Source organism: Hyperolius riggenbachi, chromosome 12 (assembly GCF_040937935.1).
Source record: "Hyperolius riggenbachi isolate aHypRig1 chromosome 12, aHypRig1.pri, whole genome shotgun sequence".
Classification (NCBI taxonomy): domain Eukaryota; kingdom Metazoa; phylum Chordata; class Amphibia; order Anura; family Hyperoliidae; genus Hyperolius; species Hyperolius riggenbachi.
The window spans coordinates 490,839-560,000 of record NC_090657.1 but is presented as its reverse complement, the minus strand read 5'-3'; the positions used below and the strand labels follow the sequence as shown (position 1 = coordinate 560,000).

The 69,162-nt window shown below is 47.4% G+C and overlaps 1 long non-coding RNA gene across 1 annotated transcript; it reads left to right on the top strand.

The window, feature by feature from the left end:
* The first annotated feature begins 30,843 nt into the window (after window positions 1-30,843).
* LOC137542513 (uncharacterized) lies at window positions 30,844-45,976 on the top strand. Its single transcript, XR_011025448.1, has 4 exons — window positions 30,844-30,911; window positions 31,029-31,124; window positions 32,966-33,061; window positions 45,911-45,976. It is a non-coding gene; the product is annotated as an uncharacterized lncRNA (long non-coding RNA).
* The last annotated feature ends 23,186 nt before the right edge of the window (window positions 45,977-69,162 follow it).

Sequence of the window (69,162 nt, the reverse complement as noted above, 5' to 3'; positions counted from 1 at the left end):
ATATATACTGGGCACATATTATACCCCTGACTATATATATTGGGCACATATTATACCCCTGACTATATATACTGGGCACATATTATACCCCTGACTATATATACTGGGCACATATTATACCCCTGACTATATATACTGGGCACATATTATACCCCTGACTATATATATTGGGCACATATTATACCCCTGACTATATATACTGGGCACATATTATACCCCTGACTATGTATACTGGGCACATATTATACCCCTGACTACGTATACTGGGCACATATTATACCCCTGGCTACGTATATTGGCCACATATTATACCCCTGGCTACGTATACTGGCCACATATTATACCCCTGGCTACGTATACTGGCCACATATTATACCCCTGGCTACGTATACTGGCCACATATTATACCCCTGGCTACGTATACTGGCCACATATTATACCCCTGGCTACGTATACTGGCCACATATTATACCCCTGGCTACGTATACTGGCCACATATTATACCCCTGGCTACGTATACTGGCCACATATTATACCCCTGGCTACGTATACTGGCCACATATTATACCCCTGGCTACGTATACTGGCCACATATTATACCCCTGGCTACGTATACTGGCCACATATTATACCCCTGGCTATGTATACTGGGCACATATACCCCTGCCTATATATACTGGGCACATATACCCCTGGCTACCTGTTCTGGGGACATCTATACTGTTGGCCACCTATTTTTGGGGAACCACTGCTGTCAGATTGAGTGTATTTTGGGGAACTGCTGCCAGGTGAGAGGTGTCTACCATATTAAGGGGGCATTCTGCCTATTTATGTGAAATGCTGTCTATTTATGTGCCTCATGACTGCTGAATTTGTCTTGTTGGGGGCCTCATGATTTGTTGGGGGCCTCAAGATTGCAGAATTTGTCTTGTTGGGGGCCTCAGGATGAGTTGGTCATGTTGAGGGCCTCATGTTTGCTCATGATTGTGGAATTTCTCTTGCTGGGGAAGGGGGGGGGGCTCATGATTGCTGAATTTGTCTTGTTAGGGGCCTCATGGTTACTGAATTTGTCTTGTTGGGGGCCTCATGATTTGTTGGGGGCCTCAAGATTGCTTAATTTGTCTAGTTAGGGGCCTCATGATGAGTTGGTCATGTTGAGGGCCTCATGTTTGCTCATGATTGTGGAATTTGTCTTGATGGGGGGGGGGGGGGGGGGGGGGGCGCTCGTGATTGCTGAATTTGTCTTGGAACATGCTGGAAGGTACATACTGAGGGAGGGTGGGTGAGTGTGAGCCTGCTAACCTCCATGTACATTTGGCTCCACCTATAACCACGCCCACATTTGGCCACGCCCCTCCACCTTAGGGGGCGCATTAATAGTCTTTGTCCCCGGGCGCTGAAAACCCTAGCTACGCCTCTGCAGAATATGTTTGTATATTTTGTGTGTATACACAATACATGTTTGTATTTAGTGTGTGTATACTCGATATACGTTAGTGTATATTATGTGTTTATATACTATGTATACACAGAATACATGTTTGTACATATGTGTATATACTATGAATATGCAATGTTTGTATATATTGTGTGTGTATTCTATGCATACACAATGCATGTTTATATATACTATGTCTGTATGGAGTATGTATACACAATACATGTTTGTGTAATTATATAATGTATGAATATAGAGTATATACTATGTATACAGTCCTAGCCAAAAGTTTTAGTTTTGAGACTGTCAAAAATGTGACTTTTCACAAAGTTTGCTGCTAAACTGCTTTTAGCTCTTTGTTTCAGTTGTTTGTGATGTACTAAAATATAATTAGAATCACTTCATACATTTTCAAAGGCTTTTATTGACCATTACATGAGATTTACGCAGAGAGTCAGTGTTTGCAGTGTTGGCCCTTCTGTTTCAGGACCTCTGCAATTTGACTAGGCATGCTCTCGATCCATTTTTGGGTCAAATCTTCACTGATAGCAACCCATTCTTTTATAATCACTTCTTTGAGTTTCTCGGAATTAGTTGTTTTTTGTTTGTCCACCCGCCTCTTGAGGAATGACCACACATTCTCAATGGGATCACGATCTAGGGAGTTTCCAGGCCATAGACCCAAAATTTCAATGTTTTGGTCTCCAAGCCACTTAGTTATCACTTGCCTTATGACTCGGTGCTCCATTGTAGTGGAAAATGCCTTGTTCATCACCAAACTGTTGAATTGTTGGAAGAAGTTGCTGTTGGGGGAGTGTTATGGTACCATTCTTTATTCATGGCTGTGTTTTGGGGCAAAATTGTGAGTGAGCCCACTCGTTTGGATGAGAAGCAACCCCACACATGAATGGTCTCAGGATACTTTACTGTTGGCATGTCACAGGACTGATGGTAGCACTCACCTTTTTCTTCTCCTGACAAGCCTTTTTCCAGATGCCCCAAACAATTGGAAAGGGGCTTCGTTGGAGAATATGACTTTGCACCAGTCATCAGCAGTCCAGTTGCCATACTTTCGGCTGAAGATCAATCTGTCATTGATGTTTTTTTGGGGGAGAGAAGTGGCTCCTTTGCTGCACTTCTTACCAGGCCATCTTCTAAAGTCTTTGCCTCACTGTGCGTGCAGATGCGCTCACACCAGCCTGCTGCCATTCCTGAGTAACCTCTGCACTGGTTGCACTCCTATCCTCTTTTGAAGATGTTCCTGGTGCTTGCTGGACTTTCTTGGATGCCCTGAAGCCTTCTTAACAAGAATTGAACCTCGTTCCTTGAAGTTCTAGATGATCCTATAAATTGCTGATTTAGGTGCAAGCCTAATAGCCACAATATCCATGCCTGTGAAGCCATTTTTATGCTACGTAATGATGGCTGCATGCGTTTCTTTGGTGGTCACTATGGTTAACAATGGAAGATCAATGATTTCAAGCATCACCCTCCTTTTTACATGTCAAGTCTGCCATTCTAACCCAATCAGCCTGACCTAATGATCTCCAGCCTTGTGCTAGTCAACATTCTCACTGGAGTTAACCAGACGATTACTGAAATATCTCAGTCAGCAGGCCTTTTTTTAATGACCGCAATGAAATGCAGTGGAAAGGTTTTTTGGGATTCAGTTAATTTTCATGGCAAAAAAGGACTACGCAATTCATCTGAACACTCTAAATAACATTGTGGAGTATATGCAAATTGCTATTATAAAAATGTAAGCACCAACTCTTCTAATTTGCAATATTTTTGACTCAACTTTTGACCAGGACTGTACACATGTTTGTACATATTTGGGCGTATGTATACTTAATACATGTTAGTGTGTATTTACTATGCACACACACACTTGTATGTATTTACACACCCTTTCTATATTCCTTGTGTACACAGTCCTGGCCAAAAGTTTTGAGACTGTCAAATACATGGATTTTCACAATGATTGCTGCTAAACTGCTTGTAGATCTTTGTTTCGGTTGTTTATGTGATGTACTGAAATACAATTATAAGTGCTTCATAAGTTTTAAAAGGCTTTTATTGACAATTACATGAGATGTATGTAAAGAGTCAGTATTTGCAGTATTTGCCCTTCTTTTTCTGGACCTCTGCAATTTGACTAGGCATGCTCTCAATCAACTTCTGGGCCAAATCCTGACTGATAGCAACCCATTATTTCATATTCACTTCTTTGAGTTTCTCAGAATTAGTTGGCTTTTGTTTGTCTACCCACCTCTTGAGGAATGACCACAAGTTCTCAATGGGATTACGATCTGGGGAGTTTCCAGGCCATGGACCCAAAATTTCAATGTTTTGGTCTCTGAGCCACTTAGTTATCACCTGTCTTATGGCACGGTGCGACATTGTGCTGGAAAATGCATTGTTGTTCATCCAACTGTTGGAAGAAGTTGCTGTTGAGGGTGTTTTGGTATCATTCGTTATTGGTGGCTGTGTTTTTTGGCAAAATTGTGAGTGAGCTCACTCCCTTGGATGAGAAGCAACCCCACACATGAATTGTCTCAGGATGCTTTACTGTTGGCATGACACAGGACTGATGGTAACTCTCACCTTTTTTCTTCTACTGACAAGTCTTTTTCCAGATGCCCTAAACAATTGGAAAGGGGCTTCATTGGAGAATATGACGTTGCGTCAGTCATCAGCAGTCCAGTCGCCATACTTTCTACAGAAGATCAATCTGTCCCTGAGGTTTTTTTGGGAGAGAAGTCGCTTCTTTGCTGCACTTCTGGACACCAAGCTATCTTCCAAAATTCTTCACCTCACTGTTCATGCAGATGGGCTCACACCTGCCTACAGCCATTCCTGAGGAACCTCTGCACTGGTTGCATTCCGATCTTGCAGCTGAAACCTGTTTAGGAGACAATCCTGGCACTTGCTGGACTTTTCTTGGACGCCCAGAAGCCTTCTTACCAAGAACTGAACCGCTTTTCTTGAAGTTCTTGATGATCCTATAAATTGTTGATCTTAGTAGCCACAATATCCTTGCCTGTGAAGCCATGTTTATGCTATGTAATGATGGCTGCATGTGTTCCTTTGCTGGTCACCATGATTAACAAGGGAAGGTCAATGATTTCAAGCATCATCCTCCTTTTAACATGTCAAGCCTAATGACAGCCTAATGATTTCCAGCCTTGTGCTCATCAATATTCTCACCTGAGTTAACAAGACAATTACTGAACTGTACTTAGCAGGTCCTTTAATGATAGTAATGGAATGCAGTGAAGTTATTTTCTTTGGGGGAACAGAACAGAACAGAACAGAACAGAACAGAACAGAACAGAACAGAACAGAACAGAACAGAACAGAACAGAACAGAACAGAACAGAACAGAACAGAACAGAACAGAACAGAACAGAACAGAACAGAACAGAACAGAACAGAACAGAACAGAACAGAACAGAACAGAACAGAACAGAACAGAACAGAACAGAACAGAACAGAACAGAACAGAACAGAACAGAACAGAACAGAACAGAACAGAACAGAACAGAACAGAACAGAACAGAACAGAACAGAACAGAACAGAACAGAACAGAACAGAACAGAACAGAACAGAACAGAACAGAACAGAACAGAACAGAACAGAACAGAACAGAACAGAACAGAACAGAACAGAACAGAACAGAACAGAACAGAACAGAACAGAACAGAACAGAACAGAACAGAACAGAACAGAACAGAACAGAACAGAACAGAACAGAACAGAACAGAACAGAACAGAACAGAACAGAACAGAACAGAACAGAACAGAACAGAACAGAACAGAACAGAACAGAACAGAACAGAACAGAACAGAACAGAACAGAACAGAACAGAACAGAACAGAACAGAACAGAACAGAACAGAACAGAACAGAACAGAACAGAACAGAACAGAACAGAACAGAACAGAACAGAACAGAACCTAGAGTCAAGACAGATAGCAGTAACGGCCTGGAGGTGCCTCGCTGGCCCCGACCCGCGGTCCGCAGCGTCGGCACCCCAGGCCTGCGGCCTGGAGGTGCCTCGCTGGCCCCGACCCGCGGTCCGCAGCGTCGGCACCCCAGGCCTGCGGCCTGGAGGTGCCTCGCTGGCCCCGACCCGCGGTCCGCAGCGTCGGCACCCCAGGCCTGCGGCCTGGAGGTGCCTCGCTGGCCCCGACCCGCGGTCCGCAGCGTCGGCACCCCAGGCCTGCGGCCTGGAGGTGCCTCGCTGGCCCCGACCCGCGGTCCGCAGCGTCGGCACCCCAGGCCTGCGGCCTGGAGGTGCCTCGCTGGCCCCGACCCGCGGTCCGCAGCGTCGGCACCCCAGGCCTGCGGCCTGGAGGTGCCTCGCTGGCCCCGACCCGCGGTCCGCAGCGTCGGCACCCCAGGCCTGCGGCCTGGAGGTGCCTCGCTGGCCCCGACCCGCGGTCCGCAGCGTCGGCACCCCAGGCCTGCGGCCTGGAGGTGCCTCGCTGGCCCCGACCCGCGGTCCGCAGCGTCGGCACCCCAGGCCTGCGGCCTGGAGGTGCCTCGCTGGCCCCGACCCGCGGTCCGCAGCGTCGGCACCCCAGGCCTGCGGCCTGGAGGTGCCTCGCTGGCCCCGACCCGCGGTCCGCAGCGTCGGCACCCCAGGCCTGCGGCCTGGAGGTGCCTCGCTGGCCCCGACCCGCGGTCCGCAGCGTCGGCACCCCAGGCCTGCGGCCTGGAGGTGCCTCGCTGGCCCCGACCCGCGGTCCGCAGCGTCGGCACCCCAGGCCTGCGGCCTGGAGGTGCCTCGCTGGCCCCGACCCGCGGTCCGCAGCGTCGGCACCCCAGGCCTGCGGCCTGGAGGTGCCTCGCTGGCCCCGACCCGCGGTCCGCAGCGTCGGCACCCCAGGCCTGCGGCCTGGAGGTGCCTCGCTGGCCCCGACCCGCGGTCCGCAGCGTCGGCACCCCAGGCCTGCGGCCTGGAGGTGCCTCGCTGGCCCCGACCCGCGGTCCGCAGCGTCGGCACCCCAGGCCTGCGCATTTTGAACTGCTTTTTCAGAATTTTAAAATGTGGAGAACTGCAGTGTGTTTTTTGAACTCTTGGAGTGCTGTTGAGTAGACAGGTAGTGCATAAAAAGGCTAATTTGTGCTGTGTCTGTTCAAATGAAACCTTTGCTTCCCAGTCTCTATTGCAGCTGCAGTAATGTTAATCTGCTGCTCCTCCCTCTTGCCATGGGATATCAGCCTCCACTGCTCGACACAAGTGGTTCTCACCTCGCAATCGCTCAAATGTACAAATCTCCTCCAACCGTGCTCCAGCGGGCCAGAGTCTGTCACATTGTTGTTATAGTTAGTACGGCATGGTCATATTAGTAAACCGTAATTACAGCCTGACTCAGCTGACTCTGCCTGACTTGATTTTGCAGCACAATTTAACGCTTTTACTGTGATGTGAGTCCCGTTCAATAGAAGAATCACAGCTCACCCTATGCTAATGCCTATGAGAGGTAAGAAAAAACTATGGATCGCAGCCTAGGGCCAATTTAGGGGGGGGGGGGGGGCAGGGAGCAATAACTACAAGAAAAAAAAAACTAAAAAAAAAAAAAAAAACTATTGCAGCAGCTATCACAGACCAATAAAAGAAAGGCCTATTTGTGTGAAGAAATGGAGGTAAGATTTGTTTGTTTGCAAAGTTGTATGGCCGTGCAGCGAGGTGTTAAAGCTGCACAGTGCAGAAGTGTGAAAAATTGCCTGGTTGCGAGGGGGGTGTAAGCCTGTAGTCCTCAACTGGCTAAAATGTTTGCTTTTGATCCCCCCCAAACCCCCCTCCAGTGACTCTGTCTGGGTTTTTGTACACTTTTTTTTCTTTTTTTTTTTAAGTAATTGTGGCTGCAGGGAAACCAGGAAGGTTTTAGAAATGTGCCTATCATTAGTCAATGGGGCATCACAATGTTTTGTGATGTTCAGTGACTCCTAATCACAGGCAACTGCTAACAACGCTTAGTCATATACAGTGCTGCTCATAATTATTCATACCCCTGGCAAACTTTGACTTTTTTCATCAACAAAATTACTTATTGGTCGAATGTAGTAATGTAATTTGGTGTCTCCCAAAATATAAGCTGATGTACAAGAGGCATTATTGTGAGAGAAAAAAAACATACATTTAAACAGTGACCAGGCCAACATTATTCATACCCTTCAAACTGTCAGTCTGAGGGGAAATTCAAAGTTCTATACCATTCCAAATAGTCCAAGCTGTTCTAAAGCATCCTAATTACCCTGATTAATTTGGAACAGCTGTTGCAATCTACTCAACAGGTGAAAATCAGCGGCTCTCTGCAGTTGGTTTGTGGATAGTCATGGCTAAGACAACGGACCTCAGGACCTACTACACTATATTGTCTGTCGGCCTCTCCCCACTTTTTTTTAACCAGACAATAAGGGCCCTCTCACAGTATAAAGCGTGTAGGAAGGGGGCAATTGTTTTTCTGTGCACTTGTACTTTGCAATTGTACCAGCAGTAAAAGTTGTATTGAATGGTGTTGTATGGCATTATGGCAGAAATGCCACATTCAGAGAATGGAATCAGCTGTTCTCGGGATCTGGGATCAGCGATGGTGTCCTTGTGGTTGCATGTGGCTCAATAATCAGATGGAAAGGCATGCAGTGTGAAAGGGGCCCCATACTACCTGTTGGCGTTTGGATGTGTTTGGAACTGAATAGCCCCCTCTGTACAGTGCAGCTGCTGGCATTATTCTGACATCCATAGCAGCCAATCAGGAGCCAGATCTGCCTGGCCAGGTTAGACTTCTGCAATGTGTGATGTAGAGGAGGATATATTCCTGCGATGGTGCTGTGCTCATACAGAGGTCATTCAGCTGTAACTAGCAACATAATGGTGGCTCAGGAAAGCCTCTGTTCTGTGTGTTTAGGTGCGAGCCATGAGCGTCTCCAGTGCAGAATCATCACCATGGTGGCAGACCGTGCTGAGCGAGAGGAAGATGGCAGCCCGGAGATTGTATTGAAGTAACAACTTGGGATCTTTTACGGAGAGCAAACAGACGTGAGACCTGATTGTCAACCTGCAGATGTCCTGTATGGAGCTGGTGAGCAGAGGTGTGCGCACAGAGGTTTCAAGGTGAGCGAACCAGACTGCGAATCACTAGATCCATGTGTGTGTGACTGCGGGACATAGTTAGTCCTGCTGATCCAGAATCTGTTTGGGGGTTGAGGTTGAGGGGGGATTGCTGGGGTAATAGATTGAACTCTGCACTTGGGTATTAGGCAGGGGTAGGAGACGAGAAGCCTGTATATCCCTTGTCTGAGTCTTACCATCCTCTCTTCTTTCATTGTAGTTATTATGGACAATTATCAGGAGCAGCCTCACCCTCTGGATCCACATCTAGGTAAGCTATTTTCATAACCATAGACAATAGAGTCAGGGCCAGCAAGGCACCTCCAGGCCGCAGAGCAATGTTGCTAATGTTAATAACAGTGTGGAGCCAGTTGACACTTCACTTTGTAAACAGATCACTTTGTGAACCTGTCAGGGCTGCTATATCACGATCATGGCTTCAAAGTGATAGGTTCAGATCAGGGTTATGGCTACAGAGTCATTGCTTCAGATCAGGTTCATGGTGTCAGGACTCCAGGCAGTGGCTCAAATCAGTCATTCCGTCGAGTCGTGGGTTCAGATCAAGGGGTGTGGCTCCAGAGTCATGGGTTCAGATCAGGATCATGGCTACCGAGTCATGGGTTCAGATCAGGATCATGGCTCCAGAGTCATGGGTTCAGATCAGGATCATGGCTCCAGAGTCATGGGTTCAGATCAGGATCATGGCTACTGAGTCATGGGTTCAGATCAGGATCATGGCTACTGAGTCATGGGTTCAGATCAGGATCATGGCTACTGAGTCATGGGTTCAGATCAGGATCATGGCTACCGAGTCATGGGTTCAGATCAGGATCATGGCTACCGAGTCATGGGTTCAGATCAGGATCATGGCTACCGAGTCATGGGTTCAGATCAGGATCATGGCTACCGAGTCATGGGTTCAGATCAGGATCATGGCTACCGAGTCATGGGTTCAGATCAGGATCATGGCTACCGAGTCATGGGTTCAGATCAGGATCATGGCTTCCGAGTCATGGGTTCAGATCAGGATCATGGCTACCGAGTCATGGGTTCAGATCAGGATCATGGGTTCAGATCAGGGTCATGGCTACAGAGTCATGGGTTCAGACCACAATCATGGGTTCAGATCAGAGTCATGGGTTCAGATCAGGGTAATGGTGTTTAAATTTCGAACCAATTTCTGACTCTGATGCCTATTATAATTTGTATGTAATCAAAAGTAAACCCATTCAGTTATAAAGTTTTTATTATTACTATTTAGTATTTGTATAGCTCTGACACCTTACGCAGAGCTGTACACAGTATATTGTCTTGTCACTTAAAGAGAAATGTTAACCAAGGAATAAACTCCATTCCAGTCAGTAGCCGATACCCCCATTCCCATGAGAAATCTTTACCTTTTCTCTAATAGATCATCAGGGGAGTCTGTATGGCTGATATTGTAGTGAAACCCCTCCCACAGTGTAATGTCATGTCCATGGTCTTGACAGTTTTCTCTCTGAGAACCTCATTGCATTGTGGGAAAGAACTGCTTTTTCCAACTGTAGAGCAAGCAGTATTTCACTCTGTGCATAGAACTCTCAGTAATGAACATTCTGCATAGATCACCTGGCAGAACTAAACACGTCACCACCAGTGATACATTTCAGAATGTTAATCAGAGAAAGGAAAGATTTTACAATGGGCAAACGCTGACTAATTAATCTGTAAATACTATTGTAAACCAATGTTTCTCAAATCTGTCCTCGTGACATGGCATATATTTGCATAATTCTGCATAATCTCAGTTTTATTTGCATCTCATTAACCAATGACCCATCTACAGCCTTCCATTTGTGAGGGTTGTATATTATCTGGAGTATTCACACTGGCAGGGATGACACGCCTTGCATGGTAGGAAATGTATATGTACCATTTATTTCCTGTATGTATATTTAATTGGAGGAGGTTGGACATGCTGTGGATAAAGAAATCTGAGTTGGGAGTTTTGCTTGTCCAAAGCCCTGCATAGCAGTGTGCTGATAGGTGCATTACTCAGGTTTTACCACTAGGAGGCTCCAGAGCTCTCATCTCTCTCCTGGCTCAGTGCAGTGATAGCAGTCCTGCTTTGTCTTGCAGGGTGGATGTTGGAGTCACTGCTGGAAATTATACAGGATAAATACTCCTTGCCTGATTTCGTCCACCTGGCTTTCAAATTCCTCCTCATATTTCTAAGGTAAGTCACACAAACCCTGGCCTGGGTTTGCTCTCTGAAGGCCGGTGACACTGATATAGACTGTAGAGTATCGTACCATGTCAGCCATCAGTAAAAGCAAGAAGATTTGTGTGTGTGTCATTTTTATTTACATTTGAGCAAAAAGTGTCCAGTCCACAATTATTCATACCCTTCTCAATAATCAATAGAAAAACCTCCATTGGCCATTATAGCGATCAAGCGCTTCCTATAATTGCAGACCAGCTTTTGCATGTCTCCACAGGTATTTTTGCCCATTCATCTTTAGCAATAAGCTCCAAATCATTCAAGTTGGAGGGTCTTCTTGCCATCACCCTGATCTTTAGCTCCCTCCACAGATTCTCAATTAGATTCAAGTCAAGGGCCTTTTCAAAACGTTAACCACTTGAGGACCGTGGACTTTACCCTTAAGGACCGGCCACTTTTTTTCCATTCAGACCACTGCAGCTTTCACGGTTTATTGCTCGCTCATACAACCTACCACCTAAATGAATTTTGGCTCCCTTTCTTGTCACTAATAAAACATTCTTTTGGTGCTATTTGATTGCTCCTGCGATTTTTACTTTTTATTATATTCATCAAAAAAGACATGAATTTTGGCAAAAAAATTATTTTTTTAACTTTCTGTGTGTCATTTTTCAAATAAAGTAAAATTTCTGTATACATGCAGCGCAAAAAATGTGGACAAACATGTTTTTGATTAAAAAAAACCATTCAGTGTATATTTATTGGTTTAGGTAAAAGTTATAGCGTTTACAAACTATGGTGCAAAAAGTGAATTTTCCCATTTTCCAGCATCTCTGACTTTTCTGACCACCTGACATGTTTCATGAGGGGCTAGAATTCCAGGATAGTATAAATACCCCCCAAATGACCCCATTTTGGAAAGAAGACATCCCAAAGTATTCACTGAGAGGCATAGTGAGTTCATAGAAGATATTAATTTTTGTCACAAGTAAGCGGAAAAAGACACTTTGTGACAAAAAAAAAAAAGTTTCCATTTCTTCTAACTTGCGACAAAAAAAAAAAATGAAATCTGCCATGGACTCACCATGCCCCTCTCTGAATACCTTGAAGTGTCTACTTTCCAAAATGGGGTCATTTGTGGGGTGTATTTACTGTCCTCGCATTTTGGGGGGGGGGGTGCTAATTTGTAAGCACCCCTGTAAAGCCTAAAGGTGCTCATTGGACTTGGGCCCCTTAGCGATGTTAGGCTGCAAAAAAGTGCCACACATGTGGTACCGCCGTACTCAGGAGAAGTAGTATAACGTGTTTCGGGGTGTATTTTTACACATACCGATGCTGGGTGGGAGAAATATCTCTGTAAATGACAATTTTTTAAAAAAATTTTTACACACAATTGTCCATTTACAGAGATCTTTCTCCCACTCAGCATGGGTATGTGTAAAAATACACCCCAAAACACATTATACTACTTCTCCTGAGTACGGCGATACCACATGTGTGGCACTTTTTTGCACCCTAACTGCGCTAAGGGGCCCAAAGTCCAATGAGTACCTTTAGGATTTCACAGGTCATTTTTTGTTTCAAGACTACTCCTCACGGTTTAGGGCCCCTAAAATGCCAGGGCAGTATAGGAACCCCACTAATGACCCCATTTTAGAAAGAAGACACCCCAAGGTATTCCGTTAGGAGTATGGTGAGTTCATAGAATTTATTTTTGTCACATGTTAGCGGAAATTGATTTTAATTGTTTGTAAAAAAAAAGTGTCATTTTCCGCTAACTTGTGACAAAAAATAAATCTTCTATGAACTCACCATACTCCTAACGGAATATGTTTGGGTGTCTTCTTTCTAGAATGGGGTCATTTGTGGGGTTCTTATACTGCCCTGGCATTTTAGGGGCCCTAAACCGTGAGGAGTAGTCTTGAAACCAAATGTCGTAAAATGACCTGTGAAATCCTAAAGGTACTCATTGGACTTTGGGCCCCTTAGCGTACTGAGGGTGTAAAAAAGTGCCACATATGTGGTACCGCCGTACTCAGGAGAAGTAGTATAATGTGTTTTGGGGTGTATTTTTACACATGCCCATGCTGGGTAGGAGAAATATCTCTGTAAATGACAATTGTTTGATTTTTTTTACACACAATTGTCCATTTACAGAGAGATTTCTCCCACCCAGCATGGGTATGTGTAAAAATACACCCCAAAACACATTATACTACTTCTCCTGAGTACGGCGATACCACATGTGTGACACTTTTTTTTCAAATAACCCTCCAGGACAGGTGCTACATATGAGATTAGGCCCCGCCCCCAACAGGAAACACAAAGAACTAGCTCTCTATAAGTTCCACCTCTAACCTCTACCTGCCAGTTCTTTGTGTTTCCTGTTCCGGGGAACACCTAGCTCTCTGGCTAGGAAGGGTGGTCAGCAGCCAGGCAGTGCTGAGGCCATCGAGAACTAGTGTAAGGGTAGCCCTGTCTGGGTGGAGTTGTGGGTTTACCTTTATCCACCGGGTGGTGGATTCTCTTGGGATGACCGGCAGGTGCAGCGGTGACCAGGGGAGCGGCAACGGAGGCAGCTAAGGCGGAGGCCATACGCCCGACGGAGGAGGCTGGCACCATGCGGAGGTGGAATGGTGGCTTCTGGAGTGTGCGGGGACCGTGGCAGCGTGTCCAGGCGGAGGCAAGGGCAGTAACGCTGGCTATGCGGAACTCCCGCCCTTACTGTGACGTCACGTCCGGTGACGTCATTTCCGGTTCCGGTTCTGGCGCCTGCTTAGAGGCCGCTGCGTCCATCCCCACATGCGGTGGTGTTGTCGGAGGAGATGGACGCGAAACAGAAGACGGCAGATCAGGTAAGTGGAGGCAACGTCGGAGGACATTCGCCCGTCTGATCTGCGAGGTCTGATGTTTGTATAGGCCGCTGTTTGATTGAGGTCTGCTGAAGGGGTGAAAGTTAATGGTTATTTCTTAACTTATACCGCAGTCTGATCTCAGAGGTCTGATTATCTGGGCTAAACATCTAATTATATTGTTATATGGGGATGTTAGCAGATTTTTCTTATATGCTTAGAATGATGTATTGGCATTAAGGGCCTAGTGCATATTGGTTTTATGATAAGCAGCTGAACTTCCAGTTACATTGTTGTATGATCTCAGGATGTTGGCTTAAACACTTAGAATAAGTGATGGGCATTAGGGGATTGCTATTCAGTACAATTATCCTAATGTATATTGGGTAGTGTTGGGCGAACAGTGTTTGCCACTGTTCGGGTTCTGCAGAACATCACCCTGTTCGGGTGATGTTCGAGTTCGGCGAACACCTGATGGTGCTCGGCCAAACCGTTCGGCCGCATGTCCGAACTAAGAGCGCATGGCCGAACGTTCCCCGAACGTTCGGCTAGCGCTGTGATTGGCCGAACGGGTCACGTGGTTCGGGTAAATAAATACCCGAACCACGTCATATCTCCGCCATTTCTCTGTGGGTTTAGCTTTGGGTAGGCAGGCAGGGTAGTTCGCTCTCCAGCCACGCTAGCCAGGGTCCCCCCCAGTCATTGTGTGTCGCTGCTGGTAACAGTAGTACACCGCTCGCTCAGCCACACTATATATAGCATTGTTTACTGCCACTGTGTACCTCGCTCAGCCACACTATATATAGCATTGTGTTTACTGCCACTCTGTGTACACGGCTCAGCCAGACTATATAGCATTGTGTGTACTGCCACTGTGTACCTCGCTCAGCCACGCTATATATAGCATTGTGTTTACTGCCACTCTGTGTACACCGCTCAGCCAGACTATATAGCATTGTGTGTACTGCCACTCTGTGTACACGGCTCAGCCAGACTATATAGCATTGAGTGTACTGCCACTCTGTGTACACCGCTCAGCCAGACTATATAGCATTGTTTACTGCCACTCTGTGTACACGGCTCAGCCAGACTATATAGCATTGTTTACTGCCACTCTGTGTACACCGCTCAGCCAGACTATATAGCATTGTGTGCAGGGCCGCCATCAGAAATTTTGGGGCCCCTCACACAACATCAAGCCTGGGCCCCCCCTACAGACTGCTGTGCATGCCCAGTACAGTGCCCCAGTATAGCCAGTACAGTGCCCCAGTATAGCCAGTATAGTGCCCCAGTATAGCCAGTACAGTGCCCCAGTATAGCGCGCCAGTATAGTGCCCCAGTATAGCTAGTATAGTGCCCCAGTGTAGCCAGTATAGTGCCCCAGTGTAGCCAGTATAGTGCCCCAGTGTAGCCAGTATAGTGCCCCAGTATAGTGCCCCAGTATAGCCAGTATAGTGCCCCAGTATAGCCAGTATAGTGCCCCAGTATAGCGCGCCAGTATAGCGCCCCAGTATAGCTAGTATAGTGCCCCAGTATAGCCAGTATAGTGCCCCAGTATAGCCAGTATAGTGCCCCAGTATAGCTAGTATAGTGCCCCAGTATAGCCAGTACAGTGCCCCAGTATAGCCAGTATAGTGCCCCAGTATAGTCAGTATAGCGCGCTAGTATAGTGCCCCAGTATAGCGCGCCAGTACAGTGCCCCAGTATAGCCAGTATAGTGCCCCAGTATAGCTAGTATAGTGCCCCAGTATAGCCAGTACAGTGCCCAGTAAAGCCAGCACAGTACCCCAGTATAGTGCCCCAGTATAGCCAGTATAGTGCCCCAGTATAGTCAGTATAGTGCCCCAGTATAGCCAGTACAGTGCCCCAGTATAGCCAGTACAGTGCCCCAGTATAGTGCCCCAGTATAGTCAGTATAGTGCCCCAGTATAGCCAGTATAGTGCCCCAGTATAGCCAGTATAGTGCCCCAGTATAGCCAGTACAGTGCCCCAGTATAGCCAGTACAGTGCCCCAGTATAGCGCGCAAGTATAGTGCCCCAGTATAGCCAGTATAGTGCCCCAGTATAGTCAGTATAGTGCCCCAGTATAGTCAGTAGTATAGTGCCCCAGTATGGGTAGGTGGTGCTCGTCCCCGCCGCTGTTGTTACCTTAACAGTGGCGCTCTCCCCTCTCCGGCGCGTACTTTCCAGCAGCATCTCCCGGCTGCTCTGTGTGAGGCGGCAGGAAGCATGGCAGCGGCTTCCTGTAACGGCGATCTGTATCGCCGTTACTATGGGAACCGAGCCATGCTTCCTGCCGCCTCACACAGAGCAGCCGGGAGATGCTGCTGGAAAGTACGCGCCGGAGAGGGGAGAGCGGCCGCTGCTAAGGTATTAACAGCGGCGGCCGCTCGGGGAGGGGACGTGGGAAAAGACCTCTCAGGAGGTTAATGCCTGGGGGGGGGGCCCGAGGCTGCGGGCCCTAGGCCCGCCCCGGGCCCGTGACGGCAGTCACGCTTGTACCCCCCTGATGGCGGGCCTGATTGTGTGTACTGCCACTCTGTGTACACCGCTCAGCCAGACTATATAGCATTGCGTACTCTGCCAGTCAGTGTGTATATTGCTGGGATCAGTAATACTCCACTCACCGCCAACCACTATATGAGCTCACCATGAGTTCCTCAGAGACCTCCTCTGTGAGCAGCACTCCCAACAACAGCAACAGCCAACGCCCCACGCAAGCTATAACATCCACCCCAGCAGCCAGTGGTCAGCAGCAGCCCTCCCCGGAGGAGAACGTTGTCAATCGGTCCGTCGCCAGAGCGATTAATGAGGGCTGCCATTGAGGAGATGATGGGGCCTGATGTGGAGGAGGAGGTCTGGCTCAGGCCAGCATCCCAAGTTAATGTTGAGGACGATGAGGGGTCTGTGTCTGGGGATGTTGGGGTGGCAGAGGTGGTGGGTGGGTCAGACTCAGGAGAAGAGTTGTATGATGAGGATGATGATCGGGACCATCTGTATGTGCCTCAGAGTCCGACCCCGGAAAACATGTTGTATCGTGTGTTTAGGTACTAAAATCTGCGTTCCCACTTCCCAGTACTGCCCGCAGTGCTCGGGTCCACGGATCCATATAATTTTTTGAGCAGCACTATCAAACTGTGGTACTATGAGTGAGTTGCCATGGTCCTTCTGTGCTGCCTGTCACACTCACCGTCTGTCTGCAGATGGATTGTTCAACACAGCTACGCCATCTGACATGTAGTCCTGGACCTTGACCATCTTCTCCAGGCGATTGGTGTTGGAGGACGTGGAACTGCCCGATTGCTGTTCTGTGGGCTGCTGCATGGGTGTCAGAAAATGTTCCCACTCCAAGGACACTGCCAATACCATTCCCTTTTCAGCACTAGCAGCAGCTTGTGTTCTTTGCTGCCCTCCTGGTCCTCCTGGGTTTGCTGAAGTCAGTCTGTCGGCGTACAACTGGCTAGAGAAGGAGGAGGATGTCAATCTCCTCTAAAGTCTCCATCCTCAAGGGCCTGCTGGAATTGTTCCATTTTTGACCTGTCTGACACTTTCTTCAATCAGTTTTTTAACATTGTGTTTGTATAAACTGGGTATAAACCCAGTAATTGGTGTTGTCCAGATTCCAGAATAATGAATAATAATGAATAGTGAATAATGCGCGGGCCGCGTTCAATGCAGTCTAGCATGAAATGAGCTATGTGTGCCAGAGAGTCCTGCCAGACTCCTCTGTCTTCATGTTCTTGTGAGCGTTGTGATTGTTGTGATGCACCATATTTGTCACCAGCATCACTTTCTTCCTCTTCTGCTGTCCATTCCCGCTAAATTGTGGAAGTCCAACGTGCACCACTCTGTCCCTCGGCAGTGGGGGCATCCAATTCCTGCTCCAACTCCAGCTGTTCCTCGTCCTGTTCTTTGTCATAGCTGGGACCAGCGTTTCCTGAGGCAAGTTGCCTGATGTTGGTATCATCACGCTGATCGTTTTCATCTTCAGAATCCCCCACTTGCATCATGCCAGCGGTTTCCATCTTCAACATTGATTTCTTCAGTAAACACAGCAGTGGTATTGTAATGCTGACTGTAGAGTTGTCACTGCTCAGTCACGCAACGTGGATTGCTCAAAATTTTGGAGGACTTGGCAGAGATCCAACATGGTGGCCCAATCAGATCCACAGAAGCTTGGTAGCTAGCTGCTGTAATGCGCCTCGGCACTGCACAAAAGTGTGCTAGCATGTGCAGCGTAGAATTCCAACGCGTAGGGAGGGACATCACCCAGCGAGCGATGGTGCGCTACATTAAAGCGCTCCTGCATCTCTTGGTGAGTCCTCCAGAAGCGGTACTGGACTTTTAACAATGTTTTTTTTTTTTTTTCCTTCAACAGAAGATCTGCCACGTTGGAGTGAGGACGCCGCCGACCCCGACACCAAGCTGAACCCCGGCGAACTCCAAGCAGAGGTCCTTCAGGAACCCTCAAGGCTTTGAGCAAGCTGAGGAGGATCAGCAGTCCCGACGAGACCTCTCCTCATATGCGACTGAGTGCAGTGGAGCTCCCCAGAACAACCTCTCAGTTGTCACTTTGTCACTGGTCACTTTGTCACTGGTCACTTTGTCACTGGTCACTTTGTCACTGGTCACTTTGTCACTTGTCACTTGTCACTTGTCACTTTGTCACTTGTCACTTGTCACTTTGTCACTTTGTCACTTGTCACTTTGTCACTTGTCACTTTGTCACTTTGTCACTTGTCACTTTGTCACTTGTCACTTTGTCACTTTGTCACTTTGTCACTTTGTCACTTTGTCACTTTGTCACTTGTCACTTTGTCACTGGTCACTTTGTCACTTTGTCACTTTGTCACTTGTCACTTTGTCACTTTGTCACTTTTCACTTGGTCACTTGTCACTTGGTCACTTGTCCAGATGATCTCGGTACACCACCTGCGATTCAAATTCCTGCACACATTGCTCTGGGATTTGGGTGTGATGAATGATGCATCTAACTGGCCACCAGAGGCAATTAAGGCCTTCAAAACATTGAAAGCAGCTTTCTGTTCCGCCCCCATTTTGCGTCATGTTGAGTTGTTGACGTCATGTTCATCCTCGGCCTCGCCTTGCATTTCAGTGCGAGGTGCATTTTCCACAGAAAAAGGTTGTGAATCCGGGCACAACATTTGTGGCTGTTCCATTGACCTTTCACAGGTAGAAGATTGTGGGGGTGGGAATAGCTCCTCCGAATAGCCCATTGTGTCCTGAAAACTACTCATTGCATTGCTTTGCACACACATTTTTTTTGTCCTCATGCAAGGCCTGAGTTGCACCTGAAAGCGTGGCCTTCTCCTCCTGCGCCTCCTCCTGTTCCATCACGTCTGCTGCTGCTGGGTTAGCGTTACCGGTCCCTTTTCCTGGAACCTCTTCTCTGTATTACATTTATGACTGCATGGCGACAAAAAGCATGTTACCTGTGCAAAGAAACATGACATTTTCCACATTTAAAAGACAGTTTTTCCTTTGAAACTTTACAATCAATTTTCTCAAAAACTATAAGCTCTTTTTCAAATATTTTTTTTCCTCTTGTACCCACTCCCAAGGTGCACATACCCTGCTAATTTGGGGTATGTAGCATGTAAGGAAGCTTTACAAAGCACGAAAGTTCGGGTCCCCATTGACTTCCATTATGTTCGGAGTTCGGCTCGAACACCCGAACATCGCGGCCATGTTCGGCGAACGTTCGCGAACCCGAACATCTAGGTGTTCGCCCAACACTAATATTGGGGTTTATGATAACCAGCTAAGACATCTAGTTACATTGTTATATGCTCATCGGATGTTATCAGATTACTTATATGCTTAGAATGTTTGCTGGGATTGCTATTCAGTACAATTGTCCTAGTGCATATTGGCATTATTCAGGCTATTATCCCAGCCTGCTTAGGGACCCTAAGGGGGAATGATCCAGGCTCTCTCCTATCACTCAGTTATGTTGTTGATATATAGGAGGGTTAGTATAATAACATATTGATTGTGTTATTTTGTATGTTTTCTTTAGGATGCTATGGAGTCTGATAACTCTGATAGGCCCAGGAGTTGCATTCTCTGTAATAAGCCCTTACAATTGCACTGGCCAAAAGCATCCTGTCAGAAATGTATTTCAAGTATCATTAATGAAGATAATACAGCCTCTTGTAAAGACTTTATGTTTACAATGCGCCAAGAAATGGTAGAGACCTTTAAGGCCTTTAGAGAAAGTCTATCCACCACCTCTGCACAGGGACAGCAGTCGGAGCAGGTAGTTAAACCCAAAAAGGCCACAAGTAAATCCCCTAGAATAATTTATTCGTCAGAAGAAGAGCAAGAGAGTCACCATGAGACGGGTGAACCAGACTCTGGGTCTTCTGAGGAATTATCTGAACATGAGGAGACTGAATATGCAAATAAGGCATCTAAGTTTAAATTTGCTTCAGAAGAGACAGAGGAGCTGCTTAAGGCAATTTACTCAACCCTAGATATACCGCAGAAAAAGACGTCAGAGAAATCTTTGCATGACAAATTGTATATGGGTATGGAACCATCAGAACAACTTTTTTTTCCTTTACATAATTCAATGAAGAATTTAATTACATTACAATGGAAAGATCCTGAAAAGAGATTATTTATTTCGAAGGGATTTAAGAGACGTTTTCCGTTCGCAGAAGAGGATGCTAAGTTATGGGAGTCATGTCCCAAGCTTGACGCAGCTTTTAGCCAAGTCGAGAAAGATAATGAGTTAGCTTTCGTGGATTTTGGTCGGCTTAAAGATCCAGGGGATAAGAGAATTGAATTTTTACTTAAAAAGGCTTGGTCAGCCTGTGCGACCAACTTCAAACCAGCCACTGCAACAACCTGTGTATCTCGCACTATGTCAGTATGGTTGGAGAGAATTAAAAAGTTGGTTGACGAAGATGCACCTAAGAAAGATATTCTTGAAGCCATTGAGGTAGTTGAGGGTGGTAATGACTATGTGATTGATGCAGCCTCAGAATCCTTAAGAGTAACAGCAAAATCCAGGGCACTAATAAACAATGCACGTAGGAATTTGTGGTTAAAAACGTGGGATGGGAGTCAGACATCAAAAGCCAGGGCATGTAGTCTTCCCTTCTCAGGGGATTTATTGTTTGGCCCACAGCTCCAGGAGGTGTTAGAGCGTACAGCCAGCAAAAAGACAACTTTTCCAAAAAAGAGAAAGTTTGAGCCAAAAAAGAAGCCGTTTTTTCGTAAAAGACAGGAACAGGGTAGAGAACAGCAGAAGCGTAAGCCTTGGGCAGGCAATAGAGGTTTTACCAAGAGAAATCCGTTGTTCAGATCAATGGAGAATAAAGACAGACCATGACGCCAACAAGGTGGGAGGAAGGTTAAAAACATTCCTACTAGGTTGGAAAGAGATGACAAAAAACAGATTTATCTTAGATCTAGTAGAAAATGGATACAAGATCCAATTTTCAATACCTCCTCCTAATCGATTTATAGTTACTCAGGCCCCAAGAGTGCCAGAGGAAAGAAGAGCTATGTTACAAATAGTGCAGGATATGCTCGCACGAGACGTTGTCTGCAGAGTTCCACTCGATCAGGAAGAACAGGGATTTTACTCCAGAGTCTTTTTGGTAAAAAAGCCCACGGGGAAATATCGGTTGATATTAAACCTCAAACCTCTGAATCCGTATATAAAGTACGAGAGATTCCGAATGGAGACAGTATTTACGATGCGAAACCTGCTATTCCCAGATTGTTTTATGATCAATATCGATCTAACGGATGCTTATTGGCATATCCCAATAAGAAAAGAATCTCAAGTTTTCCTTCGGTTCTGCATAAAGACGAGTTCAGGTCTAGAACGTTTTCAATTTTGCGGTCTCCCATTCGGAATCTCTTCAGCACCCAGAATTTTTACAAAGGTAATGGCAGAAATTGTAGGGGCTCTACATTTGAAGGGCATTCTCGTAATCCCATATTTGGACGATTTGTTAGTGCTAGCCGACAGTATACAAAATCTGGAGAGGCACAAGGGGATGTTGATAGAACTCTTAGAGCAGACAGGATGGCTAGTGAATTTTCAAAAGTCATACCTGATTCCAACACAAGAGATTCAATTCCTGGGGTTCAGGATAGATTCAGTGTCACAAAAATTATATCTTCCTCAGGACAAGATAGTAAAGCTCCAGACAATGGTACAGCAATATCAGAAAGAAACAGTTACAACAGTGAGACAAGTAATGAAGCTGATAGGGTTTTTAACCTCCACAGCTCCGTCAGTATACTGGGCGCTGAAGCACATAAGACATATACAGCAATGGCTTCTGCAGAATTGGAGAGGAGTTCAATCAGCCATAGATCAGACTCTTTGTATGCCAGCAGAGATAAAGCAGAGCCTGGATTGGTGGACCCAGGAGGACAATCTGATACAGGGTTGTTTATGGAGATATCCGATAACAAGGGTGTTAACGACAGATGCCAGCCTCATAGGTTGGGGGGCTCATGTAGAAGGCATTTATTTACAGGGTACTTGGTCAAAGGAAGTAATGACTCACTCATCAAACTTTCGAGAATTGCTAGCAGTGAAGGAGGCACTAATTCAAGCAGTCGACAAAATAAAAGGCCACCATCTCCAAGTCAGATCAGACAACATTACAGTGGTGATGTATTTAAACAAGCAAGGAGGTACGAGGTCAGAACAGCTTCTAAGACTAGTACTGCAGATATTAGATTGGGCAGAGCAGAACCTTCAGTCAATTTCGGCAGTACATCTCAAGGGTTCACTGAATACCATGGCGGATTTGTTAAGCAGGAAAAGACTGTCAAATTCAGAGCTAAGTCTAAACCCAAAGGTATTCAGGGAGCTGACACAGAAGTGGGGTTATCCTCAAGTAGATCTCTTTGCCAACTGGGAGAACACACACTGCGACCAGTTTTTTTTCCCTAGATCCAAGAGGAGCTTTAGGAGTAGATGCCTTGGCTCAGACATGGGATTTTCAGATCGCTTATGCCTTCCCGCCAATCCCCCTATTATCAGTAGTATTACAGAAGCGAAGATCAACTGCAATGTATATGATACTGATTGCACCCAATTGGCCAAAACGAGTCTGGTTCCCAATGATAAAATCGATGTTGGTGGACAAACCGATCCAATTGAGAGACAGGCACAGCCTCCTCAAAAAAGAAGGCGAGTGGACTCAGATTCCCAATCTTCAGCTGACAGCGTGGTTTCTGAGGGGCAAATCTTAAGAAGAAGAGGATTATCTGACAGAGTGACAAACGATATTGAACAGTAGGAAGAGCGTTACAAGAGCAATCTACTTAAAGTATTGGAAGACCTTTTGTAATTGGAAAGAGCAATCAGGTCTGAAATCCAACAGACTGGCTTCAGTATTAGAATTTCTGCAGGATGGAATCGACAAAAAGCTGGCATTAAGTACCTTAAGAGTGCAGATTGCAGCCCTTTCAGTCTTTCTTAATAGGCGGTTAGCCTTGGAACCCCTAGTTATTAGGTTTCTGAAGTCGGTAGAACGTTCTAGGCCTGTAATAAAATGTTCATACCCAAGATGGGATTTAACTTTAGTTCTAAACGCCTTAATGAGTGAGGACTTTGAGCCATTAAGTGAAATTACATTACGATTATTAACAATGAAAACAAATTTTTTTGGTAGCAGTCACCTCAGCAAGGAGGATAAGTGAGCTGGAAGCTCTAAGTTCGGTTGAACCTTTTTTGTTTAATTTTTCATGATAGGGTAGTCCTGAAGACGATGAGTGAATTCTTGCCAAAGGTTGCTACCCTGTCCAATAGGATGCAAGAGATTGTATTGCCTTCCTTTTGCAAAAACGCAACGGATCCAGGGGAGATTAAATGGCATAAGCTAGACGTCAGAAGATGTTTACTATTTTATTTAGACAGAGTAAAAGAGTTTAGAAAATCTACGGCATTATTTGTGAATTTTTCTGGAGCAGCAAAGGGTAAAAGCATGTCTAAGGCCTCTATAGCAAGATGGATCAAATCCTGCATTAATGAAGCATATAGACTTAAGGGAGTTCCATGTCCAAGAGAAGTAACCGCACACTCGGCTAGGTCAGTTGCAAGTTGCAACTTCCTGGGCTTACAGAGCTGGAGCTACGGCAACCGAAATCTGCAAGGCGGCCACCTGGAAGACGGTGAACACCTTCATTAGACACTACAGGTTGGATCTACTATCGGCAGAGGAACAGACTTTTGGAAGAAAAGTTCTTCAGGCTGTGATCCCTCCCTAAGGTTAGTGTTATTTATTGCATATCATCTCATGTAGCACCTGTCCTGGAGGGTTATTTGAAAAAAACAAAATTAGCTTACCTGGTAATGCTGTTTTTAATAACCCTCCAGGACAGGTGACCCACCCTAAAACTTATGGTTGCATGAAAGTAACTGTATGTTTAAACATGTGATCATGTAAAGGTTTTAAGCTATAAGCGGATATTTAGATAATGTGTGAAGTAGAATAGTCTATCGGAACAGTTAATTGGAACATACTGGCAGGTAGAGGTTAGAGGTGGAACTTGTAGAGAGCTAGTTCTTTGTGTTTCCTGTTGGGGGTGGGGCCTAATCTCATATGTAGCGCCTGTCCTGGAGGGTTATTAAAAACAGCATTACCAGGTAAGATAATTTTGGTTTTTTGCAGCCTAGGTGCGCTAAGGGGCCCAACGTCCTAATCACAGGTCATTTTGAGGCATTTGTTTTCTAGACTACTCCTCACGGTTTAGGGCCCCTAAAATGCCAGGGCAGTATAGGAACCCCACAAGTGACCCCATTTTAGAAAGAAGACACCCCAAGGAATTCCGTTAGGTGTATGGCGAGTTCATAGAATTTATTTTTTGTCACAAGTTAGTGAAAAATGACACTTTGTGAAAAAAAAAAAACAAACATCAATTTCCGCTAACTTTTGACAAAAAATAAAATCTTCTATGAACTCGTCATACACTTAACAGAATACATTGGGGTGTCTTTTTTCTAAAATGGGGTCAGTTTGTGGGGTTCCTATACCGCCCTGGCATTTTACAGGCCTAAAACCGTGAGTAGTCTGGAAACCAAATGTCTCAAAATGACTGTTCAGGGGTATAAGCATCTGAAAATTTTGATGACAGGTGGTCTATGAGGGGGCGAATTTTGTGGAACCGGTCATTATCAGGGTGGCCTTTTAGATGACAGGTTGTATTGGGCCTGATCTGATGGATAGGAGTGCTATGGGGTGACAGGAGGTGATTGATGGGTGTCTCAGGGGGTGGTTAGAGGGGAAAATAGATGCAATCAATGCACTGGGGAGGTGATCGGAAGGGGGTCTGAGGGGGATCTGAGGGTTTGGCCGAGTGATCAGGAGCCCACACGGGGCAAATTAGTGCCTGATCTGATGAGTAGGTGTGCTAGGGGTTGACAGGAGGTGATTGATGGGTGTCTCAAGGTGTGATTAGAGGGGGGAATAGATGCAAGCAATGCACTGGCGAGGTGATCAGGGCTGGGGTCTGAGGGCGTTCTGAGGGTATGGGTGGGTGATTGAGTGCCCTAGGGGCAGATAGGGGTCTAATCTGATGGGTGGCAGTGACAGGGGGTGATTGATGGGTAATTAGTGGGTGTTTGGAGGAGAGAACTGATGTAAACACTGCACTTGGGAGGTGATCTGATGTCGGATCTGCGGGCGATCTATTGGTGTGGGTGATCAGATTGCCCGCAAGGGTGCAGGTTAGGGGCTGATTGATGGGTGGCAGTGACAGGGGGTGATTGATGGGTGGCAGTGACAGGGGGTGATTGATGGGTGATCAGTGGGTTATTACAGGGAAGGACAGATGTAAATAATGCCCTGGCGAATTGATAAGGTGGGGTCTGAGGGCAATCTGAGCGTGTAGGCGGGTGATTGGGTGCCCGCAAGGGGCAGATTAGGGTCTGATCTGATAGGTAACAGTGACAGGTGGTGGTAGGGGGTGATTGATGGGTAATTAGTGGGTGTTTAGAGGAGAGAATAGATGTAAACACTGCGCTTGGGTGGTGATCTGATGTTGGATTTGCGGGCGATCTATTGGTGTGGTGTGGGTGGGTGATCAGATTGCCTGCAAGGGGCAGGTTAGGGGCTGATTGATGGGTGGCAGTGACAGGGGGTGGTTGATGGGTGATTGACAGGTGATCAGGGGGGATAGATGCATACAGTACACAGGGGGGGGGGTCTAGGGGGGGGTCTGGGGAGAATCTGAGGGGTGGGGGGTGATCAGGGGGGGGGGTAAAAAAAATAGCGTTGACAGATAGTGACAGGGAGTGATTGATGGGTGATTAGGGGGGTAATTGGGTGCAAACAGGGGTCTGAGGGTGGGCAGGGGGGGTCTGAGGGGTGCTGTGGGCGATCTGGGGCAGGGGGGGGAGAAATCAGTGTGCTTGGGTGCGACATAGGGTGGCTGCAGCCTGCCCTGGTGGTCCCTCGGACACTGGGACCACCAGGGCAGGAGGCAGCCTGTATAAAACACTTTTTAAACATTACAAAGTGTATTATACACTTTGTATGCGGCGATCGTCGGGTTAACATCCCGCCGGCGCTTCCGTATGCCCGGCGGGATGTTGCGGCGGGTGAGCGGAGACAGGCGCCGGCGGAGGATCACGCCATGCCCCTACAAGGACCGCCGCCATTTGTCAATACGGCGGTCCTTGCGGGGTCCACTTCCCGGCCGTCAATTGTCAATACGGCGGTCGGGAAGTGGTTAATGTTGTTGTCTGCTAACCATCTCTTCACCACTTTTGCTGTGTGTTTTGGGTCATTGCCATGCTGAAATGCCCACTGGTGCCCAAGGTCAAGTTTCTATTAGAGATGGGCTGAACCTCCGATTTTAGGTTCGCGAATCGGGTTCGCGAACTTTCGCGTAACGTTCGGTTCGCGTTAAAGTTCGCGAACCGCAATAGACTTCAATGGGGATGCGAACTTTGAAAAAAAAAATAATTATGCTGGCCACAAAACTGATGGAAAAGATGTTTCAAGGGGTCTAACACCTGGAGGGGGGCATGGCGGAGTGGGATACATGCCAAAAGTCCCGGGGAAAAATCTGGATTTGACGCAAAGCAGCGTTTTGCAGTGGCGTATGCAGTGGCGGGTTCACTGAACAGTACAGGTATACAGTGGCAGGTTCACTGAACAGTACAGGTATGCAGTGGCGGGTTCACTGAACAGTACAGGTATGCAGTGGCGGGTTCACTGAACAGTACAGGTATGCAGTGGCGGGTTCACTGAACAGTACAGGTATGCAGTGGCGGGTTCACTGAACACAACAGGTATGCAGTGGCGGGTTCACTGAACACAACAGGTATGCAGTGGCGGGTTCACTGAACACAACAGGTATGCAGTGACGGGTTCACTGAACACAACGGGTATGCAGTGGCGGGTTCACTGAACAGGTATACAGTGGCGGGTTCACTGAACACAACAGGTATACAGTGGCAGGTTCACTGAACACAACAGGTATACAGTGGCGGGTTCACTGAACAGAACAGGTATGCAGTGGCGGGTTCACTGAACAGGTATGCAGTGGCGGGTTCACAGAACAGGTATGCAGTGGCGGGTTCACAGAACAGGTATGCAGTGGTGGGTTCACAGCACAGGTATGCAGTGGTGGGTTCACAGCACAGGTATGCAGTGGTGGGTTCACAGCACAGGTATGCAGTGGTGGGTTCACAGCACAGGTATGCAGTGGTGGGTTCACAGCACAGGTATGCAGTGGTGGGTTCACAGCACAGGTATGCAGTGATGGGTTCACAGCACAGGTATGCAGTGGTGGGTTCACAGAACAGGTATGCCGTGGTGGGTTCACAGAACAGGTATGCCGTGGTGGGTTCACAGAACAGGTATGCAGTGGTGGGTTCACAGCACAGGTATGCAGTGGTGGGTTCACTGAACAGGTATGCAGTGATGGGTTCACTGAACAGGTATGCAGTGGTGGGTTCACAGTACAGGTATGCAGTGGTGGGTTCACAGATCAGGTATGCAGCCAGCCAGGAACAAGTTAAGCCTAACTAATCTTTCCCTGAGAGACAGTCTGCAGCAGCTCGCCCTACTCTCACTAACGCAGACAGCACACGAGTGACCGTAATGGCCGCCGCTGCCTGCCTTATATAAGGGGGGGGTGGGGCTCCAGGGGCTAGTGTAGCCTAATTGGCTACACTGGGCCTGCTGACTGTGATGTAGAGGGTCAAAGTTGACCCTCAAGGTGCATTATGGGGCGAACCGAACTTCCGCAAAGGTTCGCCAGCGGGACGCGAACGCGAACCACCGAAGTTCGCGTGGAACCGTTCGCAGGCGAACCGTTCGGCCCATCTCTAGTTTCTATGCAGACTGCCTGATGTTGTCTTTGAGAATTCTCATGTATTGTTTGTTTTTGTTGTTTTCATGGTGCCATTTACATGATTAGGTTCCCTGGTCCATTGGCTGAAAAAACACCCCAAAGCAATAGGTTCCCACCACCATGTTTGACAGTGGGGATGGTGTTCTTAGGGTTGAAGGATTCTCTTTTGTTACGCCAAATGAAGGAGGCATCATTGTCACCAAACATTTGAATTTTTGTTTCGTCTGACCATAACACATAAGACCAGAAGGGCTTGATTCACTAAAAAGTGATAACTCAGTTATCCTGCGCTAGGTGTTTGCGTGCGCAAAATCACGCAATAAGCAGATCTGCGCAATCGTAGTGCGTGCAGTTTTTCGCGCGCAAAATGTTTGCGCTCCCCCGGCGCTACGCTTCGCACGCAGCGCACGTCTCGCGCGGTAACTATGGCGCTTCGCGCATTAAGTAGATAGAATTTGACAATTAACTTGCAGTGTCAATAGTTTGCGCACGCAAATCATTACGCGCCAAGGTGTAGTGAGTATAAAAGGTTAGTTTAGAGAGGGGGGATTGTGGGTAGAGATGGAGAGAGACAGGAGCAAGGAATTGCGGAGGAGTAGGAGAGTGCATGCCACTCGGCCATTAACCCAGAGTCTCCCTGCACATGGGCGTGGTGGCCGCATTTAGAGCACTGGCCAGGCTCATGGCGGTGGCCGCAGTCGGAGTCCCCGACGCCGCATCCCTAGCTGGAATCCTCCACCTGCCAGTCACCGCCAGCACAGTCCCAGCCCTCAGCCTCATACATCAGGCAGCCACAGGACGTCACAGCGGCCAAGCACCAGACAATCCTGGGTAAGGGCCCTAAGGTTCTCAGAGGGGGAGAATCTGGTGCTTGTGCAGGAGGTGGTCCCCCATTATGCAGAGCTGTATGGTGAGCGGTCTGGGAAGACTGATATGCAGTCCAAAAAAAGCATACTGGGCGATAATTCGAGATGCTGTGCGGGATGTGGCACATGAGCAGCAATCAGCAGAGCAATGTCGTAAGCACTTTGCTGACATCAAAAGAAGGTTGCGGCAGAAACTCAGCCGGTTGCGACAATATGCGTAAGTTTGTATATTTATATTACACAATGTAATCATATTCACATATGCATTAGCAAAAGTATTATAATGCACAACTGAAGTTGGAGTGATGTGGCTACTCATATTAGGCAACAACTGCATCTGCAATTGTATTTGTTTTTTTGTGTTTTTTTTTTTGGGGGGGGGGAGGGGGGTTGGTTATTACTTAATGCCAGTTGCCAGGTAGTCCTTGTGATCCTATGGCTTGTATGCTTGTTGCTTTACACCCTGTACAAGCATAATGTTAGTAGTTTTCACCTTTTTTAATGCTTTCCTGTGTTGAGTGGCTGCATGCTTGCTCCTGGTGTGATTCAGATAGTACTGCAGCCAAAAAGTTCTGAAGAATACCCAGTCAACTTGCATTTTTTAAAACCATATACATATGTCAGCCTCCATATCACTCTCACTTCAGGTCACCTTTACATGGATTGCAAACATACACTGACAGTGATATAGATGTTCCCTTTTAAAGGGCAAATGAAGCAAGAGGGGTATGGATGCGGCCATATTTCTTGGTCTTTAAACAATCGCAATTGCTTGCCTATCATGGTGTAATGTGTTTAGCCATAGACCCAAATCAAACATGCATGACAAACATGTTTCCTAAATGATTGTTGCATCAGACAAGTGGACACACATACATGCTTGTTTGTGGTGTAAAGCAACCACAACTGTATTTTAACAATATCATTTAGATGACTTCTGCAGTACTGTCTGAATCACACACAAGAAATCAGCATGCAGTTAATCATTGTCTTCAGTCCGAACACCTGATTTTCATGTTTGCTCCTGCCCAGTGTATTCCAATGTGTAATGCCTAGTACACAACATACAAATTGCACTGACATTTTTGTTACATGCTCTGTTATGCCGGGCATACACGGCACGTTTTATGAGCTGAATTGAGGGCGCCACTCGATGCCGGCGCATTCCCACTCGTGTGGCCGGATCAATTGCCGCTCGTCCCCGTGGGAGTGGCTAATTAGCCGCTTGTGTCTCCCCATTGTCCTCCTCGCCAGTATCGAGAGCAGTATCAATCCGGCAGGGTATGGCACACGCCGGAGATTATCAATCGAGCCATCATGCTCAATTGATAATCCTCCCTCGCCGTGTATGCCCGGCATCAAATGTTTGATATTATTGTCTGTAAAGTACTGGTAGAGTGTTCATTATCTGTGGTGCATTGTCTTCTGGATCTCTTGTGGTGAGTACAACAATGCTTAATTGATAGGCAGATAGATGGGTAGATACACAATTCCCAACATGTTGTAAAAGATCGATCTGCCACTGAAATGTCAATGAAAATGAAGGCGCCATTTTTCTGGTGTGTAGTATGTATGAGATTGGATCAGTATGACAGTGAGACAACGGGTATTGTTTGTCATGTTTGTTATTTCTTTTTTTTACTTGCAATCAACCATTTTTTGTGGTAATGTTAGAATGTATGTGTAATTGTATGTGGCATTATTGTTCATAGCACTGGTACAGGTGGTGGTCCACCTGCGTCACTGATTTTGACGGAATATGAAGAGTTGCTGGAGCACTTAGGACCAGCGCCCTTCATGGCATCCCCGGGGGTTATGATGCGGACTTGCCGCAAACCTCATCAGCTTCGGAAGGAGGTAATTGATGAAGCTGTTGTAGTTGTAATGGCAAAAGAACTGTAACACATCTTTTACTATGGTTATGTGAACACTGGTGTTATTAATTTACACTCTTCTCATTATATATTCCTGTAGGTGAGGGTGCGTCTGGGTCCACTAGGGCCTTTGTGGAACACAGGCATGCCACCACCCACTTAGCGGAGGGTGAATCCGATGTAGCGGCAACTACAGGTTTGTTTTTTTTTTGTGTGTGTGTGGAAATGAGGACATTTGCAGCCAAGGAAAGTGAAGTGTGTGTGATGCTCTGGATGGCATATTTACCTTCTTTCACATTATACATTCTTGTAGGTGAGAGTGCGGGGGATTCAGCGGCCGAATACCTTCAAAGCCAAGATGATATCCCTGAATCTGTAGAGGGGGCATCAGGTGCAGCAGAATATACTGGTGAATGTTGTACTTGAGAGTCATATGTAACATTTAGGGAGCGGACGTGATACTGATATGCTGGATGCATGGGCGTCTGTAGAACATTTTCCAGGGGGGGGGGGGGCAAAAGGGGGGGGGCGTAGTGTGGCGCGCAAAGCATGCCAAAAAATAGGGGTACGTCATGTGGCGCGCTATGTGCGTCATGCAGAAAAATGGGTGTGGTCATGGACCAGAATGTGGGTGTGGCCATGAGTGAAGACAAGTTTACATGAACTTAGCAATGGTGGGACATTAGATTAGGACAGTGGTGGCGAACCTTTTGGAGGTCAAGTGCCCAAACTGCAACCCAAAAGTCAATTATCTATCGCAAAGTGCCAACAGCAATTTACACTAAATACAAACGGTTTAACTCGTACATGAACATGTTACATTATGGAAAATCTAAGTTGAAAATAAACTGTGAAGATAAACAATTTCATCCATCCTACTCTTGAAAAATGTATTCTTTTTTTAGAACCTCCCAGTTACATTTTCTGTTGTAAAAAGCTGAAAAAGTAGGTTTAATGCTATTGTCTCATATGATGATGATTCAGATTTTTCCATAGTCTCAGGGCCTGTTTCCACTACACGCAGATTCTGCATGCAGAAAACTGACTCCAATGAATGTCTATGGTCCTGTTTCCACTGAACGCGATTTTTCTGATGCAGATTTCCCATAGGCATTCATTGGAGTCAGTTTTCTGCATGCAGAATCTGCGTGTAGTGGAAACAGGCCCTCACAGTTAGCAATCATGTGACCCCCCAACAAGACAAATTCAGCAATCATGAGGCCCCCCCATCAAGGTGACAGCTAGTGACAGGGACCCCCCTCCCAGTTCAGCTAGTGACAGGGACCCCCCTCCCAGTTCAGCTATTGACAGGGACCCCCCTCCCAGTTCAGCTATTGACAGGGACCCCCCTCCCAGTTCAGGTAGTGACAGGGACCCCCCTCCCAGTTCAGGTAGTGACAGGGACCCCCCTCCCAGTTCAGGTAGTGACAGGGACCCCCCTCCCAGTTCAGGTAGTGACAGGGACCCCCCTCCCAGTTCAGCTAGTGACAGGGACCCCCCTCCCAGTTCAGCTAGTGACAGGGACCCCCCTCCCAGTTCAGCTAGTGACAGGGACCCCCCTCCCAGTTCAGCTAGTGACAGGGACCCCCCTCCCAGTTCAGCTAGTGACAGGGACCCCCCTCCCAGTTCAGCTAGTGACAGGGACCCCCCTCCCAGTTCAGCTAGTGACAGGGATCCCCCCAGTTCAGCTAGTGACAGGAACCTCCCCCCGGTTGTGACAGTAGTGGGGAAGGGGGAGGTCCCCCCCTACCTTCCCTCACCTTGGGGCTCACCCTTCCTCTGTCCTCCCTCCATAATGCAGCGGCTGGCAGGCGACGGCGGGAGGCTGTAGAGCAGAACACTTCCTCTATTCCCCTGCGTGAGGGAGATCTGTGAGTTGCTGGTCTGATGTCACTGACCAGACCAGCTGCACACAGAGCCTTCCTTGCAAGCAGGGAATAGAGGAAGTGTTCTGCTGTGCTGCGGCCGCCGCTGCATTATGGAGGTGGGGGGTGTGAGAGCGAGTAAGGGGGAGCCCCAAGGTGAGGGAAGGGGGCGATGTACCCCTTTCTCCACCGCTATGCCTGCTGCTCCCCCTTCACTGCGCTGAGTCGAGTGGGGGGTAGCGAGGGGCGCCATCACTGATTCGGCCAGGGGGGGGGGGGGGGCAGGTGGTGGCCAGGGGGAGGCAGCCGCCCCAATTTGCCATACGTGTGGATGCCCATGGCTGGATGGCATATTTACTTTCTTTCACATTATACATTCTTGTAGGTGAGAGTGCGGTGGATTCAGCGGCCGAATACCGTCAAGGCCAAGATGACATCCCTGAATCTGTAGAGGGGGCATCAGGTGCAGCCGAGAATACTGGTGAGTGTTGTACTTGAGGTTCATATGTAACATTTACGGAGCTGAAGTGATACTGATATGCTGGATGGCATATTGACCTCGTTTTTAATCCATTCCAGTTAAAGCGGAACCAAACATTTTTTTAATTAAAAATATTTAGTTGCACCACTCTGACACATGCAATAGAGTTGGGCCGAACGGTTCGCCTGCGAACGGTTCCATGCGAACTTCCGTGGTTCGCGTCCCGCAGGCGAACTTTTGCGGAAGTTCGGTTCGCCCCATAATGCACCATGAGGGTCAACTTTGACCCTCTACATCAGTCAGCAGGCCCAGTGTAGCCAATTAGGCTACACTAGCCCCTGGAGCCACTCCCCCCCCCCCCCCCCCCCCTACTAAAAGGCAGGCAGCGGCGACCATTACGGTCACTCGTGTTCCTGCATTAGTGAGAGTAGGGCGAGCTGCTGCACACTCTCTCATAGGGAAAGATTAGTTAGGCTTAGCTTGTTCCTGGCTGCATACCTGTACTGTGAACCCACCACTGCATACCTGTACAGTGAACCCACCACTGCATACCTGTACAGTGAACCCACCACTGCATACCTGTTCAGTGAACCCACCACTGCATACCTGTTCAGTGAACCCACCACTGCATACCTGTTCAGTGAACCCACCACTGCATACCTGTTCAGTGAACCCACCACTGCATACCTGTTCAGTGAACCCACCACTGCATACCTGTTCAGTGAACCCACCACTGCATGCCTGTTCAGTGAACCCACCACTGCATGCCTGTTCAGTGAACCCACCACTGCATACCTGTACTGTGAACCCACCACTGCATACCTGTACTGTGAACCCACCACTGCATACCTGTTCAGTGAACCCACCACTGCATACCTGTTCAGTGAACCCACCACTGCATACCTGTTCAGTGAACCCACCACTGCATACCTGTTCTGTGAACCCACCACTGCATACCTGTTCTGCGAACCCACCACTGCATACCTGTTCTGTTCAGTGAACCCGCCACTGCATACCTGTTCTGTTCAGTGAACAGTTTGGTGTGTCAGTGTGAAGCAGTACCTTAATTACACTACCTGATTGATGTATACACATGCAAGATGTTTTAAAGCACTTTAGGCCTGTCATTTAGCATTCAATATGATTTCTGCCCTTAAAACGCTGCTTTGCGTCAAATCCAGATTTTTCCCGGGGACTTTTGGCGTGTATCCCACTCCGCCATGCCCCCCTCCAGGTGTTAGACCCCTTGAAACATCTTTTCCATCACTTTTGTGGCCAGCATAATTTTTTTTTTCAAAGTTCGCATCCCCATTGAAGTCTATTGCGGTTCGCGAACTTTAACGCGAACCGAACCTTCCCCGGAAGTTCGCGAACCCGGTTCGCGAACCTAAAATCGGAGGTTTGGCCCAACTCTAACATGCAAAGATAAATAAACATTCCTTCAAGCCTATGAGCATTTCAGTGCATGCTTTTCACCCTTTTCTTTTCATAGCTAGGGTTATACTGGGGGCAGCCATTAGCAATTCCTCCATTGCTGGACACCATCTACTCCACCAGTTTGCCTGAAAAATCCTGGCAATTTGAAAGGAAGGGAGGGGTTCCTCCAATAAATGTAAAATATTTTATATTTGTCATCATGCAGCTGAAAAAAGGCTGCTATTTATTATAATTTAGAACATAGACTTTATTTCTGTAATCTTGTATTTTTAATTTGGGTCCACTTTAACCAGATGTGCTCGTGATATTTAAAGTAGAACTGTTGTGAAAATAGTACCATTTACAACACATACAACTAAGAAATGCATTGCTTCTTCTCATAGGGGGGTTCTCAGGGTTGTCTTTATTTGTAAAAGGACACAGTGAATACCAGTTGCTCCATCCAACGGCAAAATTCGGGTCTAGGGGGTCTGGCCAGCATCTTTGCCTACAGATTTTTCAGGGAATGTGTTTGTAAAGAATAAAGGCCATGCTCAGAATCTCCTATGGAGACACGGAGTCCTCCAAAATCTGTTGGTAATGTCAGATTTATCATTCCTAGTTTTGTCAGCCACATAGGTTAAACCTTTTTGATGGCTCATATTTTTTCTCATGATTGTTTTTTTTTTTTTTCACATCGTAGGATTTTAACAGTTCCTGTTTAAGGGTACAATATTGTCTCACTCACAGCATCATTATGTGAACTTATAATAATGGTTTAAAACCTTGTTATGCATGTTTCTTTTTCCGGGGCTATGGTTCTAGACCCATATGCACCATCCTTTAGTTGATTTCTTTTTACATTTCATTAATAATCTATTCATGCATGTAATTATAGTCACACACATGTCTGATTGTTATTGTATTAAATTATAGTGTATATTGACAAGCACTGTTAAATGGAGTCTAATTGTGAGGAATCGCGGAAGAGCCGCCGCCATGAGCCAGCGGCGGGCGGCTCTTTCCGCATCGCACGGAGAGGCAGCCGCCTCCTCGCATCATGAGGCGGCTGCCTCCGTGCAGCATGTTGCGGAACGCGGCGAAACCGCCGCGGTGGACGCGGCGGTTCGTGCACATGCTCCGGCGGCAGAGACTCGGAGCGGGGCTGCTGTGGCTGGGACATGTGGTCCCTCGAGATTTAGAGTGACGCGCGCACTCAGGCAGGGCCTTTATGGCAGTCAGTAGTAGTCAGCTGACCAGGCTGGTCAGCTGACTCTGGCTTCACTCCCCATTGGTCCAGCACGGTGGGAGGTGCTGGGGAGTGAAAGGGGTATATATACTACTGGCTGGTCATTTCTCGGGTGTCTGGCGTTGCGATCACATATGTGGGAGCACCCAGATCCGTAGTCAGATCCGTTAGTGTGCCGGGACCAGCTGGAGCTGTAATCCTACACTAAGCTAGATTCTGTTGATAGCTTAAAGTACTAGTTTGATTGTGATTATCTGTTATGACCTTTGCCTGCCTCGACTATCCTCCTGAACTCTGACCTTGTACCTCGTTATATCTGATACCCCGTTGCTGAACTCTGCCTGTACTTTGACTCCGCCTCTGCCTCCTGATTTTGTACCCCGATATCAGGGCCGAATTTACAGCTCAGGAGCCTATAGGCACATAAGCTCTGGCGCCCTAAACTCTGCCCCTTAACACAGACCACACCCTCTAATGGCACGCCCCCTTTTCTTATGTAATAAAACCGCACAATGTAATTAGATATCCAGATATGCAGGTGGGAGAGCCCAGCAGGTAGGTATAGAGGGCACCGAAAGAAGTCAGTGGGGGTAGGTAGGTGGGAAAATACAGTAGGTAGGTATAGACAGCAGAGAGAACTCAGTGGGGACAGTTAGGTGCAGGTGCGTAACTAGAAATCACTGGGCTCCCCTGCGAAAATTTGGATGCCCCCCCCCCCACCAATAGGTGCCAAATAATCGTAATGGGGCAGCGTTTCACTATAAAATTATTGTAATGGGGCAGCTTTTCACCATAAAATAATCATAATGCAGCAATGTTTCACCATAAAATAATCAATCATAATGTGTGCAGAATGTCACCATAATCGTAATGCCGAAATGTATCACCAGAAAATAATCGTAATGCCGCAATGTTTCACCAGAAAATAATTGCAATGAGGGCAGCATTTCACCTGAAAATAATTACAATGTGGGCAGCATTTCACCAGAAAATAATCGCAAGGGCTACGGGAAGATGGCACCCTAAGCCCAGTACTGGAGACACAAATAGTCTTCAGTGCAGGGCTTCGGACGCCATCTTCCCATAGCCCTGCTCTGCTTCCTGGAAGAGTCCCGCAGGCTGAGGTAAGCTGCGGGTAGCTGGGAAAAAACTGGTGCAGCGTCTAATAGACACCACGGCCAGTTCAACACTTTAGGGGTCCCTCAAACTGGCGGCAGTGCTCCCCCTGCAAATGGCGCTTTTGCTGCTGGTAAAGAGAGCACATGCAGAGAGCAGTCAGTGGAAGGGTTAAAGCAGACCTGAACACAGAACTTCCGCTCTGCTCTAAAAGATACACAACAGCATCAGGGCTGTGAAGTTGGAGTCAGAGTCGAGGAGTCGGAGCAATTTTGGGTACCTGGAGACAGTCAGAGGTTGTATAAACTGAGGAGTCGGAAGATTTTTGTACTAAATCCACCACAGTCCTGAATAGCATAATAACCTTTAAAGGGGTTCTGTGGGGGTTGTGGAAGAGAAAAACAGACACTTACCTTGGGCTTATATCAGCACCGTGCAGCGGTAATGTCCCACGCCGTCCTCCTCCCATCTGCCGTTCTCCGCCGGCGGCCCCGGTCTAAGCGGCATGGGATCCAACTGCGGCTGCGCTAGAGTGGCCGCGCACCCGCTCGCTTCCGCCTGCGTCATCGGAAGCTTATTGCGCAAGCGCAGTACAAGGCTCCGTTGTACTGCGCCTGCGCAGTAAGCCTCAGATGACACGAGCGGAGGCACGGCAACGCGCATTATTCGTCTGTATGTCAGACGAATAATAGCCCGGTGCCGGCTGCGGGGAACGGCGGATGGGAGCAGGACGGCGTGGGACATTACCGCTGCACGGGGCTGATAGAAGCCCAAGGTAAGTGTCCGTTTTTCTCTTCCACAACCCCCACAGAACCCCTTTAAAGATCCGTTACAGCTGATACAAATCCTGCAATAAATCTGCATTGTGTCTACTTCCTTCTTTCATGGCAGCAGACATAGGCTTAAAGAGAACCCGAGGTGGGATGTAATTATGCTAGTGGGGCACAGAGGCTGGTTGTGCACACTAACACCAGCCTCTGTTGCCCTGTGGTGTGCCTCCAGGCCCCCCCTGCTCGCCGCTATACCCCCGCAGTGCTGGCGACACACAGCGTGTCGCCAGCTCAATGTTTACCTATGCGCTCCCCCGCATCGGCGCTACCCGCCCGCGTCACTTCCCTCCAATCAGCGGGAGGGAAGGGACACGGGCGAGTAGCGCCGATACAGAGGAGGCGGGGGAGCGGCGCTGACAGACAGCGCATAGGTAAACATTGAGCTGGCGACACGCTGTGTGTCGCCAGCACTGCGGGGGTATAGCGGCGAGCAGGGGGGGCCTGGAGGCACACCATAGGGCAACAGAGGCTGGTGTTAGTGTGCACAACCAGCCTCTGTGCCCCACTAGCATAATTACATCCCACCTCGGGTTCTCTTTAACATCCTGTGCTTTCAAATGAGCTTAAAGGAGTCATCAAACAGACAATGCTACCCCCAGTACTACTTACCCAGGGCTTCCTCCAGCCCCTCACAGCTGCTATGTCCGTCGCCGCAGCTCCGCATTTCGCCGCAGGCTCCCGGTCACTGACGGTGCTTTGCCAGCGTCCTCAACTGTGCCACTGTCAATTACCTCCACATGGTCCGGAGCGTACTGCCCAGGCGCAAAACTACTGAGCCTGCGCGGTACACCCTGGACCACGTGGAGGTGAATGACAGCGGCGCTTGCACAGGTGCAGTTGAGGACGACCTGGAGGTCTGGAAGCGGGGGGGCAGCGACGGAGAGTGGAGCTGCAGCGAGGGACATAGTGGCTGTGAGGGGCTGGAGGAAGCCCTGGGTAAGTAATACTGGTGGTAGCATTATCTGTTTGACTGCTTTAAGTACAGTGGCAGTCAGGTGACACGGGAAAAATAACAATTGTGATTAGACACAGATTTGCGGGAATTAGACTAAACTCTCTAATACATACGGTGCACTTCTACTTGTTTTCCTTCTGTCGTGTGCATGAATTCAGATGCAGGCAGTCGGAGGGGGCGGAGCCTCAGGGGGCGGAGCCGCAGAAACTTCAAGTCCCTCTTCTCCCAAGTGTGCCGCGCGGCTCCGGACAGCGGCTGAGGGGAACTTGGGGGTAGAAGGCCATGCAGAGGAGAGCAAATGGGATCCGGAGGAGCGGCGGCCGCCCAAGTCTCCCCCTCGGCGGTAAGCCGGTAACAGGAACGATGCTCTCTCCTCCATGCGTTCCAGGCAGCTAACGTCACTCCTGAGCAGCGCCCCCTGCGTCCTCTCCATGGTTACACACAGCGTGACATGGAGAGGATGCAGGGGGTGCTGCTGAGGAGTGACATCAGCGCTGGGTCTGGAACGCAGGAAACATCATTTAAATGCGCCGCTCACAGAAGGATGGAGCCGCTGCCTGCTGCGCTGCCATATTTTTTTTTAACAATTACAGGGAGGGAGGAAGAGAAAGAGGCATAGTGTGTAGTGATCCGCCCGCCCCTCACAAACGGCTCCGCCCCTAGGCACGTGCCTACAGTGCCTAGTGGTAAATCCAGCCCTGCCCGATATATCTGATACTCCGTTGCTGAACCCCGCCTGTACTCCGACTCTGTCTTTGCCTACTGATATTGTACTCATCTGTCCGTCTGTATACGACCTGGCTTGTCCGACCTCGAGAACCGACCTCACGATTGGAGGCGGTTCCCCCGTCCTGTTGGTGACACTTCCTCCTGAGTGTCACTTTCAGACTTCCCTTCCCACTGTCGGTCTGACTCCTCCCGTCTTGGAGAGCTCAGATCTGCGGAAGGAATCTGTGCAGTCCTCCTTGCTGCACTGAGGCTTGTCCTCTGTATTATTGTTGCACCAATCACAACACTCTACTCAGGTGAACAGAGGTTAGCAAGTATATTGGATTATCGGTGATACTGCAGATCACATATAATCTGGTATACGTCTGTATTTCTTGTGATACTGCAGATCACCGGTAATCAGACCTCTCTGTGCTTCACCGATCGTTACAGAACGCCAGACCACAAAACCGATGGAATCACGAGCTGATCCTCTGACTGTGCTTGCCACTTCGGTGGATTAAATTCATCAAGTACTGGGCCAGCACAAAGCCTTAATCGATGCTCTATCAGGCTCTGTGAAAACCCTCCAGACGTCAGTTGATTCAGTGCGATCCCCTCATAGTGATGACATACGTATGCCTGTACCTGATAAATTTTCCGGCCACAAGTCTGACTTCCGGAATTTCAGGAGTAGAGTGTTGTCGTATTTCGAGTTGAGACCCCGATCCTCGGGGACTGAGACCCAACGGGTCATCTTTATTAAAACTTTGTTGACTGGGGACTCCCAGTCCTGGGCATATAACCTGCCTCCTACCGATACCGCTCTGACCTCGGTAGAGGAATTCTTTAAGGCCATGGCCATAATCTACGACGACCCTGACCTTGCTGCGTCCTCAGAGCGGAAACTCAAACTTTTGCGGCAAGGCAGAGGTTCGGTCGAGGATTATGCGGCGGAGTTCCGTAGGTGGTCAGTCACCTCTAGATTTGATAACTTCGCCCTAATGGATTATTTTTTGTCTGGGTTGACGGAGGAGGTCTCCGACTTAATGTTAACCGTACCCGAGCCCAAGACAGTTGATGAGGCCATATCATCGGCCATTCGAGTAGATCGCAGGCTACGCCATCAGAGGCAGGCTAGGGGCAGTCACCGTGTCAGGGTGACTTCGTACGCGGCACCGGTTGCTGCATCCTCTGTAACAGCATCTCCGCCTGTCTCACCCTTTCCGGCCTTGCCTCCACCAGAGCCGATGCAAATTGGTCGATCAAAACTGACCCAGGTGGAGCGAAGGCGGAGGATGACGGAACAACTGTGCCTATACTGTGCAGAGGCAGGACATAGGGTGCGAAACTGCCCCAACAGGGCGGGAAACGGGTCTGCCTAGGAGTAGTGGGGGGTGACACCCTAGGCACACAAACCTCACCCCTTAAAGAGAAAAAATTACTTCTCCCTTGTACGGTCACATGGGATGATAAATCTGTTGCCACTGAAGCTTTTATTGACTCCGGCTCAGCGGCTAACTTTATGAACTTTGAGTTTGCTCAGGAGTTGGGTCTACCACTCACTCCCGTGAGACCCCCCCCATTCAGGTCACGGCAGTTGACGATTCCCCTTTGCAGCGGAATCGTCCTCTGTCACAGACTCCGCTTGTGAAGCTCACCATAGGGGTATTGCACGGGGAGCAGTTACAATTTTTTGTTTTACACATGTCCACCTCCACTATTATCCTAGGCATGCCTTGGTTGCAGGTTCATTCCCCGCAGATAGACTGGGCCACAGGACAGTTGACAGCATGGTCACCTCATTGTTTCCAGCAGTGTTTGGGGAGACTGACATTAGGTCTAACTAAGGTACAGGTGGAAGGTATACCGGAACAATACTCAGATTATGCCGATGTGTTTTGTCCCAAGGCCGCGGATAAATTACCCCCGCATCGCCCATTTGACTGTCCCATTGACCTTCGTTCCGGTTGTATGCCTCCTCGAGGCCATTTATATAACTTATCTGGCCCCGAGAAACTCGCCATACAGGAGTACATCCGTGAGAACTTGGCAAAGGGCTTCATCAGGCCGTCCCGGTCACCCGCTGGGGCAGGCTTCTTTTTTGTTAAAAAGAAAGACTGGGGTTTACGGCCTTGCATCGATTATCGTGGCCTCAATAAAATCACAGTGAAGAATCGCTACCCGTTACCACTTATAGACGATTTGTTCACACAGGTTACTGAGGCTAGGATATTTTAAAAACTGGATTTACGGGGGGCATACAACCTGGTGCGTATAAGGAAGGGCGATGAATGGAAGACGGCCTTCAATACCCCTGATGGGCACTACGAGTATAGGGTGATGCCCTTCGGTTTGCGTAATGCCCCGGCCGTCTTCCAGGAACTCATCAATGAGGTTTTTCGGGAGGTGTTGGGAAAGTTCGTTTTAGTCTATCTAGACGACATTCTCATTTTTTCTAACAACCTCCTGGAACACAGAACCCATGTCAGGATGGTATTAGACAAACTGAGGCAGAATCTGTTATACGCCAAACTCGAGAAATGTATTTTTGAGGTCACGTCGGTTGCCTTTCTGGGGTATATAATCTCCACCTCAGGTCTGTCTATGGACCCTGCCAAGGTCTCAGCGGTCCTGGAATGGCCGCAGCCGGTGGGGTTAAAATCATTGCAACGGTTCTTGGGGTTTGCGAACTATTATAGAAGGTTTATTAAGGGGTACTCCACAGTAGTCGCCCCTCTCACTAGCCTTACTAAAAAAGGGGCAGACACCACTCATTGGTCTCCCGAGGCCTTACAGGCTTTTTCTAAGTTAAAGGGGTTGTTCTGCTCAGCACCCATACTCAGACACGTGGACACTTCTTTTCCGTTTATTGTTGAGGTAGACGCCTCGGAGATCGGAGTGGGGGCTGTGCTGTCCCAGCGTTCTGGTCTCCAGGGTAGACTACACCTATGTGCCTATTTTTCCCGAAGGTTCTCTCCGGCAGAGAGAAACTACGACATAGGCAACAGGGAGCTCCTAGCCATCAAATTGGCCTTCGAAGAGTGGCGTCATTGGCTAGAAGGAGCTGAGCACACTATCACGGTTTATACCGACCACAAAAACCTGGAATACATCGAGGGGGCTAAAAGGTTAAGCCCAAGGCAGGCTCGATGGTCACTATTTTTCTCGATTTACATTTTTGATCACGTATACGCCAGGTAGTAAGAATACCAAGGCAGACGCACTCTCTAGGTGTTTTGAGCCGGAGACAGCACAGCCCTCTGTTCCCGAGACCATTGTCCCACGAAGTGTGGTGTTAGCCGCCACCGAGACTTGGGAGGACTGGAAAGAGACCTTGAGTCCTTTTCAGCAGGATATCCCGGAAGGGAAACCAGACGGGGTATTATTTGTTCCGTTACCATTCCGTCTCCAGATCTTGGAGATGATCCACTCTCATAAAAACGCGGGACATCCTGGAGCGTCTAGAACGCAAGATCTCGTGGCCAGATGTGCATGGTGGCCTTCGCTAGCCGCTGACTGCAAAGAGTTTGTCAGGGAATGTGTGGTGTGCGCGAAAAGCAAGCCCTCCCGGCTGGCATCTGTAGGTACTTTGCAGCCTTTGCCCACCCCGAGTGAACCATGGACCCACTTGTCCATGGATTTCGTGGGAGAGCTTCCGAGATCTGAAGGCATGTCAGTTATTTGGGTGGTGGTTGACCGTTTTAGTAAGATGGCCCACTTCGTGCCTCTGAAAGGACTCCCCTCGGCCCAGGAACTGGCCGATTTATTTATCATCCATGTCTTCAGACTGCATGGCATTCCAGAAGACATAGTATCCGATCGGGAAGTCCAGTTTGTTTCGAAATTTTGGAAGGCATTCTGTCACCAAATGGGCATGAAATTGTCATTTTCCTCGGGGTACCACCCACAGACAAATGGCCAGACGGAGAGGGTCAACCAATCGTTAGAGCAATTTTTGAGATGCTACGTTGCCGAGGCACAGAGTGATTGGCTTAAATATTTACCTTATGCAGAATTTGCCCACAATAACTTAGAGTTCGTCCTCAGGTTTCTGTCCATTTCAGATTGTGACAGGTAAACTGCCCAAATTCTCCCCATTGCCAGTTGCGGCCACTCCGTTCCCAGCCTTGGAGGCGTGGCAAAGGTCGTTTAAGGACATGTGGTGGACCATCAAGAATAATCTTGTAAAAGCATTCCAGAGTCAGAAAGGTCAGGCTGACAAAAGACGCTCGTTAGAGTGGAAATTCCAACCAGGAGATTTGGTTTGGGTGTCAACCCGTCACCTGACCCTAAAACAACCCTCTGACAAACTTGGTCCCAGGTTCGTGGGTCCATTCCCAGTTACTAGGAAGATCAACGATGTCACATATACCGTTGATCTTCCCACCAGCATGCGCGGAGTAAGGTCTTTCCACGTATCACTTCTCAAACCCGCAGTCCAGGTGGGTCCCACTCCTCCTCCTCCTGTCTTAGTCGATGCCCAACCTGAGTATGAGGTGGAAAAGATCATAGATTCACGTACTGTACAGAACTCGGTGCAGTATCTCGTACATTGGAAGGGGTACGGGATTGAGGAGAGGCAAAGGGTACCTAGGAACCGCATGCATGCGGACGAGTTAGTGAGGGAATTTCATGCAGTACATCCAGAAAAACCTGGAAGGAGCTGTCCAGAGTCCACTCCTCGGGGGGGGGGGGGGGGTTCGCGCACATGCTCCGGCGGCAGAGACTCGGAGCGGGGCTGCTGTGGCTGGGACATGTGGTCCCTCGAGATTTAGAGTGACGCGCGCGCGCGCGCACTCAGGCAGGGCCTTTATGGCAGTCAGTAGTAGTCAGCTGACCAGGCTGGTCAGCTGACTCTGGCTTCACTCCCCATTGGTCCAGCACGGTGGGAGGTGCTGGGGAGTGAAAGGGGTATATATACTACTGGCTGGTCATTTCTCGGGTGTCTGGCGTTGCGATCACATACGTGGGAGCACCCAGATCCGTAGTCAGATCAGTTAGTGTGCCGGGACCAGCTGGAGCTGTAATCCTACACTAAGCTAGATTCTGTTGATAGCTTAAAGTACTAGTTTGATTGTGATTATCTGTTATGACCTTTGCCTGCCTCGACTATCCTCCTGAACTCTGACCTTGTACATCGTTATATCTGATACCCCGTTGCTGAACTCTGCCTGTACTTTGACTCCGCCTCTGCCTCCTGATTTTGTACCTTGATATATCTGATACTCCATTGCTGAACCCTGCCTGTACTTTGACTCCGCCTCTGCCTCCTGATTTTGTACCCCGATATATCTGATACTCCGTTGCTGAACCCCGCCTGTACTCCGACTCTGTCTTTGCCTACTGATATTGTACTCATCTGTCCATCTGTATACGACCTGGCTTGTCCGACCTCGAGAACCGACCTCACGATTGGAGGCGGTTCCCCCGTCCTGTTGGTGACACTTCCTCCTGAGTGTCACTTTCAGACTTCCCTTCCCACTGTCAGTCTGACTCCTCCCGTCTTGGAGAGCTCAGATCTGCGGAAGGAATCTGTGCAGTCCTCCTTGCTGCACTGAGGCTTGTCCTCTGTATTACTGTTGCACCAATCACAACACTCTACTCAGGTGAACAGAGGTTAGCTAGTATATTGGATTATCGGTGATACTGCAGATCACATATAATCTGGTATACGTCTGTATTTCCTGTGATACTGCAGATCACCGGTAATCAGACCTCTCTGTGCTTCACCGAGCGTTACACTAATCCAATTTTGATCAGACATGTTGGATAGAATCCAATAAATGTTGTCAATCCTAACAAAGGATGGATCTCCTGTAGATGGGTCTTGAATCATTCATAAAAATGTAGAACACATGCAGAAAGTAATTATCCAACATCTACAGCATACAATTGTTTTTGTTGATCTAAAATGACATAAATAACTAATGTATTAGCAATACAATTATGGAATTATATTGGATTTATTGTTGTGCAATACCTAAATGCATCAAATGAAAGCCCCATCGCTCATGTTGTATAGAATATAATCAATGAATAGCTTTGAATGGCAACAAACATCGTATGCTGTAGATGTGGTTATTTCAATTGACTGCATGTGACTTTTTGAAAAGTGGATCTGCTAATACTTATAAAATACCCTGTTTCACTTACCAGGGGCTTATACAAGCCCCCAGCAGCTGTTCTGTCCTGCACCTGTACTCCATGAGCCTTAGTCTGCCGCAAACTATTTTTGAAATTTGCCGGTGGAGAACTGGCCCTGCGCGGCTCTGTTCACGAGTATCCTTTGTTTGCGTTGCCTGCTATTGCAGATGGGAAATGCAAAGAATAAATATGAGTGCCAGGCCTGCGCTGGCCTAAAATTAGAACGCTAGGTACAGAACGGAGCGGTGGCGGAAGAGCGGAGGCTCTAGTTCTGGTGTGGGACAGGACACCTGGCGGGGGCTTACAGAAGGCCAAGGTAAGTTAAAGATTATTGCAAAATTGTTAGCACTTCCGCTTTAAGCTTAAAAATTTGCATGCAATCTGTCTTAATTTACTACAGACCCTAAACTCTGACATATTCTTGATAGGTGACATTGGTGAAGACCAGCATGTGGTGCTATTGCTGGAGCCCATACTTGAACAAGAAGTATCTGGTGAGTGTGAAAATGTTGACCCATGACCTTGTTTTTAGTCCAAACATGAACTTACCATGTTGTACATTTCTTTTATAGATCTGAGGACTTCAGCTGACGTGAGCACTATGGAGCATGAGGAATGTGAAGCTGGAGAGTTTGTGCTGCACATGTCTGATGAGTCTCACACCACAGAGCTCCTTTCGTCGCTCACATCAGAAACATTCACAGCCACAAATGTACCTTCCCGCCCTTCATCCCAATCTCATGAAGAACTATCCCGGGAAGCGTACAATAGGGATCGGTGTCACTCAGTCACGGCAATTCCTCAGAGCACAATCTGAATATAGGAGTCTCATGGACGACCACATGAGGTGCTTCCATGAGGACCTTGCACAAAAGAATGCCAATACCAGGGAAATGCTGGGTACTGTAGGCCAAGTGGGGAAAGGCCACCAAGCTATTTTGGTCCGATTGGCCGAGGGACAAGAGCGGCAAAATGTTATCTTGAGTCGCTTGGCTCATGTGGGGAAAGGCCAAAATATTGCTTTAGGCCGGGTTGCTGATACGCTAGAGCACAACAATTTAATTCAGGCCAGATTGGCCGATGCTTCTGAAGTTCAAATAGATTTGCTTCGGCAGTTACTTAATAAATAATTTGGCTTTACACCCTTAAAGTTACTATTGTTTTCTTTACTGGGCCTTATTAATAGTATGACTAATTGTGAAAATGTACATAAAAAACAAAATTAACAGTACATTACTGTGGGATGGTATATCATATGCATTCAGAGTCCTTTCCATAGTGTAAAGTTTGGAAACTAACCAAGAAAGTGATGCATGCAGAGCAGAAAATAAAACACTATTGTGTATGTAAAAGGTTCACATGCAAACATACGTGTACACTGTAACTATGTTACTGGTGTCACATAGCCATTTTTACTAATCAAATGATGTCTGCATGCTCACTTTCTAGGCCTCAAATAAATCCGCTAAGCTGTACTTGCAGCATGCCAATATGTTTCTTAAAGAGAAGGTCCAAGCAAAATAAAAAAATGAGTTTCACTTACCTGGGGCTTCTACCAGCCCCATGCAGCCATCCTGTGCCCTTGTAGTCACTCACTGCTGCTCCAGTCCCCCACTGGCAGCATGCCGACCTCGGAGGTCGGCGGGACGCATTGCGTACATTTTTACGCATTCCAGTTGGTGCAGGAACATTAACACATACATTTTTACGCGTTAGTGAATCTATGCGTAAAAATGTATGCATTAAACCATTAATGCGTAAAAAAAATGTATGTGTTAATGTTCCTGCACCAACTGGAATGCGTAAAAATGTATGCAATGCGTAACGCCGACCTCCGAGGTCAGCAAGCTGCCAGTGGGGGACTGGAGCAGCAGTGAGTGACTACGAGGGCACAGGATGGCTGCATGGGGCTGGTAGAAGCAGAACTAGCTGCCAGCGGGGGACCAGAGCAGCAGTGATTGACTACGAGGGCACAGGAAGGCTGCATGGGGCTGGTAGAAGCAGAACTAGCTGCCAGTGGGGGACTGGAGCAGCATGACTACGAGGGCACAGGATGGCTGCATGGGGCTGGTAGAAGCCCCAGGTAAGTGAAACTCCTTTTTTTATTTTGCTTGGACCTTCCCTTTAAGGTAACTTAAGGGGATTGAATAAAGTGAATAGTGCCAGTGACATGAACAACACACCACAATTCCCTTTACTCAATCCACCACACATTTCAAAAACTATAACTTCAAAGGAAATACAGAATGATGACACAAATAGAAAGTTCACAAATATTTATTGGCTGTAAGCCTGTAAAATCAGCCTTTTTCTTTTTTTTTAAATAACATTTAAAAATGTCAACATTAACATACAACAGACAGCAACAAACCATAAAAAATTAAAACAATTAGTCATCCGACTCTGAATTAGAGTCGGAATCTTGTAGGGCCTCTTGTAGAGACCCCACTATGTCCCCCAACTGGCGGAGCAACCTCTGCACTTGAGCACGTCCTGTAAAAAAAAAAAAAAAAACACTTTTTAGCCACCGATGTTACAGAAGTGCTAAGCATGTCAAGTGTGTATTGAAGTAGTAATAATGTCAGCACTTACTGTTGTGTCTTTGGCGCTGGGGAGGGGCAGCAGCTTGTGCTGGCTGGGGGAGCTCATCAACATCCTGGGGGGCTGCAAGGGCCTCAGGAATCGAGTCTGGTGGTCCGGCACCCTCCTCCTGAGCCTCCACCTGACCCTGCTCTGCCTGGTTTGGCTGTTCAGCCAAATCCAACAGAGGTGGTGGTTGGTCCAGAGACTCCTCCGACTGGGAGAGCTCGTGTCTTTGCCTACCACGGTGTCGCCGGAGTGGCATGTTGGCATCTATAGAGAAATAAAAACATGTTAAACGGGCACTTAAGTCTGTTTCCTTTTACTCACCTGCGCCTTCCAGCAGCCCCCTGCAGCTGTATTGTGCCGACTCCATCACCCTTTATTGTGGTCATGGTGACTCCTGGCCCCGCTGGCATCCACTTGCGGTTTTGACAACATGAGGCGACAGGCAGGGAAGTCAAATGATGATTTACATTCACAGCCACAATAGCGCCCTCTATGCTGCTATAGCATATAGTACCATAGAGGGCGCTATTGTGGCCGGGAATGTGAATACTCACTTGCATTCCCTGCCTGACAAAACCTGAAGTGCCGGCCACCAGGGCCAGGAACATGGGAGGTAGTGTACGTGGCCACAATACAGCTGCAGGAGGCTGCTGGAAGCCCCAGGTGAGTAAAATTGATAAATTCAACAGACTTAAGTGCCCCTTTAAGGCACATACACACGCTCAACAGCGGTATTTACACAGCACAAGTGTGAAACTACTTTACTAGGTAAAGAAATATATTACAACTCACATAACATTCTGAAGATCTCAATGCAACAGTTGGCATGAGTTCTTATCACTGTGTGACTTTTGCATAACAATGGGAATTTTGTAATGGGAAGTTGTTTGCATCTTCTTTTGACAAAACAAACGTTGTGTGACGATTATGCTGGGGAAACACTGCTGTTGAAATTGGGTATGGGACATCGCAGAAGAAAATTAAACCATTATCTGTTCAATTCAAAATCGCACTTGATGGTGAGTACTAGGCCTGAAGGGATCTGCCTGTCCTGGTGACTATACTGCATTACTGACATAACACAACATCCAAAAAGAGGCACATAAGTTTACCAAACACTTTTATAACAACAGATCTGCATTCTTGCTTGGGGGTTGTAGCTCTCAATCTTGACAAAACAATAACTAAGTCAGCCCTGCAATAGGGATTTGTGACATTGTTTGCCACCTATTTAAAAAATAAATATACTTTTTTTTACACGTATACTTTACAAACTTGTTGTAAATACAATAGTCTGCCTGGCTCTGTGCCTGCTTACCCTGACAAATATTTGCTACAGAACCCCAGACCAAGCATGCACATTAAAATAATTACACAAGGACTGACACACATCATGATTACAATGATAGATCTAAACACCCCCCCCCCCCCCCCCTAGTAAAAAAAAATACATTTTAGGCTCTGGACATTACTTACTAGGCACATGCTCATCCCTAACTTGTCAGAGAAATCTCCGGTCCCTCCTCTTCATATCCGACCACTGCCGTTGGATTTGGGTGATCGAGTGGCATTTGGGGAATTGCTGCCACAATTCCGCCCTTAATGTCTCCACAATCCTCCTTTTTTCAAAGAGGTCATGGAGACCGTCATAGTTTGACAACAGCCGGGCCTGTAACAAGAAACGTCAACTTGTTAGCAAATCCTACTTCACTTTCCATGTACAGCTATAAACAATGTTAATAATTTATATTTGTAACATCAAATCCATCAATGTAACCCTGTCATCAGGATCAAACAACAGTATGAAATATATGAAAATGTTCCCATAATAATCCCTAATACATGTAAACCGTAAACTCCCAATGATGAATGTTTGATTGATAATCCATTGTCAGCATTTTGCTAGAGGTCCAGTGGCATATATAAGGAGTTCTGTGGCCTGGTGCAGGGTTGTCATTAGCACCACAAACAGCGTATACATAACTATTGATATTGCAAAATAACACTTCACTCACACAACCAGACTAACAGAAGTGCAAGGAGGGTATGGGGATCTTTAGGAACATCATTTAAATGAAAAAGGTACAGGGAGGTAATACCAGTGGCATAGCTATGGAGCTGTGGGCCCCGATGCAAGTTTTACAATGGGGCCCCCCAAGCACTCTATACATAACAATCGATACGGCGCACCAAAACCTGCCAATGGCAACTACAGTGTCAGAGGAGCAAGAAGGGGATGGGGAGCAGCTTGTTACTGATTACCCCCAAGCACTCTATACACAGCAATCCCTGCCAATGGCAACTACAGTGTCAGAGGAGCAAGAAGGGGATGGGGAGCAGCTTGTTACTGATTACCCCCAAGCACTCTATACACAGCAATCCCTGCCAATGGCAACTACAGTGTCAGAGGAGCAAGAAGGGGATGGGGAGCAGCTTGTTACTGATTACCCCCAAGCACTCTATACATAGCAATCCCTGCCAATGGCAACTACAGTGTCAGAGGTGCAAGAAGGGGAGGGGGAGCAGCTTGTTACTGATTACCCCCAAGCACTCTATACATAGCAATCCCTGCCAATGGCAACTACAGTGTCAGAGGAGCAAGAAGGGGATGGGGAGCAGCTTGTTACTGATTACCCCCAAGCACTCTATACACAGCAATCCCTGCCAATGGCAACTACAGTGTCAGAGGAGCAAGAAGGGGATGGGGAGCAGCTTGTTACTGATTACCCCCAAGCACTCTATACATAGCAATCCCTGCCAATGGCAGCTACAGTGTCAGAGGTACAAGAAGGGGATGGGGAGCAGCTTGTTACTGATTACCCCCAAGCACTCTATACATAGCAATCCCTGCCAATGGCAACTACAGTGTCAGAGGGGCAAGAAGGGGGTGGGGAGCAGCTTGTTACTGATTACCCCCAAGCACTCTATACATAGCAATCCCTGCCAATGGCAACTACAGTGTCAGAGGAGCAAGAAGGGGATGGGGAGCAGCTTGTTACTGATTACCCCCAAGCACTCTATACACAGCAATCCCTGCCAATGGCAACTACAGTGTCAGAGGAGCAAGAAGGGGATGGGGAGCAGCTTGTTACTGATTACCCCCAAGCACTCTATACACAGCAATCCCTGCCAATGGCAACTACAGTGTCAGAGGTGCAAGAAGGGGGTGGGGAGCAGCTTGTTACTGATTACCCCCAAGCACTCTATACATAGCAATCCCTGCCAATGGCAACTACAGTGTCAGAGGAGCAAGAAGGGGATGGGGAGCAGCTTGTTACTGATTACCCCCAAGCACTCTATACACAGCAATCCCTGCCAATGGCAACTACAGTGTCAGAGGAGCAAGAAGGGGATGGGGAGCAGCTTGTTACTGATTACCCCCAAGCACTCTATACACAGCAATCCCTGCCAATGGCAACTACAGTGTCAGAGGTGCAAGAAGGGGAGGGGGAGCAGCTTGTTACTGATTACCCCCAAGCACTCTATACATAGCAATCCCTGCCAATGGCAACTACAGTGTCAGAGGAGCAAGAAGGGGATGGGGAGCAGCTTGTTACTGATTACCCCCAAGCACTCTATACACAGCAATCCCTGCCAATGGCAACTACAGTGTCAGAGGAGCAAGAAGGGGATGGGGAGCAGCTTGTTACTGATTACCCCCAAGCACTCTATACATAGCAATCCCTGCCAATGGCAACTACAGTGTCAGAGGTGCAAGAAGGGGATGGGGAGCAGCTTGTTACTGATTACCCCCAAGCACTCTATACATAGCAATCCCTGCCAATGGCAACTACAGTGTCAGAGGTACAAGAAGGGGATGGGGAACAGCTTGTTACTGATTACCCCCAAGCACTCTATACATAGCAATCCCTGCCAATGGCAACTACAGTGTCAGAGGTGCAAGAAGGGGATGGGGAACAGCTTGTTACTGATTACCCCCAAGCACTCTATACATAGCAATCCCTGCCAATGGCAACTACAGTGTCAGAGGTGCAAGAAGGGGATGGGGAACAGCTTGTTACTGATTACCCCCAAGCACTCTATACATAGCAATCCCTGCCAATGGCAACTACAGTGTCAGAGGGGCAAGAAGGGGATGGGGAGCAGCTTGTTACTGATTACCCCCAAGCACTCTATACATAGCAATCCCTGCCAATGGCAACTACAGTGTCAGAGGTGCAAGAAGGGGGTGGGGAGCAGCTTGTTACTGATTACCTCCAAGCACTCTATACATAGCAATCCCTGCCAATGGCAACTACAGTGTCAGAGGTGCAGGAAGGGGATGGGGAACAGCTTGTTAATGATTACCACTATTCATTATATCTATAGAAGTGATTATTGTGAGCACAGGACCAATAGGGAGAGAATACTGTAGCTGAGGGAGAGCCCTTTGGGGCCCCTCTGGCCCAAGGGCCCCGATGCGGTCACTACCTCTGCACCCCCTATTGCTACACCCCTGGGTAATACTGCAGGTGATGGTGGGTCCCTTGGTGGAGCAATGGTCTAAGTGGCCTCATGCCCTCAGTACCTGACACTTACAGATATATTCCTATAAGGGATCAGCAGGGGTTCTGTATGGCTTTTCTTGTGTATAAACTCTTCTCAGCAACAACTCTGCAGACCATGGTCCACTCACTTTGTTAGTCTGTGATCGTTGTTGCATTCTCAGAAATAACTGTTTACACTTTCTTACACCTGTGGGCCAAAAAAAAACCCTGCTACCTGACCTTCCACCATCACACATGTCACCATGTCATGAATGTCAGAATGAGATTAATGGAGAATCACACATTTACAGTGGCCAAACCATGACGAAAACATTGCTACTTCAGTCTGCTTAACCACTTTACACCCATAGGTGTGGAGATCTCCATCCCTTTTTCCACCCTGTTAACACCAGGGATGGAGATATCTGCACCTCACGCCGCTGTCCGCGCTCCTGGTCGCTCATGCCCACTCGGCCAGAGATCAATGAATGGCTAAAACCATTCCTGTTAGTTGATGTAAGCCCCCCGCAATGATCAGCTGCTTCTATGAGAAGCAGCGATTATTGTGAAAATGAAACCATATTCCACAGCCTCATAGCACTTCCTGCAAGCGTACTTCCGACACTGCATGTCACATAAACAAAAAGTTACTGTGGCCATCTTGGGGCCAAATAGTACAACTACACCTTAAACCATTTTTCAAACACAAATACATTAGTTTGACACTATAAAGTAACTCATTTCCTCCCACACTCCCCAATTTTTTTGTATATTTTAAAATGAAAAAATGTAAATAAAAGATACAGGAAATAAATAAAAATATATAGTTACCTTAGGGACTGACCTTTTTAAAATATTTATTTCAAGAGGGTATAACACTATTACTTTATAAACTATGGCCTTGTAATTAAGGTTGGACGCAAAACTGAAAAAAAATGCACCTTTATTTCCAAATAAAATATTGGCGCCAAACGTGATAGGGATATTATTTAAATGGTTTTATAACCGGGGCAAATACATTTCATGGGTATAAATTCCAGTAGCATGCATTATGTAAAAACTATAATGGCCAAAAACTGAAAAATAATAATTTTTTGTAGCACATTTTTCCTATTTTCCCATTAAAACACATTTAGAATAAAATAATTCTTGGCATAATGTCCCACCTAAAGAAAGACTAATTGGTGGTGGAAAAAACAAGATATAGTTTATGTCATTGCGATAAGTAATAATAAAGTTATAGACGAATGAATGGAAGGAGCGCTGAAAGGTGAAAATTGCTCTGGTGTTTCAGGGGTAAATCCCCTTGGATGGTGAAGTGCTTAAAATAAACCACATTTGTTCAAACATTGTTCACATTGCAGTGGCTCTTTTAAAAAGCCCAATAACATATCTGCAGTAATAAGTAGGAGCTTCTATTACAACTTCTTTACCACATCACAGCATAAAGAACAACATCATCTGTATTGTATACAAACGCCTCCTGAAGAAGCCGGAAGAGCCGGCGAAATCGATAGAGGACGCTGTCCTCCTCCATGATGGCGCTCCCTCCGCTCTCCCATACCGTCTGATCTGAGCCACTGGACCCAGGCTCCTTCTCCACCACAATCTCTGCTGCAATGGCCACATCAGGGGAAACAGTAAGAGCCCACAGGGCAATCATCATACAAATTGCCAAATCAATGCTAACTGCTATTCGCATCACAGCTAAGCTAACCTATTGCTTTATGCTGTTCGCATGAACTGCTAAGTGGACCTTGCGAGGCAGTGCTGGCTTGGACTATATGCTGCATGGCTGCTTGCCTTCTTACACATGTTGTGAGTGTGACATCACTATGTGCCAAGATATATGATAAATGAACTATTTATGATAAGAGATGAGCCTGACTACATAAGGCAAACTGGGCAACTGTGCTGACTTTTCACATGCATTTGTGGAGCCTATCCTCAGTGACGGCTCCAGGAATTTTTTAGGGGGTGCTATGCAGGTGCTGGACTAATCTCCGGGAGAGCTGACAAAATGGGTGTGGCTACAACCTGCGGCGCGCTAAGTGCGCCGCGGTGAAGAAATGGGCGTGGTCATGACCGGATGAGGGCAGGGCTAGCTGTAATTTAAAGTGAACCCAGGGTGAGAGTGATATGGTGGCTGCCATATTTATTTCCTTTTAAACAATTCTAGTTGCCTGGCAGCCCTGCTGATCTATTTGGCTGTACTAGTGAACTGAATTACACCAGAAACAAGCATGCAGCTAATCTTGTCAGTTCTGACAATATTGTCAGAAACCCCTGACCTGCTACATGCTTGTTCAGGGTCTATCGTTGAAAGAATTAGAGGCAGAGGACCAACACGGCAGCCAGGCAGCTGGTATTACTTAAAAGGAGATAAATATGGCAGCCTCAATATTATTCTCACCTCGGGTTCCCTTTAAAAGTGCAACGCAAAGACAGAGGGCCCAAGTTTTGGTGACCCTTTCCCCAGAAAATTCACATAATTGTGCAGGTTTTCTCAAGAAAATACATGTAATGTGAGCAGATTTGAACAAAAAACATGTTCAATAACCCCAATATGCACCATCGGTAGCAGATATGACCCCAATATGCACATTCGGTAGCAGATATGACCCCAATATGCACATTTGGTAGCAGATATGACCCCAATATGCACAATCGGTAGCAGATATGACCCCAATATGCAGAATCCGCAGCAGATATGACCCCAATATGCAGAATCCGCAGCAGATATGACCCCAATATGCAGAATCCGCAGCAGATATGACCCCAATATGCACAATCCGCAGCAGATATGACCCCAATATGCACAATCCGCAGCAGATATGACCCCAATATGCACAATCCGTAGCAGATATGATCCCAATATGCACAATCCGTAGCAGATATGACCCCAATATGTACAATCGGTAGCAGATATGACCCCAATATGCACAATCGGTAGCAGAAATGACCCCAATATGCACAATCGGTAGCAGAAATGACCCCAATATGCACAATCGGTAGCAGATATGAACCCAATATGCACAATCGGTAGCAGAAATGACCCCAATATGCACAATCGGTAGCAGAAATGACCCCAATATGCACAATCGGTAGCAGAAATGACCCCAATATGCACAATCGGTAGCAGATATGACCCCAATATGCACAATCGGTAGCAGAAATGACCCCAATATGCACAATCCGTAGCAGAAATGACCCCAATATGCACAATCCGTAGCAGAAATGACCCCAATATGCACAATCGGTAGCAGATATGAACCCAATATGCACAATCCGTAGCAGATATGACCCCAATATGCACAATCGGTAGCAGAAATGACCCCAATATGCACAATCCGTAGCAGAAATGACCCCAATATGCACAATCGGTAGCAGATATGAACCCAATATGCACAATCCGTAGCAGATATGACCCCAATATGCACAATCGGTAGCAGAAATGACCCCAATATGCACAATCGGTAGCAGAAATGACCCCAATATGCACAATCGGTAGCAGATATGACCCCAATATGCACAATCCGTAGCAGATATGACCCCAATATGCACAATCCGTAGCAGATATGACCCCAATATGCACAATCCGTAGCAGAAATGACCCCAATATGCACAATCCGTAGCAGAAATGACCCCAATATGCACAATCGGTAGCAGATATGAACCCAATATGCACAATCCGTAGCAGATATGACCCCAATATGCACAATCGGTAGCAGAAATGACCCCAATATGCACAATCGGTAGCAGAAATGACCCCAATATGCACAATCGGTAGCAGATATGACCCCAATATGCACAATCCGTAGCAGATATGACCCCAATATGCACAATCCGTAGCAGATATGACCCCAATATGCACAATCCGTAGCAGATATGACCCCAATATGCACAATCCGTAGCAGAAATGACCCCAATATGCACAATCGGTAGCAGATATGACCCCAATATGCACAATCGGTAGCAGATATGACCCCAATATGCACAATCCGTAGCAGATATGACCCCAATATGCACAATCGGTAGCAGATATGACCCCAATATGCACAATCCGTAGCAGATATGACCCCAATATGCACAATCGGTAGCAGATATGACCCCAATATGCACAATCCGTAGCAGATATGACCCCAATATGCACAATCCGTAGCAGATATGACCCCAATATGCACAATCGGTAGCAGATATGACCCCAATATGCACAATCCGCAGCAGATATGACCCCAATATGCACAATCCGCAGCAGATATGACCCCAATATGCACAATCCGCAGCAGATATGATCCCAATATGCATAATCCGTAGCAGATATGACCCCAATATGCACAATCGGTAGCAGAAATGACCCCAATATGCACAATTCGTAGCAGATATGACCCCAATATGCACAATCGGTAGCAGAAATGACCCCAATATGCACAATCGGTAGCAGAAATGACCCCAATATGCACAATCGGTAGCAGAAATGACCCCAATATGCACAATCGGTAGCAGATATGACCTCAATATGCACAATCGGTAGCAGAAATGACCCCAATATGCACAATCGGTAGCAGAAATGACCCCAATATGCACAATCGGTAGCAGAAATGACCCCAATATGCACAATCGGTAGCAGAAATGACCCCAATATGCACAATCGGTAGCAGATATGACCCCAATATGCACAATCCGTAGCAGATATGACCCCAATATGCACAATCCGTAGCAGATATGACCCCAATATGCACAATCCGTAGCAGATATGACCCCAATATGCACAATCCGTAGCAGATATGACCCCAATATGCACAATCCGTAGCAGAAATGACCCCAATATGCACAATCGGTAGCAGATATGACCCCAATATGCACAATCCGTAGCAGATATGACCCCAATATGCACAATCCGTAGCAGATATGACCCCAATATGCACAATCGGTAGCAGATATGACCCCAATATGCACAATCCGTAGCAGATATGACCCCAATATGCACAATCCGTAGCAGATATGACCCCAATATGCACAATCCGTAGCAGATATGACCCCAATATGCACAATCGGTAGCAGATATGACCCCAATATGCACAATCCGTAGCAGATATGACCCCAATATGCACAATCCGTAGCAGATATGACCCCAATATGCACAATCGGTAGCAGATATGACCCCAATATGCACAATCCGCAGCAGATATGACCCCAATATGCACAATCCGCAGCAGATATGACCCCAATATGCACAATCCGCAGCAGATATGATCCCAATATGCATAATCCGTAGCAGATATGACCCCAATATGCACAATCGGTAGCAGAAATGACCCCAATATGCACAATTCGTAGCAGATATGACCCCAATATGCACAATCGGTAGCAGAAATGACCCCAATATGCACAATCCGTAGCAGAAATGACCCCAATATGCACAATCGGTAGCAGAAATGACCCCAATATGCACAATCGGTAGCAGATATGACCTCAATATGCACAATTGGTAGCAGAAATGACCCCAATATGCACAATCGGTAGCAGAAATGACCCCAATATGCACAATCGGTAGCAGAAATTACCCCAATATGCACAATCCGTAGCAGATATGACCTCAATATGCACAATCGGTAGCAGATATGACCCCAATATGCACAATCGGTAGCAGATATGACCCCAATATGCACAATCCGTAGCAGATATGACCCCAATATGCACAATCCGTAGCAGATATGACCCCAATATGCACAATCCGTAGCAGAAATGACCCCAATATGCACAATCGGTAGCAGATATGACCCCAATATGCACAATCCGCAGCAGATATGACCCCAATATGCAGAATCCGCAACAGATATGACCCCAATATGCACAATCCGTAGCAGATATGATCCCAATATGCATAATCCGTAGCAGATATGATCCCAATATGTACAATTGGTAGCAGATATGACCCCAATATGCACAATCGGTAGCAGAAATGACCCCAATATGCACAATCGGTAGCAGATATGACCCCAATATGCACAATCCGCAGCAGATATGACCCCAATATGCACAATCCGCAGCAGATATGACCCCAATATGCACAATCGGTAGCAGATATGATCCCAATATGCATAATCCGTAGCAGATATGATCCCAATATGTACAATCGGTAGCAGATATGACCCCAATATGCACAATCGGTAGCAGAAATGACCCCAATATGCACAATTCGTAGCAGATATGACCCCAATATGCACAATCGGTAGCAGAAATGACCCCAATATGCACAATCGGTAGCAGAAATGACCCCAATATGCACAATCGGTAGCAGAAATGACCCCAATATGCACAATCGGTAGCAGAAATGACCCCAATATGCACAATTGGTAGCAGATATGACCCCAATATGCACAATCGGTAGCAGATATGACCCCAATATGCACAATCGGTAGCAGATATGACCCCAATATGCACAATCCGTAGCAGATATGACCCCAATATGCACAATCCGTAGCAGATATGACCCCAATATGCACAATCCGTAGCAGATATGACCCCAATATGCACAATCCGTAGCAGATATGACCCCAATATGCACAATCCGTAGCAGAAATGACCCCAATATGCACAATCGGTAGCAGAAATGACCCCAATATGCACAATCCGTAGCAGAAATGACCCCAATATGCACAATCTGTAGCAGAAATGACCCCAATATGCACAATCGGTAGCAGATATGAACCCAATATGCACAATCCGTAGCAGATATGACCCCAATATGCACAATCGGTAGCAGAAATGACCCCAATATGCACAATCGGTAGCAGATATGACCTCAATATGCACAATCGGTAGCAGAAATGACCCCAATATGCACAATCGGTAGCAGATATGACCCCAATATGCACAATTCGTAGCAGATATGACCCCAATATGCACAATCCGTAGCAGATATGACCCCAATATGCACAATCGGTAGCAGATATGACCCCAATATGCACAATCCGTAGCAGAAATGACCCCAATATGCACAATCGGTAGCAGATATGACCCCAATATGCACAATCCGTAGCAGATATGACCCCAATATGCACAATCCGTAGCAGATATGACCCCAATATGCACAATCGGTAGCAGATATGACCCCAATATGCACAATCCGTAGCAGATATGACCCCAATATGCACAATCCGTAGCAGATATGACCCCAATATGCACAATCGGTAGCAGATATGACCCCAATATGCACAATCCGCAGCAGATATGACCCCAATATGCACAATCCGCAGCAGATATGACCCCAATATGCACAATCCGCAGCAGATATGATCCCAATATGCATAATCCGTAGCAGATATGACCCCAATATGCACAATCGGTAGCAGAAATGACCCCAATATGCACAATTCGTAGCAGATATGACCCCAATATGCACAATCGGTAGCAAAAATGACCCCAATATGCACAATCGGTAGCAGAAATGACCCCAATATGCACAATCGGTAGCAGAAATGACCCCAATATGCACAATCGGTAGCAGATATGACCTCAATATGCACAATTGGTAGCAGAAATGACCCCAATATGCACAATCGGTAGCAGAAATGACCCCAATATGCACAATCGGTAGCAGAAATTACCCCAATATGCACAATCGGTAGCAGATATGACCTCAATATGCACAATCGGTAGCAGATATGACCCCAATATGCACAATCGGTAGCAGATATGACCCCAATATGCACAATCCGTAGCAGATATGACCCCAATATGCACAATCCGTAGCAGATATGACCCCAATATGCACAATCCGTAGCAGAAATGACCCCAATATGCACAATCGGTAGCAGATATGACCCCAATATGCACAATCCGCAGCAGATATGACCCCAATATGCACAATCCGCAACAGATATGACCCCAATATGCACAATCCGTAGCAGATATGATCCCAATATGCATAATCCGTAGCAGATATGATCCCAATATGTACAATTGGTAGCAGATATGACCCCAATATGCACAATCGGTAGCAGAAATGACCCCAATATGCACAATCGGTAGCAGATATGACCCCAATATGCACAATCCGCAGCAGATATGACCCCAATATGCACAATCCGCAGCAGATATGACCCCAATATGCACAATCCGTAGCAGATATGATCCCAATATGCATAATCCGTAGCAGATATGATCCCAATATGTACAATCGGTAGCAGATATGACCCCAATATGCACAATCGGTAGCAGAAATGACCCCAATATGCACAATTCGTAGCAGATATGACCCCAATATGCACAATCGGTAGCAGAAATGACCCCAATATGCACAATCGGTAGCAGAAATGACCCCAATATGCACAATCGGTAGCAGAAATGACCCCAATATGCACAATCGGTAGCAGAAATGACCCCAATATGCACAATCGGTAGCAGATATGACCCCAATATGCACAATCGGTAGCAGATATGACCCCAATATGCACAATCCGTAGCAGATATGACCCCAATATGCACAATCCGTAGCAGATATGACCCCAATATGCACAATCCGTAGCAGATATGACCCCAATATGCACAATCCGTAGCAGATATGACCCCAATATGCACAATCTGTAGCAGATATGACCCCAATATGCACAATCCGTAGCAGATATGACCCCAATATGCACAATCCGTAGCAGAAATGACCCCAATATGCACAATCCGTAGCAGATATGACCCCAATATGCACAATCGGTAGCAGATATGACCCCAATATGCACAATCCGCAGCAGATATGACCCCAATATGCACAATCCGCAGCAGATATGACCCCAATATGCACAATCCGTAGCAGATATGATCCCAATATGCACAATCTGCAGCAGATATGACCCCAATATGCACAATCCGTAGCAGATATGATCCCAATATGCATAATCCGTAGCAGATATGACCCCAATATGTACAATCGGTAGCAGATATGACCCCAATATGCACAATCGGTAGCAGAAATGACCCCAATATGCACAATTCGTAGCAGATATGACCCCAATATGCACAATCGGTAGCAGAAATGACCCCAATATGCACAATCGGTAGCAGAAATGACCCCAATATGCACAATCGGTAGCAGAAATGACCCCAATATGCACAATCGGTAGCAGAAATGACCCCAATATGCACAATCGGTAGCAGATATGACCTCAATATGCACAATTGGTAGCAGAAATGACCCCAATATGCACAATCGGTAGCAGATATGACCCCAATATGCACAATCCGTAGCAGATATGACCCCAATATGCACAATCCGTAGCAGATATGACCCCAATATGCACAATCTGTAGCAGATATGACCCCAATATGCACAATCCGTAGCAGATATGACCCCAATATGCACAATCCGTAGCAGAAATGACCCCAATATGCACAATCGGTAGCAGATATGACCCCAATATGCACAATCCGTAGCAGATATGACCCCAATATGCACAATCCGTAGCAGATATGACCCCAATATGCACAATCCGTAGCAGAAATGACCCCAATATGCACAATCGGTAGCAGATATGACCCCAATATGCACAATCCGTAGCAGATATGACCCCAATATGCACAATCCTTCCTCAGCAGTTTTGACCCCAATCAGCACCACCTGAAAAAGAAAAGAAAAACCCATAAAAATCTTTTAGGTTATGTTAATCAGAAGCTGTATACCGACAAGGGGAAAATTTGAGATACATCAGGCTACAAGTACCATATTTGCAATATTAAGCACAAAATTAGACTGGAAACGCTTCATAGACTTCGTCACAATTACAGACAATAGAATGAATAACGTAAAGCAGCTGATAGATTACGGGGTACGGGTAGCCGCTGCTTTAGATACATGGCATACGATGTAAATAGAATATCTTGGCTCTGTTATATTGTATTGATCTATTTTTATTGTACTGCCTTTAAAATATTTTTCCAATAAAGCTTTGAATATTAAAAAAAAAAAGAAAAACCCATTTACTCACCTACAGCCAGAAGACCTTCTTTCCCGACCTCCTGTCCCGACCTCCTTGTGGCACGCAGCGCCCATGCGCCCACGATCCTCTTCCTTCCCGACGTCACGAGACTTCCTGCCTGCATGCTGAGAGCAGGGCTACGGGAAAATGGCCGCCCGAAGCCATGCACTGCAGACTCGAAGTCTGCAGAACAGGGCTTCGGGCGGCCATCTTACCGTATCCCTGCCTGCTGCTCCGTGCTGCCGCTGTGTGAACTGACTTGGCGTCTTTTAGACGCCTGAAGTAAGTTCACTCTAGGGGGTGCTTTGGGGATGCTTGGACAATTCTAGGGGGTGATTTTGCACCCCCCCTTGCACCGCCCCTGCCTATCCTATACACTTACCCTGAGGCAGCAATGAACTTTTGATGACATGAACAAACCTGTTTGGCAGTAAATTGCATTGGTGCTAGAGAAAGTGCTGCACTGGTTTATCTTTACGCTGACAAGCACACTTGGGAGTGGTGACTTAACCACCTCGGCGTTCTGATTCCCAAGGATTTCTGTGCAAAAAGCGGTACATTTAATTTTCAGCACCTTTTTTCCTGTAACTTACAAAAATGAGCCAAGCAAGAGTTTAGTATACATTCTGAGTATAATAAAAGTGTCAAACACTAATTCTTGTCAAAAATAAAATAAAATTTATTAATAACTAACTGAAATACCTTGCATTTTTCCTCAATGCAGAAATATAAAGAAAATGCAGAAATAAATCAATGCAGAAATAAATAAATGAAGGCAGAAACAAAATTATACAGGGTACAAGTGTATTTTAGAACACTTCTTTAGTGTGGTAGATCTTGAAGCATGGTAATGCGCAAAGTGGCACGTCACAATCTGGGCAGTAAGTGCGGGTCTCCTTCCGCATCTTTTTGCCATCCTTGTCCTTCTTATTGCAGCAAACAACGCACCTTCTTGTAGGGTTTGCTTTCTGTGGGGTCGGTGGCAAGTACTCCACAAAGTGTCTCCCTGAAAGCCGTGCCGGATTCACGACATATGATGCCCTGCGCCCCGGTCTAGATGTTGACTCTGGTGGGGGGTACTTCATGCAGATTGCTTCCGTCAGCTGCCAGACAAAGTCATGGTGGGGTACAGGCCTTACACAGCTTTTCTTGTAGAGCACATAGCCATTCCACAAACACTGCTCAAGTAAGTGGCGGAATTTTTTTTTATAATATTTCCGCTGCTGCTTGCGGACAGCCGGATAGAAAGTCATGGCTCCATCAGCCCTGTCCACACACCCCATAGTGTTGTTGTAATCCAGTATGGCTTTGGGTTTATCCACCTCCTGTTTACTCCTGTTGGTGGTGCGGACAGTCTCGGCATTATGAATAGTGCTGAGGACACATACATCACGTTTGTCCTTCCACCTTAGAGCCATCATTTTGCCTTTCTGCCAGGCAACGACCTCCCCCTTTTTCAGCTTCCTGGCAGAAAAGGCCGTCGGCAGATTGCGACGGTTAGCCCTCAAGGTACCATAGGCATCGGTTTTATGCTGGACCAGGTAATCAAAAAGTTCAGGGGAGCTGTAGAAATTGTCTGTCGTCAGGCAGTACCCCTGATCCAGCAATGGCTCAATTAGGGTTAGGACAGAGGAGGTGGCACACCCAAACTGGCTGAACTGAGGGGCAAATTTGGTGCCTTTGCCCGTGTAAATTACAGAGTTCCAGATGTACCCGGAGTTGGCCTCACATAACATAAACGACTTCACCCCAAAGCGTGCCCTTTTTGATGCAATAAATTGCACCCAGCTCAGTCTCCCCTTATATGCCATGAGGCTTTCGTCAACCGTGATGTCGCGATCTGGAACATACACAGCCTTGAAGTTCGCAACAATCATCTGGTATATGTCCCAAATTTTTTTCAGCTTGGGTGCGGGATGGGTGGCCTCATCAAACTCCTCGTTGTTTCCGAAGTGCAAATACTTCATGATGAGGGTATACCGTGGCTCGGACATAACAGATCCAAAGAAGGGCGTACTGAGGATCTTATTAGTGGTCCAGTACCACTTCTGCAGCGGCTTACCAACAACTCCCTGGAGGATGACGAGCCCCAGGAACACCCAGATGTCATTGCTGGTCACAGGTTCCCACTTCCTGCTCCGAGAGAACCTGGGTAGAGAAGATTCCTGCTGATGTTGCGCTGCATAGCGATTCGTCTCCTCAATGATCTTGCGGATGACGTCATCAGTCAGGAAGAGCTCCAGAAAGGACAGCGGACTCTCGTTGCACGCGATCTTCTGCCCGGGTGCCCCTGTGAATGGGAACCTGGGTGGCGGAGCATGAGTGGGGCTCCCCAGCTCACACCAGGTGCGTGCGACCGTCACTGGCTCCTCGGCTTCCTCATCACTGGTCTCCGTCTCCGAAGACAGGTTACCGGGAACCTCGCTGTCTGTCGATTCCTCTAGGAGCTCGTCTTCGCTGTCGCTTGCCTCGAGGACATCCAGCAACTCCTTGTCACGCACACGCCTCCGGGAGGACGAGGCCATGACCCCAAGCAGGGTACGGGGTCACGGGCAGCGACAAAAAAAAAAAAAAAAAACAGCAAAAGCAAACGCACAGGGATCACAGCGTCTTGAAAAAGACGGAAAGCAATACGCAATCTGACAGTAATATGAACGAAGCTAAGGCTGGAAAAAAGCAGTAATCGCACAGAAATCGCACAGAAAGCACAGATGCTAGCTGACAACAGACTAACACTGGACGCTGGGGACTCTGAAAGAGGGAGAGCCAGTAACTGTTCAGGGCTTTTATTGAGAGCTGACAGGTGTTTGTGTTTGTGCAAACAACTTTTTGAATTACACTAGCATGATTGGATTACATAGAGTTTGTTTCCCTATGTAATCCAATGATGCTGTCGCTGCGACGGACACTAGGGGGCGCAGGAGCCGGCGTCAGAGGTAGTGGCTGGGCTACGCCATCTTCCCTGACTGCCGGATCTCCGTAGGCTTGCGGAGAGAAGAGGGGAGCGGGGACCGGAGGATCGGGGGAGCCTGGGGAGCCTGGGACCGGCGATCAGCCCAGCAGGAGGGAGAGGGAGCCCCGCAGCAGCCGCAGCAGCACAGAGAAGGCGGCGGAAATCACGCACTGCACAGCGGTGAGTGGGGACAGCGCTGGACGAGCTGAGCTCGTCCTAAACACTAGCAGCAACTTTTTCTTGGACGAGCTCAGCTCGTCCAGAACGCTAGGGTGGTTAAGCAAAGTTCTTTGCAGATTCATTTTCTGTGGCTTACATCACATCCAGTGTGATTCCATCATATTGCTTATCCTATTGGAACCTATTGGGATATTGTTTTTTCAAAGGGCTGCGCAGCCATAGGACCAGCATGTGCACATATTTGTAAAAGTCATTTACCTTTTGAAGGGGAATTTGAGTAGGGAATCCGGGGTTCAGGGTTGGGGGATATGTGGGGGTATGTGGGGGTTGAGTGACCATTGTGGGAATTGTAAATTTTAAATTGTGACAATTAATATGAATGTTTAATAAAGTTTTTGCATTTTTATAATTGAATTGTGCTCCATCAGGCCACACCCCTCTTTTATTCTTTTTTTACTTTCAAAAGGATGTTTATTGCAGATTAAGACATACATAGCCATTGATGTGACATCCCATAATCAAACTTGAAAATTTTACAGCATTTCGACAAGTTCAAGTGAACTAACAAGTTAACTAACCAACAGAATTGCCAATAATGATATAACTGTTCACTTTGATAGCGAAATAGCAAGAATATGTCCGTGGGGCTTCTCCCACTTAACTGTTAACCTCCTTAGCGGTAACCCCGTGTGTGACACGGGGTAAGCCGCCGGAGGGTGCCGCTCAGGCCCTGCTGGGCCGATTTACATATTTTTTTTTTTGCTGGACGCAGCTAGCACTTTGCTAGCTGTGCCAGCACCCCGATCGCCGCTATCCGGTGCGGCGCGCGGCCCCCCCAGACCCCTGCGCTGCCTGGCCAATCAGTGCCAGGCAGTGCCAAGGGGTGGATCGGGTCTCCCAATGACATCCCGACGTCGCTGACGTCATTCCGCCCCGTGGCCATGGCGACGGGGGAAGCCCTCCAGGAAATCCCGTTCTTTGAACGGGATTTCCTGATCGCCTATCGCCGGAGGCGATCGGCGGGGCTGGGGGGATGCCGCTGAGCAGCGGCTATCATGTAGCGAGCCCTGGGCTGGCTACATGATTTAAAAAAAAAAAAAAACTGCTGCGCTGCCCCCTGGCGGTATTTTTCATACCGCCAAGGGGGTCAATAGTCTTTCCGTTCTTTAATAGTAACCTGTAGACAGGGACAAGGATTGAAAGAAAGAAAGAAAAGGGCAGCTCCAAATGTGGGTATCATTAATTAAAGTCAAGCTCTCAGGATGCTACAGTGCTTTTAATTAGGATGGGGGGGGGGGGGGGGGGTAATGTCCCGTTTGTATATCTTCCTGCTTTCTATACTCTTTAGTCCTCTTCCTTTCTATTATCTGGTATCTAGGGTATCTAGGGTAGCATAGAGATGCTCTCCATATTTGGAGGTCAACCAGGGGCGCCAAACCGAGAAGAAGTAGGAGGTATCTCCCGATGTCAGAGCAGAAATGTATTCATTCATGCAAATGTAATTAGTTTTTTGTATTACAGTTTCCCAACTTAATCCCCTAGTAAGCCAGGATTTTGCTATATGTGATCTGGTGGCTACTAGCATTTTGGTGAAGAGATTGTTTTCTACCCATCTTAGACTGGGGAGGCCTCCCCTCTTTTATTCTATCTCAAAGTTTTTTGTTTATTGTATACTGTATACAAACTGCACATGCTGCTGGGGATGCACACTGTCAAGAAGATCTGCAATGTACACAGTGACAATCATATGGCATAAACACTAAAGGGAATCTGAACACATTACAGCATCTTAACAAACAATTCTCTGATCTACAGACAGGTTGGAACCACACCCTGAAATACAGTATGAAAGCAAACACATGTACACACAGGTCAACACACACATATATAATATACAGGCATAAACTAGATATACTTAGTGGCCATATATACTCTCTCCTGAGGGGTGAAGTTTTGCACCATTATGCCAGCTTGCATGAGCTTTCCTCTCTGCAAATGGGTCACTTCCTGTAGGTTGTGTATAACAAGTGCGCCACATCGCGCGCTCCGCGTTGCGCACATTGCAGTATGCATAGCGCACATAAACTACGTGCGCTATGGGAAACGCGGCCTTTTTCCGCGTCATGCATGCTCAGTTCACATGATCAGCGATATTGCCGCGCGAACTGAAACATTGCGCACGTAAAGTATTATTTGCACACGCAAAACTTCGCGCACACGGCCGCTAACAGTTAACGCCAGTTAGTGAATCGAGGCCATTGTGTCCAAAGTCCAACCGCACAACTGGGACATGACAGTTTTCAGCCCAGACACCTCCAAAAAAATGACACCGCAATTGTGTTTTGGGTTGACTATAGGTGGTGGTATCAGCAGCAGTGGCCTGTGGCACCATGGCGGTGGGAGCCAGCACCAGCCTGCTTCAGCCTCTTGAACTCCTCATGCTCAACAACATGTTTTTTGGCCAGATGGGTGATGAAGCTGGAGGTGCCATACTTGTAGGGGTCACAACCTCTGCTCATCTGTAGTTTGCACACATTGCATATGGCAAACTTGCTGTCCAATGAGGGCAGAGTGAAAAACTGCCAGATTGGGGAGGTGAAGATTCCCTGCAGCCTGAATGGGATGCTGCTGCTTTTCTCCCTGTAGTGGTTGGGGGTTGAGTGGTGCGGCTGGTGGTAGTGGCAGAAGGATGTGGGTCCCGCATTCCACGCCCACTGTCTGCAATGCTGATCCTCCATGCCAAACCCACCGATGCATCCTCCTCCTCAGAGTCAGAGCTGACATCCCCATCCTGTGGATGGTAGTCACGGTCCTTCATCAACATCATACCCCCCTCCTCAAAACCCAGAACATCCTCCTCAAACTCCTTGCGGCTAACAGCCCTGAGTTCAATCGTGGAGCCTGGAGCGAAAAGCTCGCTGACTGAGGGTGGGCTGCCCACTGGGGTTGACACTGACACGGTAGACCTTCTGAGGGTGGCCGTAATGTTGCTCCCTGTCCTCTTGCCCTTGCTGCCCCTCCCCCGCTCCTTCACTTAGTTTGCAGGAATCCTCATCCAACCAATCAGCAGGGGAGGAGATGCTATGGGAGGAGGTGCAGCACACACCTGGCATCCTGGGGATCAGATGCTGCAGGCCAGCAGGGAGGAGATGCTATGGGAGGAGGTGCAGCACATACCTGGCATCCTGGGGATCAGATGCTGCGGGCCAGCAGGGGAGGAGATGCTATGGGAGGAGGTGCAGCCCATACCTGGCATCCTGGGGATCAGATGCTGCAGGCCAGCAGGGAGGCGAGGCTATGGGAGGAGGTGCAGCACATACCTGGCATCCTGGGGATCAGATGCTACAGGCCAATAGGGAGGAGATGCTATGGGAGGAGGTGCAGCACATACCTGGCATCCTGGGGATCAGATGCTGCAGGCCAGCAGGGGGGAGATGCTATGGGAGGAGGTGCAGCACATACCTGGCATCCTGGGGATCAGATGCTGCAGGTCAGCA